The sequence below is a fragment of the Pungitius pungitius genome, chromosome 11 (genome assembly GCF_949316345.1).
Source record: "Pungitius pungitius chromosome 11, fPunPun2.1, whole genome shotgun sequence".
Lineage (NCBI taxonomy): Eukaryota > Metazoa > Chordata > Actinopteri > Perciformes > Gasterosteidae > Pungitius > Pungitius pungitius.
Window position 1 is genome coordinate 14,844,693 of NC_084910.1, and position 68,936 is coordinate 14,913,628.

General features: G+C 45.6%; 7 protein-coding genes across 14 annotated transcripts in view; 5 read left to right on the forward strand and 2 right to left on the reverse strand.

Moving 5' to 3' along the window:
- Positions 1-1,050: 1,050 nt before the first annotated feature.
- On the reverse strand, positions 1,051-6,071 carry LOC119198153 (circadian-associated transcriptional repressor-like). Its single transcript, XM_037455056.2, has 6 exons — positions 5,822-6,071; positions 3,700-4,046; positions 3,514-3,589; positions 3,163-3,241; positions 2,721-2,904; positions 1,051-2,595 (listed from the first exon to the last, which is right to left on the reverse strand). Exons 2-6 carry the CDS (start codon positions 4,042-4,044, stop codon positions 2,038-2,040), a joined length of 1,242 nt encoding a protein of 413 aa, XP_037310953.2. The 5' UTR covers positions 4,045-4,046; positions 5,822-6,071; the 3' UTR covers positions 1,051-2,037.
- A 5,488-nt stretch (positions 6,072-11,559) lies between these two features.
- ca14 (carbonic anhydrase XIV) lies at positions 11,560-21,146 on the forward strand. Of its 7 annotated transcripts, none has more exons than XM_037453997.2 (13): positions 11,560-11,744; positions 12,035-12,058; positions 14,899-15,078; positions 15,286-15,431; positions 16,762-16,857; positions 16,950-17,016; positions 17,174-17,331; positions 17,771-17,897; positions 18,655-18,678; positions 18,791-18,875; positions 19,027-19,068; positions 19,921-19,974; positions 20,506-21,146. In XM_037453997.2, exons 1-13 carry the CDS (start codon positions 11,630-11,632, stop codon positions 20,615-20,617), a joined length of 1,230 nt encoding a protein of 409 aa, XP_037309894.1. In that variant the 5' UTR covers positions 11,560-11,629; the 3' UTR covers positions 20,618-21,146. The 7 variants fall into 7 exon arrangements, with proteins under 7 accessions (XP_037309894.1, XP_037309901.1, XP_037309899.1 ...); XM_037454004.2 differs by having other exon boundaries at positions 19,027-19,060; XM_037454002.2 differs by having other exon boundaries at positions 19,027-19,060; positions 19,921-21,146.
- A 230-nt stretch (positions 21,147-21,376) lies between these two features.
- Positions 21,377-23,096, forward strand: LOC119197572 (uncharacterized). The gene is made up of 2 exons (XM_037454005.2): positions 21,377-21,523; positions 21,749-23,096. The coding sequence occupies exon 2, from the start codon at positions 21,761-21,763 to the stop codon at positions 22,346-22,348; it is 588 nt and encodes a 195-aa protein (XP_037309902.2). The 5' UTR covers positions 21,377-21,523; positions 21,749-21,760; the 3' UTR covers positions 22,349-23,096.
- Positions 23,097-28,638: 5,542 nt separating this feature from the next.
- On the forward strand, positions 28,639-33,681 carry crabp2a (cellular retinoic acid binding protein 2, a). Its single transcript, XM_037452735.2, has 4 exons — positions 28,639-28,987; positions 31,539-31,717; positions 32,305-32,421; positions 33,146-33,681. The coding sequence occupies exons 1-4, from the start codon at positions 28,906-28,908 to the stop codon at positions 33,194-33,196; spliced, it is 429 nt and encodes a 142-aa protein (XP_037308632.1). The 5' UTR covers positions 28,639-28,905; the 3' UTR covers positions 33,197-33,681.
- An 8,391-nt stretch (positions 33,682-42,072) lies between these two features.
- Positions 42,073-61,642, forward strand: itga10 (integrin, alpha 10). 2 transcript variants are annotated; one of them, XM_037453935.2, is made up of 30 exons: positions 42,073-42,609; positions 47,521-47,632; positions 47,748-47,857; positions 47,942-48,030; positions 49,362-49,476; positions 49,568-49,695; positions 50,229-50,377; positions 53,479-53,629; positions 54,928-55,093; positions 55,197-55,270; positions 55,346-55,490; positions 56,983-57,131; positions 57,275-57,418; positions 57,542-57,748; positions 57,857-57,987; positions 58,416-58,582; positions 58,721-58,863; positions 58,949-59,059; positions 59,148-59,233; positions 59,318-59,459; positions 59,550-59,642; positions 59,773-59,849; positions 59,936-60,025; positions 60,123-60,207; positions 60,501-60,611; positions 60,702-60,809; positions 60,896-61,009; positions 61,105-61,200; positions 61,288-61,401; positions 61,482-61,642. In XM_037453935.2, exons 1-30 carry the CDS (start codon positions 42,558-42,560, stop codon positions 61,536-61,538), a joined length of 3,516 nt encoding a protein of 1,171 aa, XP_037309832.2. In that variant the 5' UTR covers positions 42,073-42,557; the 3' UTR covers positions 61,539-61,642. The 2 variants fall into 2 exon arrangements, with proteins under 2 accessions (XP_037309832.2, XP_062421264.1); XM_062565280.1 differs by having other exon boundaries at positions 57,545-57,748.
- Positions 61,643-61,775: 133 nt separating this feature from the next.
- On the reverse strand, positions 61,776-66,581 carry polr3c (polymerase (RNA) III (DNA directed) polypeptide C). The gene is made up of 13 exons (XM_037453936.2): positions 66,441-66,581; positions 65,492-65,638; positions 64,856-65,120; positions 64,404-64,705; positions 64,183-64,287; positions 63,854-64,027; positions 63,709-63,760; positions 63,538-63,598; positions 63,312-63,462; positions 62,639-62,740; positions 62,512-62,561; positions 62,244-62,393; positions 61,776-62,144 (listed from the first exon to the last, which is right to left on the reverse strand). Exons 2-13 carry the CDS (start codon positions 65,636-65,638, stop codon positions 62,063-62,065), a joined length of 1,641 nt encoding a protein of 546 aa, XP_037309833.2. The 5' UTR covers positions 66,441-66,581; the 3' UTR covers positions 61,776-62,062.
- Positions 66,582-66,625: 44 nt separating this feature from the next.
- The window catches only part of rnf115a (ring finger protein 115a), a 5,492-nt gene continuing 3,181 nt past the window's right edge, over positions 66,626-68,936 (forward strand). Inside the window, exons 1-3 of the mRNA XM_037453937.2 lie at positions 66,626-66,778; positions 68,578-68,636; positions 68,851-68,905. Coding sequence (XP_037309834.2) covers positions 66,626-66,778; positions 68,578-68,636; positions 68,851-68,905 — 267 coding nt within the window. The remainder of the gene's footprint in view (positions 66,779-68,577; positions 68,637-68,850; positions 68,906-68,936) is intronic.

A 68,936-nucleotide genomic window follows, 5' to 3' on the forward strand; every position in this document is an offset into this window, starting at 1 on the left:
ATAAACGAGAAGTAGTATTCCAGACCAATCAGCAGTGGTCAGTGCAGTAGAAAACATGTAAATAGGACACAAACAATGTAAAAGAAGTGCAATTGGTTTCTCGGTCATTCCGTAAACCATATATATATATATATATATTAAAAAAAGAAAGTAAAGAAAACGGGAGGCGAAGCTTGTGGTTGAGAATCAGCATCTGGCACGTGGTACCGTCACGTTGGAAGATGGGACGGGGGGAGACGGACTGACTCTGTGACTGCGGGTCGTTTCTCTCCCACCGCCACACAGAGGCAGTAAAATGGAGGCGGACAGTGGCTCTGTGTTCACTTATTTTTGGAGGAGACAGGTACATGGACCCCCCCCCCCCCCCCCGTCCCATTTATGTAAATAGTGTATGAACCCATCATACCAAAATTTAAAAAATATTTTAGTCTAAATATTTACAATACTTTTGCAATAGTCACATCGTTAAAACCCCGCCTATATTTAGAAGAATAACGTAAGCAGACATCTCCTCCCAAACATTGGAACTGGAATCTAAAAACAACAATAGCAGCAGTAGACAGTGGTGCAAATAAAGATTTCCCCCCTTACAATTAGGTTTTCTGTTGTTTTGCGAGTCTTCAAGGGCACCAGCTTCACATGCGGTGCAGCCTGTTCCCCCGTTGATCAGGAAGAACGCTACACCAGTACTGCAGGACAAATAGCTGCCACAGCCGTTAGTGGGTGGGTGTGTGTGTGGGGGGGGGGGGCAGTTTCTCTATATGTCTGAATACTACAGCTGGACGCCAGGTCTTTTTGTTGGTGCCGTGTTTTGAAGGAAAGCGACTACATGTAGGCTTTCATGATTCCAATGTGTACTGGTTTAGTGAAATTCAAGCAAACAATCAAAATGCAGGATGAATGCACTGAAAGCACCAAATGCTTTTCTGAACAAAACCTATTTGGTTGAAAAAAGGCACAGTAGTCCAATAGTCCAATCATAGCATGTCGCTTCCTTCGTTTTTCAGCCCCCTCCCCCCTTGATAGCAATAAAAAAAAAAAAAAAAAAAAAAAAAAACAGTCAACGGCATTTCCCGAATCCCCTCAAAACAAGTGTGGGCCAAACTGTGCGAGCGCACAGCAGGCGATATTCAGCTGCCTGATAAATAAATACAAACAATAAATAAATGCGGTGTCCGATCAACAGGTGAATAAATTAACCGTGGGACTCGAGAGTCACATGTCTTTGCGTGATTGTTTTTTTCCTTCTTCTGGTTAGTTATGTCTTTCTTCAGAGGCGTCTGATCCGGTTGCCGTGACGACGCGCCTCTCGATGCAGAGGTGCCCAAACAGGTGTTGGATTACATTCGTGAGTGGATCATCATCATCATCCTCATTTTTTCCCACCTCCAGTCTCCGGTGGTCAAACAGACCACACACGTGCAGCATAACGCTGCATTCTGTCCACTGTATTTCTCTCATTTCTAGCTACGAGATTCTTAATAACTTCGAGCCGGGTGCCTCAATTCGATCTACAAGCGAAGGCAACGTCAAACGAGTCTCCCGCCGAAGACCGGCGTCAAATTCTGACACCGCAAATAAAAAGATGCCGTCATTCCAACTGTTGAAATCAGCTTTTGCATTTTGGGATTTCGTGTGTGCCTCAGGTTAAACGTCTGTAAAAACTCTCTTAGTACAGTGATTGCTTTCATGGTGAGGAGAAACAACCGTTTGCTCCTCGTAGCTCCTCCCCTACCATCACTGCTCAATGAGCAGTAAAACCCCCTCTCACAATTAGGTGTTCTTTCCTATCCCCTAAACCACAACTGCGTTTGTGCAGGTTTGAATTATTATGCAATTGTGGTCTTCAGATGTATTGGTTCATTTTTTACGTTCCTGACTTGTATTAAAATATTGGCAGCAACTGTGGTTTTGATGAGGGCTCTTTTTATAAGATCCATACACGCGTCGCCTATAATTCTTTCCACCCCTTGATGCATTTATAAAATCACAGGCAGCAAAAGCAGCTTTAGCCCAGCATTGTAAAACGAATCAGATCTACAGGGGGGCGGGGCACACCTCTGGAAAAGGCGCACGCGGGACTTCGGGAGCTTGATTTTGCCGCAGACACGTCTCGGCGTCCTCGCTCTCTTGTCCAGTGACGGTCTGGCTTTGGCACCGGATTGGCTTCTTCAGATTCTGCGGGGGCTTGTGGTGCGTGGTAGAAGAGATGGCGCTGTCCTGAGTCTCCGGACTGCCCTTCCTTCGGAGCGGCAGGGCCGGCGTCGCTGTGCTGTCGCGTGACGCGCGGGCCTTTCCCGGGGACGGGATGGGGGCGACGTGGACCCACGTCAGGCTCGGCTGAGAGCCATGGCCTGCTTTGTATTTTGATCGCTTGCCGAGTTCCTCGCCCCCTTTCCCCTCCGCGTCCCTCTGTAGCTGGTTGTCGCCGGCAACAGCTGCCGAATTTTGATCGGCGCCGGGCGCCGGCGACGGAGAGGCGTCCCTTAAGTCGCAGTCCCCCCGCTTCACTTCCGCGCCGACGCGAGCGCACGCGGGCGGCGGCGCGGGGGAAGCAGCGGGAGAGTCCGTGCCCGTCCAGCTGAGTCGGCGCTTCTGGAAAAATGAGCAGCAGGAAGGAGAGAGAGGAGAGACGCAAGTTAATGCAACATTCAATATGTGAAGATTTTGACGCGTGTGCACAATTATGCTCTCGCACACGGGACGGCGTGTGATCTCACCTTGACGGGAATGTGCGACTGATCCCTGTGCTTGTGAGGGGGGAGGGAGCGGGACGTGTTGTGGAGGGGGGCGGCGGGGGAGGCGGAGGCGCTGGCGGCTGCAGACACAGCCTGAGCGTGGATCTGAGGGAACCAAAGCTTCAGCATCACCTCCACCTGGAGCAGAGTGTTCAGGTACTTCTCCCTACAGAGACACAACATACATTTCAATTAAGTGGGAGGTTATCAACGCTCTTGTGTTGTAGCATTGGAAGAAAACTGGATACAGTTTGGGGTTTCTTTGCAACACGGAGTAAGAGACGATCCTTACTTGTAATAACCCCCAAATCAATTATCATTTACATGCTAAACATCTAAATACGACTTAGTGTCTAGTGAGGTTGGAGCAAGACAAGAATGAGTAAAAAAAACACTGAGGGTGGGTGGCGGGACAAGGTCTTACCCGCTGTTGGGCCTCTGTAAAACCCCCACGATCCTCTGGATTCGATCCATGGCGACGCTCTGCTGGAAACTACTCAAACCTGCCGACCAAATACATAATCCCCCCCCCCCCAGTCAGCATTTGCGCAGACACTCCATAGTCACCCAAAAAAAAAAAAGAAAAAAAAAAAAAGAATAATTCATGCACATGCAGACCGATAAACTCTCCTTCCTCTCTGCCACACACACACACCACTTACACTTGAAATATCAGCAAACTCTCACTGAGCTGATGAGTCAGCCAGACACACACACACACACACACACACAGCTCCCGTCGAGCACCTTGGGGTCCTGCGCCTGCGATGCTCACCTCGATCGAATCGGCCCCTCTTCAGTCCGTTCAGCAGCTCCAGCATGGGCCTGACGAAACCCTGCAGCTCAGCACACTGACGGAGGAAGAGAGGGAGATGGATTACCCCGCGAGCCGGGAGCGAGGCCTCGCTGTCTGGAACCCGAGTCTTTAAGGGGCCCGTCCCTCTTCTCGCCGGGGCCTTACCTTCTGAGCGAACAGCAGGTCTCCCTGGGATCTGGGGACGCGGCTGGCGGGCTCCGCCTGGTCCGAGCCGACGCGAGGCGCCTTGCCCCCGCCGCCTTCCGACCGGTGTGCCTCCTCTGTAGCCTCGAAGTTGCCGCACGCCCACTTGGACCCGAGGCTCTCCGACCCTCTGCCTCCGTTGGCCGCGGCCCCGGACGCCTCGCCGACGATGGCCGAGGACGAGCTGTCGGTGAGGAAGACGTCCGTGTCGTCCTCGGCCTGCTCCGAGTCGCTGAACAGCGGGCTGTCGCTCGAGCTCTGGGAATCGAAGGAGGGCTGCGAGGAAGTGCTGCCCTGGGACTGCATTGCTGCCCGGGCAGATACAGAGGGTCAAGGTTGCGACCAGTGAACTCAGGATATGTACAACGTCCGAACCCTAACCCTAACCCGAAACCAGCACGGTGTCAGTCGGCAGGGTAAACGGACACAGACAAAAAGTGAAGACTTGTGAAACAAAATAGCGAAGAACTGCTTTGGCAATCCCCCCCCATCTCGCTCCCAAAAATAATAAACCCAAATGCTCAAAATGGTGGCTATACCAGTGCCCTAGTTTAACATGTTGCAAAGTGGGACTGGGGGTAAGCGGTGGGCGCACAATGGTAGTGCATGTCTGGCTCCCATTGAGGAGACCGGAGACTGGAAAGGAGAGTAAACGTGAGGGGGATGGGCGCTAGTAGAGTAGTGAAATCAGAATAGGCTCTCTCTCTCTCTCTCTCTGCCTCCGGTGATCTCTCTAGCCCCTCCTCTCTGTCTCGGGTTTGCTCTCCATCCGCCCCCCCTTGGATTCACACACACACACACACACGCATGCAAACCTCTTCCTCCACGGGTGTATTTCTGTATGCCTCTCATCGCTCCCTGCTCTCCCTTCAGCTCATCCCGTTTCGTTATGCACACACGCCCGGTGCTCCTCTTCCTTTCGTCTTCCACAGACCAAACCATCCTCCTCCTCTTCCTCCTCCTCCTCCTCTTACTTACTCACATTTTTACACTCCTTTTTTTACGCATCTGCGGCCATGTGCCTCTCACTCGTTCATCAGTCTTTCCCTTTTTGCTCTGTGTGTAATCTCAGAGTGCCTGCTGGTCTATGATCCCATCAACACAGTGGGGGGGGGGGGGGGCAGGGATTTAGAGGGGTCACATGAATACACGGGTACACACAACAACACCCCCATTATTATCAATAGGATAAATAAAGTCTAAAAATCACTCTTAGACTAAAGATAGGACCACATTTGATGTGGACACACTGACGGGTCCAAAGAAATCCCATTTTCAGGAAATGGATCATTCTAAACAATCCTGGAGCCTTTTTGCAAAAACCCAAGTCCAGTTGCACTTTGTTAGTGTTTTTGAGGCTGGGATCTCCTCGGGCAAACTGTGACCTCTTAAAACCTGTTTATATGCATCTGTACGAGTGAGCTGCAAAAATGTGGTGTTTATTACTACACCCCCCCCCCCACCACCACCACCACCACCACCACCGCCCACCCCCCACACTAACAAAACCCCTACGTGCATTAGTTCTTAGCCTGTGGGTGGAGGTAGAGTGGGTGTGATGGTGCATCTGTCGGTATGGTCTGCACAAGTATGCAGGGGCCATGAGGCTGCGTCTCAGGTGTTGGTCTGTCTGTGTGTGTGTGTGTGTGTCATCGCAGCACGATTCCCACAAGAGGAACTGTCTCTCTACCCCCCACCACACACACACACACACACACACACACACACAGTACGATTCTTACGAAATGTCCCGTACATATGTTACACAAAGATGCAACAGAATAGAACCGTATGCCATCAAAGTAAATAACACATCCAGGCCAAGAACAGGTTTGATCATGGAACGATCTGCCATGATTAAAAAAAAAAAACGTCGATCGTCATATTGAATGACACAACAACCAGTTCTAGTTAAAACAACGCCACGTGAAAAGGAGAAGAAGAAGCTTTGGGGTTTTATTGAATATTGCCGGCAGCACGTACACAGGATACAGCGAGACAGGAAATTCCTCCAGGCATTGCCGAACAACTTTTGTGAAACGTTAACCGTGAAACAAAACAATGTGTTAGAGGAAATGCTCACCTTCAGCGACGTAGGATTAAAACAAAACCACACAGCAGCAGCCAGAAAAAAAAAAGATGCTTTACGGCTGTATCTCCTTATCTTGGTAGGACAGATCGGTCAATACGGGAGCAGCATAGGGGCGTCCGGCCTCGGCTTCTCAGTCCGTCCCTCCCTCTCACACGCTGACACACACACTAACGCAAGTCGGTTTGTGTATTTGCTAGCTCTTTCTCTCTCGCCAGTTTACGAGCGCTAGCATGTGCGCGGATCCACGTGCCCACGTTTTGCGCGCATTCCATTGGCTGCCTGCCCAGCAGTGTCGCGCGCCATTGGCCGACCCTGCCGGCCAGTGATCGCTTAACCGGCCTCTGATTGGACAGCGACCGGGGCACTCACGGTCCCGCCCACTCATGTGTCGCCCGTGTGCATGGTGTCGGGGGGGGGGGGGGCTGCTCCACTACAGCAAGCGGGTGTAAAATGACGGATCTTCAGTCAGAGGAGTCGGTCAAATCCTAATCTCATCCGCGGTGTTCGTACTGAAAAACAGACTCAAACAAATGGCCTCATGTGAAGGGTTTGTTCCCCCCACACACACCGTGCAGTTGACCCTTACATGTGATTATAGTGAAATAGAGCTCTCTCACATGTCTCAGTCTCACAGTCTCCAGTAAACATCCACAGCATGCTATTTGACTCAATGACACAATTCAACTTTTCATATAAGCGTCTTTGGGACTACAATAAAGCGCTATATAAATCCAATTTATTATTATTATATTTAAGTAATGCTACTACACACCTCGTTGGTTCCCTCCTCCTTCATTTAGCGCAGCAAATAAGGTTCCTCTCAGATCAGACAAGATACAAATAACCCTGTGTATAATGTAAGATTGATCAGCCATCAATAAGCCTATACCTCCCTCCTACATGGACAAAAGACGTGAAATTTTCCTGAGCAGGCCAGTCACATGGCTTTGCAACATTGCCAGGAATAGGTCGACCTATTATTACAAGATAATTCTTTAACCCTATCTGAGATATGATATGAGCTATTATAATGGACACTCAAAATATGTTATAGTCACATTTCTGTTAAATATTTATTTGCATGTAACCAATGTGAATGTGAATTTTAATCAGCTGTTAAACCGACTTAATATTTGTGACACAAACATCACCAAATGATTCAATATACAGTTTGCACAACTTGAAAGGTGGGTTAGATCTTTTTAACTTGATAAATATTTTATGAGATACAACATTGCTGTGGCTCTGTTTTCTGAAGTAAGACGACTAAAGCATTAAATGCAAAATGACAGAGACATGACCATAATGCAGCAAGTCCGTTTACATGCCTATGATTTATGACCACGGAGCAGCTTATCCTTCAACTTAAGGTTACTATAGAGCAAACCCTGTGACCCTCACTTGAAACATGCAGTGCAGTGCTGTATACCACCGCCATACATGACCAGACCAGACACTGACAAACCAACACACTTCCTGTTCCTTAATCATGTTGGTATTTTCACTCCTTGCAAACACCTTAATGGTAGTTTAGTTATTATGCTGTTATTGGTGTTTGTTTGGATGTGAAATGCCAGTTGACTAATGGTACATGCCTTTTAGCGCTTTGCATGTTGGAGTCCGGGATGAAGCAGCTTCCCATCCCCCTCTATACATACAACATACACATGAACCCACTGAACCCTCCCCCTCCCCCTCAACACACACACACACACACACAGCAAACTGTGTCCTTGTTTGATTGACATTGCCTGTCTTTGAGCCTTGTGACCATGCACCGTCAAGCCCCTCTTTTTGTCAAAACGCAATAAAAGGTTAACCTTTGCTAATAGCAAACCAGGGGTGAGGTTTCTGTTTGCCTAAAGGTTGGTTGCACCAGTTCGGAAGAAAAGAGCTCTCCGACCCCCACAGCATTCCTCCGGAGCTCATGAACCCGATCAACCTATTCTGAGTTCACGTGGGTCCTTTCCATCCTCCCATCCCCCCACCTGGTTTCTGTGTTTTGTTAATCCATCCTCTTCTCATTCTCAGCCCCTTTGTATTGACATGCTTGAGAATTCCATACGAGTGAACACGTGAGGCCTAAGCCTATAGACGGTGCTTTTGGCCATGAAGTGGGTCAAAGAGCAAAGTGTCAAACTGTTCGACGTTATGGAAAACACACAGCTTGCTTCAGTTGGGTCACCGAAGACGGAAATGTTTGTACACTTGGAAAAACAATATGTGGCACATTAGATTCCATTACAGTGGATATTTTTTTGATTCATAGGCCCTACAGGTTACGTAAGGCCGTGTCCTTACGTGACATGTAGCCTATAAACTATCCTATGGTTTTATGTCAGGACAAGGAGTAGAAGGAGGTCGAACTGATTTACGAGCTTTAACTCAACGCAGGAGGTGTTTGCCTTGAAGTCTTACTCATCGTGAAAGCATGCGAGCATTCATGCAGCGAAAGCACGCCGGAGTTCCTGTCGGGCCAAACGCGGCAAGCAGGTGTGGTCAGAGCAAGACACCACAAGAGAAATGTGATCCACCCCTGGGAAGACGGATGCCCTAGAGAGACTAAATAGTAAACTATCCACCCACTCCGGTTGCAGAAGCTGAGCAACATATCACGTTTCAACAGGGAAACAGTGACACATCGCTGCCATGTCCGCTCTGCAATGCATTTGTGTATTGGTCTTTTTTCACTCTTCAAATTAAAATAAATGGGTTGTTACTGGCATAGTGCAGTTAAACAACTTCCACCAAGACCCACTTTTCCAATGCACGGCCGTAAAACCCCTTAATGCCTGCGTAGTTTCTATTTACTGCACGAACAAAGGCCTGCTATTAAATGATTCAAATTCAAAGCGTTAGACTATTTCAGTTACCATAGATTATGTATAATGTTATGCTTGTGACAAATGGACCGTGGACTGCGACAAGTTTTAACGGCTATTCATAAACCAGGCCCTTTTCTTCTGCTGCCAAAGCTGCAGCCTTTGTTTTTTCCCGTCCGCCCACATCTGCGGATCCGGCACATGTGCTCATCAGAATAAACAGAGGGATGTCTGAGCTCCGCAGCTAGATTTGTGAATGAAATCCGATGACACCCGCTCCGCCCTCCCCCACCACTGAGAAGACGCAGCCAATGGTGTGTGTGAGCGTTCTCTAACCACGCCTTTCAATGGAACGCCGGGCGACCAATGGGAGGCTGGCGAGGGCCATCGCTGTTGCATAATTTGCACGGACTGCGTCACGTTTGGTAGCGTGTGGAGAGGCAGACAGAGGAGATGGAGAATAAGTCACATTGTGGATTTATAGTGCCAGGGATTTGAGATCACGTGAAAAAAATCAGTCATCACTAGAATAAAACCATACAAGAGTTGGATAATGACTAGTAATACTCCTGCTAATCAAAGATACTAAATAGGCCTGCTCTTTGACTACAAAGATAAATAGAAGATAGATAAATGTCAGGCAATACAACGAATAAAATCAAATAAGTCATAGTCCATTCACTCGTCTTCTATAATTACCATGCTCAATGCAGTAAGTGATGTAACCCTTTGCAGTTTTATTTTAATGTTTTAAATCCTTGACTCCTGAATGTTATGTAATCCAGATCTAAAGGCTCGGCTGGATTTCCTTTGAAACTAAAGGGAAAATCCACATTAAAAAAACACAATTTTAATCAGGATCCGTTTCAGTAGGTTTTCATGTGGCCCATAGTGAGAGGAAAGTAAAAAATAAGAAAAGTCAAGGATCATAAATACAAAAAATAAACTCTTCTGATAAAAATATGAGAAATTCCAGTGGTCATGTTCCCTTTATTTTATTTAAAGGGATGCCATTATATGTCCCCTTTATTTATTTATTTTTCCATTTCTCATCACTGCATCAGAACATACATTGGTGATCAGGTTGCAGTTTGTAGAAGTTCCCGTTAAAACCAATTCACTCACTTGAAACTACAAATTTGATGTTATATTGTAATATTGCATTGTAATGTTGTAATGTTGTAATATTAGGCAGCACCTACAATACAAAATACCTCCGTTGTTACATTACTAGCTGATTGTGGAGGAATCAAACCCCCTAGGGCTGTATGATCGTTTTATAACGTTATGGGAAGGAATTAAACAATGTAAATTCAGTTTTAAGGTGGATTGTCTTTACCAGGAATCAGCCTACAACATGTCACGTGGAGAGGGCTCCCTCTGGTGTTCAACCCTGAACGAGTCATCCACCAGAGGCCCTAAAGTTCAGTTAGTTACCTTTCTCAAAAGAGACATACTGTAAAACAATAACTCACTGCCAGTATTTCTTTGTACACAAACTATATAGAATATTTTCCTACGCAGAGTGCTGCAAGTTTAATCGTTAAAATGCAGTTGGTGGCCTAGAGAACTGACAATGGAATGATATATATTTTTTAGCAGACATTTTGCAAAAAGAAGGGGTTTTATGTGTTTTACTCTAATACGTTATTCGTTTTTTTTCCTTTAAAAAAGCCTCTTGTGTGACTGGCGTTGTAAATTGCCGTTTAAACACAATGCATCTAGTTACTCTGCATAATTGTATGTCACAATTGTAATGCTGGTGTGATGTCCATATCAAATGCATTTTAAATTCAAAAATATATAATATTACAAATTATTCAGATTCAAGTTACTATGAGGTACATTTGACTGGTTATGAAACATTTTCAAATGAATACAGATGCCTCTAGTATGTGAACATATGAAAAAGATGATCTGTTTCTACATAGTTATGTTGCAGCCTTTCGGCAAAACGAGAGGTGTATGATGTTGACTGGACTATGTTGACTGCATGTTTGCATGTTCTGGCAACCGCGACATACTGGGTACAGGAAGAGGTGGAAGATTTGTAGTGCAAAAACTCCAGCGTCATCCTCATCAAGACTAAGGAACCTCGTAACAGAACCTCACAGAAGCAAAAAAAAAAAAAACTCTTCCAGAAATATTGACATATATTCACTTGCGGCTCATTAGAAACCCGAAAATTGAGAAACATTCAGAAAAAAATATATGAGCTAGACACTATGATGAATTCACGTAGCGTAGACCATAAATAAGTGCACAAATTCACATTCAGCCACACAAACGTAAAAGACTGAAGAGTACGAGTAGCAAAAAAACGACCTGAGAAAGGAAGATCCCTCTTTAATTGATTTCTGTGTTTATTGCTTTGTATCTCGGCCAATTGTTATTCTTCTTCTCATATACCCTTACACACGATAACAGATATGGAAAATTAGGGTATGATGACACTGAAACAACTTTCTCCCGCCTAGCGAGAACTCAGAAACACCTTTTTAAGCGTTCAGCATTCAGACACCTCGGGGTTCACACATGTCTCCCCTACGATGGGTGCGCTTTGGTTTCGCTGCCACGTGGCCCCTCGGGCCCACCGTTACAGAGCAGTAACCCCCTTCCCTCTCAGCGCTGCATTCTGTCCCCTCTCAACCTCCTTTTCCGGCGGCTATGCAACACTGAATTAGTTCTCACCCACTGGTCCCTCTCTCCATCTTTCTCTCCATCTCTCTCTCTCTCTCTCTCTCTCTCACGCTCACTCTCCTCTTCACACATTCTCTCCATCTCTCCCTCTCGAGCTGGAGCGGAGCCGGCATGTAGCATCCACACTCCGGCTGTCAGACAGAGCGGTGGCAGGTGGGATCGCTGGACCCAGTCAAATCCCCCCCCCACCCCCCCCGCCCCCCCCCCGTCCTTGCGCACCCTCACACGTCCCTTTCTCTCCACCTCTCACTTTCTCCCTCACTTGCTCCTCATCTCTATGTTCACTTTTATTCATTGCTGTGCATGGGCGAGGAGGGCCAACATGGGCTGTTTGGGTGTATTTGCCCTTCTAACGCTTCAGTGCTTCCAGTGGACAACTGCCCCTGCTGCCGGTAAGGTCTTAAATCGACAAAATAATCAGCATCATGTGAGATCGCTTTGCTGGGTTATGGCTCTCGTGGGTTGTTTGGATGTTACAGCGTGAGTAATGGTGTTTTAACACTTGATTCAAAATGTGCTATAATGATACTCAGGGATAAATCATTAGAAGCGATGAAAAAAGTTGTGTGAAAGATAGATATCAGGGTTAATTTTGATGCATTTGACATAGTCAGTTTTGAATGGAAATCTAGAATCACTGTGAATTAAAACTAAAACTTTAAAACATTTGTTTGTTTTTCAGAGGAAGTTTCCTGGAGCTATTATGGTGAGTTGAAGTTAATTTGTAGCACATCTAATTTCATGCAGAAGCAATTCAAAGTATAGCAAAGCCTGATTTAAAAAAAAAGATAAAGGATGAACCACATTCAAAGAGGGTGATCATTTGGATACCTTTTACATATTTTCCAAATGTGTGAGTGTTGTCTGATGCTTAATCATTAAGAGCTTTGAAGACCAGGAGCAAAATGCAGAAGTCAAATTGGAAGACATTGGATGTGATTGATTTCTTTTGTCCGAATTCAGGATCATTGGGAGTAATCTGGAGTGCTAACAACGGGAACATCTTAAAGTTTACTGGAAATGAGTGCAACTATCCAAACAAAACTACATGCAAAGTCTTTCACACGTTAACCTCTAAAACATGAACAAACCCCTCTGAACATTGAGAGGGGTTCCAGCCCGTCTCCCTCTGTTTCCCCCCCCTCTCTCTCTCTGTATTAGTAACAGCTCAACAAGCTGGCATGAGCACAACAGTCACACTGAGACGATGAAGGGGTGGAGGGAGGTTCAGAGGAAGAAGGCAAGAAAAAGGCAGAGAGAGGCGGGCGAAAAGGGAGGCAGGTGCACGAGGATCAGCGTGCTGGACGGAGAGAGGGAGATGGGACGGGGCGAAGCAAAGAAGCAAAGCAAATCATGCCCCGTATTGTTGCAGCGCACAATCACCCGTGTGTGGATTGTGCTGCGGACGCACACTGGCCGACTATGCCGTGGACAATGACTTTGTGGGAATGAATGGGGCACACAGACCACCCGTCCCTGCGCGCATTCAGGGGAGCATCGTCGGCGTGCAGCACATACAGAGCACATAGCGATGCCCCGGAGGCCCGATGGTTTCTGTGCGGCGGCCATTCAGGCTTTCACACACGCAGGCGGGTGCTTCGGGCCGAAATATGTGGCCGTGATCTCACACTGGTCGCAAGTACGTTTAGTGACGTGTGTCTCGGTTTCCGAACAGGGTTTCACGGGTCTATTTTTGTCATCTCCTTTTTTCAAATGGCAAGTCAGGGAGTTTCATCCACATTCCCCGAGTGAGGTTGTGTGTGTGTGTGTGTGTGTTCGTGTGCGAGAGAGGCCTGTTGTGCAACGCGGCACCGCGCACAGTGGCCGCCGCTGGGCTGTTAGCTGAAGTGGAATGTACTTTTTTGTTACGCATGTTTTCACACAAAAGTACGCAGTATGACAGGTTATTTTATCGTAAAGTAACAAAGAGAGTCGGTTTCACATTCCTTGTGTCGTCGTGATCTAAGTGGGATCTAATATGTGTGCGTTTGGGATCCTGCTTGTGTTATGGAAAAGGATGGCATGCTAGGAGAGGTAATACGGAGGGTCAGAATTTTCGCCCTCCGGTTTCCATGGAGACCTCCATGACGACCAGTGGCGGGGCCACGGGACTCCCTTTTGAAGTTGGGTCATGGTGAGGGGCTTTGCTGCGGAGAGGAGCAAAGGGTGGGGGGGTGGGGGGGGGGGGGGGGGGGGGAGAGAAAACTGATTAGAGGTGCAAGGTGGTCGCAGGCGCTGGGAAAGCGAGAGAGGAGGGAGAGGAGAATTGGTGTGTGTTTACATCACTAATGTAAAGGCCCGTGATGCATTGTGTGTGTGCAAGTGAGACACAGAGAGAGAGAGAGAGAGAGAATGAGAGAGAGGGGGATGATTGCATTACAAACACGGTATTGTGTTCATATGGATTGTGGGGTTAATTTGGTCTTACTTTTTTCCTCGGCCCTTTCACATGACCATGCAAGCTTGTAATTGATTACATAAACATTTGCAAGAAGTGTAATTACAAGTGTATGAATCAAACATGTTTTTGCAACTGTTTTCTAAAGCATTCCACTCCTTGTATTGAAATTCAGATTCTTTGATTCACATGTCCCTCTCTTTTTCCTTTTTCTCCAACTTTCTTTTATTGTGCAATTGGAGAGCCCTGTGTTTCTTTTTTTATTCATATATAGTTGAATTCTGAATAAAAAATCTCCATTATGATTAGTGTTCAAATGTACAAATGAAGACTTTAAAATAGTCTCACTGAAATAGTATGTTGGTCATTGTCTTTCTTGGAAGCTTTATAAAATGTAAACATCATTATAATTGTGTTATTTACCTGGTATTCTACTACACAAACATTTTAATTCTTCATCAATGAATCAAATGTTTAATTTTACATTATTTTCCTGCGATTTAGCTTTTTGTGCTTTTACATATTTGGCTATGGAATACAATAATTGCATCTATCTGTAATATTATAAGAATAATCATATTATATGGAAAAGACATTATCTTAATGTCGGCTAAGTAAAAAAACGTGTGTGTGATACACGTCACCTGCATTTGAATTAATTTAAATTTTAGTAGTAGTGATAGTTAGTTTCAGAGCAGTGTTCCTAAAATTCAAGAAAAAGATTTCAACTGTGGTTAGAAATGATTACTGAGACTATGGTATTTGTGGTTGTGGAGACACACACTCCTCCATGTGTTCTTATTGATACTAGTGTTGACCAACAAAATGCATCACTTGAGGAAAAAATGGCTTAATTGATTTTGATGCAGCATCAGTGAAAGGAATCCAAACCATTATTAGAAAAAGAGAACAGTTGAATCCTTTAAAACCCTAATGCCCCAAACTCAAAGTGCCTCATCTCTTAAATGTTTTCTTTGTTTATTTTCTTATTGTACGTTTTAGTTCACCATGAGGTTGTGGAAGCCTGATTAATTGTCCTGTTGCATAATTAGGGACCGATCAATGGAGACTTTTCGCTGGAGGACTGGAAGCCAGTCGGCTGTGTGATTTGATGACATCACCGTTTTCTGTCTTTTCTCTACTCAAAGGCTTGGTGGGTCAGTCTGAGTGGTCGCAGTACTTCCCCGCATGTGGTGGCACTTCCCAGTCCCCCGTCGATGTGGTTACCACTCAGACTAAATATGACCCAAATTTGATCCCCCTGACCCCGCTGGGCTACAGCCAGCACGGCAACAAGCCCTTCACCATGTACAACACTGGGCACACAGGTGAGTACGGCAGCCACTGCAAGGTGTCCGAGCAGCTTGATCTCTCTATATCACCTGGCAGCAAACCTTCTACTTATAAAACCGCAGATGCTTTAAATGTTAAGATTTTTTTTAAATGCGGTTTCCCAGTATTCCACGGACAGCCGTCTTTCGGTTGACCTGAGAGAGTCAGCTCTTGTTTTGCTCCTCTCTCTCTCTCTCTCTCAGTGGTCATTGAGCTGCCTGAGTGGATGGGAATCAGGGGGCTGCCCTGGCTCTTCACGGCCGTGCAAATGCACCTGCACTGGGGCAGCGGCGGCCCGAGTCACGGGGGCAGTGAACACACCATCAACGGACTGAGCGCAGATGCGGAGGTGCGTTTAAACACGGCCCGAGGATAAGTAGCTCTGGTAGAAAGTGTAGCTCTTGTGATTAGGACTAATCGGATGTACTTTAAATTGAAGATTTAACACAATGTCAAAGGTGAAAAATGAAATCGGTTTGAAAAGCTAATACTCTTAATCAAGACTTATTTCTGTGCATTGTTGTAAAAAGAGGATAAAAAGTGTTTCTCTACCAAGCTAAAAAGGTGAAATTCGTGCAGGTAAAAGAATTAGGAGGAACCAGGATGTTTATTCTATTAACTTTCTGAATTAGGAGAATAGTGATTTAACAGAACATTTAAGACAATAAAAACATTAAACAGCAGATTACCATGGATCCCACTGCAGATGCTATAGTGTATGAATACATTTCTACAGGACTCACACATCCAGCTGGAAGCAACTCCTGGTTTAGTAGAATTGGCCTTAAACTGCGTTCTAAAGTACCATCAGGGGGGCAGATACAACAAACGAGTCCTGCAATTAGATTCTATGAAATGACTCTACTTCTCTCTGACTTATTACCCCGGTAGGCCTTGTAAATACAAGTTTACTGTCTGAATTCTATAATTTCACGCCTTCAATACAAACATGGTGTTCATTTTGCGTGAGTAAAATTGAAAATAAAGTTATAATTATAATTTTTTTGGTTGCCTAAAAATGTCTTCTGTAGCCTCCAGGTTTTACTCAGCTTTGACCTCCTTACTTCTGGTTCCAAAACACCCCAAATGGCAACAGCCAAAATGATGAACTCAAGGCTTCAACAACGTATAATCTACGACATCTTTAAATGCGTCAATCAGAGCATTATCCGTGCCACAGACACCTTCACATTAATTGCGATAAAAACATTGCCCACCACTAGCTTAATCTTATCCAAACATCAGCAGCGGGATCAGCTTTTAGCTTTCATTCGATGATGCAGACAAGGGGAAGAGAGCCCAGGCCACCTGGGTAAAGAATCAGTCTCCCTACACGGGCCCCAGCCGGACCAGGTGAGCTATTGGGGGTCCAGCATCTCAGTATTTAAGCAGATTAAAAGGACAAAAATCTGCAAAAAAAAACATTACAAAAAGAGGCGACAAATGTTTGTAGAAAACAGGAACTTGTCTTGCATGAGTGGCCTTATTACATAATGAGGCAATTAAGCTCTTTCTCATTCACATCAGTCTTCTCGCTCTGAGTTTGCACGCAGCTCCCGGTTTGTGGCCCCTCGCCCCTCTTTTAACCCCCCGGCTGTCAGGCGGATAAACCAGCACGTCTCTCTCTTTCTAATGAGTGCGAAAGAACCAACTCAACTCGCCTTCCTCCGTCTCTGCAGCTACACGTGGTGCACTACAACTCCGAGCTCTACCCCAACGTGTCCACTGCCATGACGCAGACTGACGGCCTGGCTGTTTTAGGAATTCTCATCGTGGTAATAAAACTAAATGACAACCAACAGCAGCAATCACTGCAATTGATTGGAGCAAAGCAATAAACGTTGATGCCTGAGTTTTGGTTTCCCAGACGGGCGAGGAGACCAACACAGCATTTAGCAACATCCTCAACTACCTGAGCCGCATCAGACACGCTGGTACGTCGTCTCCTTGGAGCTGTCCATCTTCCCTTTGATGACAAATTAATCACAATGTAAATTCTTTACATTTTGTGTTGTTATCGTTTATATTTGCGTAGATATTTGACTTAAGGCGTCACACACTGATTTTCTCATCCTTTCCGCCCGCCGGCAGATCAGAAGGTGTTCATTCCAGCCTTTGACGTCCAGACACTGCTGCCGACGGACCTGGGGCGCTACTACCGGTACAACGGCTCCCTGACCACGCCGCCCTGCTACCAGAGTGTGATGTGGACCGTGTTCAACGAGAGGGTTCAAATCTCAAAGGCGCAGGTATGCAGCTGAGACATAGGGACTCATGGACGATCCATTGAGCCTCAATGTGCAAACATGCACTGAAATGTTGTCTCGCGCATGAATGGACTGGTATGTGCTGATGTGTGCATTTCCTCTCTAACAACTAAACTTCTAGAGGGCTTTTTAATTGTGAAATGATTTGTCTGTTATGAACAAGGCTACTACTTTTACTGGACTATACTACTTACTGGAAATAAAAACAAAAAACGAAATCATCTTCAGATGAATATGACAGCATAATAACGTAAGTACACATTTTCCTAGAGCAATGGAGTTAAATTATTAAGAATATTCAGATATTTACTTCATATATATGAATATAGTGTTTACTGCTACTTTGATCAATTACCTTTCTCGTTAGCGTTTCATCGCTCTGGAGGACTTTACCTGTCACCATTCCTCTCCTCTTCACCAGCTGCTGAAGCTGGAGACAATACTTTACTCCAGTAAAGCTACAGATGCAGACAGGATGCTGCTGCAGGACAACTACCGCGCGACGCATCCCCTCAACCACAGAGTGGCCTTCGCCTCCTTCTCTGCAGGTTAGACGGACAGAGCGAGCAGGGACATGACTCATCGTCATAGTGACTGCTCACACGAAAGATAAGCCCTGTGTATATGTTTACGTATGTGGGTAATTGATGACGATTCAGGCTGCTGGGATTTGAGGTTTCAGAAGGTCAGAGTCAATCTGCCGTGACCTCTGGTGTTTTAGGACTCTAATGTTGGCCCACTGTACTAAGAACCCAAAGTAACAAGCCAGTAAATCGCCGTGTTGATGCACAGCAATTAGCATAATCCACGCAGGGAAGAGCGGAATGTGCAGCGAAAATGTGGGAATATGAAGGATTACCGGTGACTTTGTCTGAGTGAAAGAGCCTTCGGACGGCAGGAATAGAGAGAGTGGCAGAATTAAAGCGGGAAGGGGTGGAAAAGTAAAGGGGGACTCAGTGTTTGTTGGCGAGCTGATTCGAGAAAAGGGGATTTGCAGAAACCAAACAGTGACTCCATTGTTATCACGAGAGTCTAACTGAGGAAAAAGGGAGAGGAAAAAGAGACACAGAGAAGGGAAAGAGGGAGCCAGAGTGGTAGACAAAGACAAAGGAGAAAGAATTTGTGTAAAGTCCTCATTGTAGTGAGTGACTGGACTGGAAGACCAGTCACTGCTGTCAAAGGCAACACGATTCATGAAAACAGCTGAACAGCAGATTTAGCTGAGATTTACCAACAAGTAAAAACACACTGTGACTTTTCAACTGATCTAATAAATCTTTTTTGTTGTTGTTGTTGTTGTTGTAGAATCGGGGAAGGAGCTCTCTTCCGGTAAGAATCAATGTGGTAACCGTACCAAAAAAAAGCAAAGTAACCGTCCGCCTGACACTGCTGATAATGGAATCATTCCTTTAAACACTCTGTTTTACCTTTTGTCCTGCAGGTGAAGTCACAGCTATAGTGATAGGAGTGATGTGCGGCTGCGTGGGTCTGGCGGTCATCGTCCGCTTCATCGTGAAGACAATACGGTGAGACGAGTTTCTGTCATTTCTCCAACACGGCCCCCCCCCCCCCCCCCGCTGCTCTGGTTTAACTGGGCGATCCGACCCAAACGGAGGCAGCTGTCGACGTGAAAGTGTCCCGCCTCTGTTCACTCTCCCGTCTCCCGTCTCTTGACAGGTTTTTTACACTCCTGCGCCGTGAATCAGTCGTGGTAAACAGGTGGTTCACCTGATCTCACTACTGACAAGGATGCTCCACTTTGCACTGACACTGTGATTTCTTATTACTTGGGCTTTCTTTGTGCAGATATCCTTCAGCGCAGATCTTTGATCAATAAACGGGACAAAGGGTTATTAAGAAAAGGGGCAGTAATTCAGAAACATTGTTTGCAGTTCATAGTGTGTCCAACAGATGACCAATTCATTCATTACATCCATTTAGTAAAAAATCCTATTGTTCTATCATTAAAGTCCATCCTTATTAATTGATAATGAATTGATGGATCAAGGAACAGTACACACTAACAATCACTTGAAGGTCAAATGAAGTTCTCTAAACAGCGTTGGATGGAAAGGTCAGCACATGAATAATCCTCTTTGTAAGGTTCCACCATAAAACCTAAAAACAAGCAAAGATCAGCGCAAAGGATAATCTGATTCTCTGACCTGTCCCTCAATAACATGGCTGTTTCCCAATACCTCCTCTCATAACCACCACTGATTAATGAAGGTATGTGTTGGTTCCAGCCAGTCAGTGATTTAGTCCCCAATAAACGTTCCAGTAACTTTCATTTCAGTCTTGAGCTGAAGGAGCAAAACATGCTTTACATTGTTGGATTGAACCAATGCTAAAGGTGAGGAGTCTGATAAGAGAATTCATCTTTAAATGAAATTACAGGGACATTATCATGACCCCCGCACCCCCTTTACAAGAAACCACGGAGCCTTCGGAGGACCCAACACCCCCCTTCGCTTTTGTGATGTGTATCGGCCGTGTGCGATGACCTCTTGGAAATTTTAACGATTTTCTCTCTGTTTTGGTCATGTGATTATGTCTTTTGGTCCGTGACAGCTCGACCTCTAGCTGGGACGTCCTACCCAGTAACCGGCCTGCTCCCATGTCAAGGTCAACGTTAAGAATTATAACCTTTGACCTCAAAACCGTAACCTCTAAGCACCTCTCTCTGCTTTAACCCTCCATTCGAGACGTATCCTCCACTGTAACACCCCTCTCTTTAGTATGAGCGCTGAAGGATGAAGTTTTAAAGGCTGTAGGGAACCGTGTGGGCAAAACAACTCCAAACTGTGTTGGAAAAATGTCAACTTCCGAAAAGCCTCCTCTGGACAGTCAAACTGTGAAGGAGACTTGTGCCACTGCTTTAGCATGATGATTTGTACTTAATCAATTCTACGATCATGTAACATATGTCAGTGTCTGAGAGCTACTTTGTTCTCACAGTCGACTTAAATTCAACCCTCAGCGCTCCACTAGTTATTTTATAGTACAGCAAAGCCATATATACTAATGCACAACCTCCTCCCCTCGCTCTACAACCGATGAGGACCTCTGCTGGACAACGTTACACACTAACAGCGTAAGAAAAGCACACAATAGACTCCTGCGGGGGAAATGACCTTTTCCCTTTCTATCACTCAGGACGAAGGAGCCGGAGAAAGAGAAAGAGAAAAGACAAGACGTGGCCCTGAAGCCGACGTCTGAGGCCGAAAAGAGAGAAGAGCCTTCACCGTCTCCTCAGACTGAGCCCTAGCTGAAGCAACACCACCCGCAGCAGTAGGCGCAGCTACGTCGGTACGTGGGCTCTCGCGGTGTCTGGGAAGCATGATGAGTTCATGTAAATACTTTGTAAGATATATTTTGCTGTTTTTGTGTTGTTACACGTTTGGATGTCACTTTGAAACACAAGAACGCTGCACTGTATGACATGTACTAGACTTATGACGTATTCACCTGGGAATTCAATGTAATATTAGGATTTTATTTTGCCCCTGGACTTGAGCATTGACAAACAGGAGGTGTTTTTCAAATGAAAATCTATGATTACGGTTTGAAGGGATTTAAAGAGCCAAGTATTGACTGCTGCTGTTCAAACACGACGTCTCTGAACTCAATTTATAGGATTGTACTGTAAATGGATGAGTTATATTTATGTTTGTGTGTTCAGTCTATTGAGAAAATTTGTTTTCAATGCCAGATATTATCTATGTCTGATAGATTTTTTGTCGTATACAACTCTTCAACATGAGCACCTCATTAAAATAACAAACATGGCAACCTCATCTGCTTCCATTTCTTCTATATTGTGTATGTGTGTGTTCACTTGCCAAAATGAAATGCATTCATTACATACACACCTAGATACACATACTCATACAAAAAAAAAAAACATGCACAGTGAGAAAGCCATAAATAGCTTACTGGACCACAAACAGATATTTTTAGCTGTAACTGGATGCCTCCATGCTCTAAAGCACAGCCCTGTGGACACATTTAAGTAGTGCACACACACACACACACATACATACACAGTTTAGGCCACTCCCATTCCAACAGGAAGTGAAAAGGGGAAGCGTGAATCAGGACAGGAGGAAAAGTCTCACATGTGGAGCTTTTAGGTCACTTCAAACACACGCGACTTCGCTGCTGCAAAAACAAGGTATGGAGAAGTTCCTTCATCAAGCAGCTGTTTCTACTTCCTCTTCCCCTAAACACTGATGACACAGACAGCTGTGGCTTTGCTTCGTCTTTCTGGGCTCATCGTATACGTCTGTGTTGTGTAACTTAATGGGTGAAACAGAAAAAGCGAGGTGTTACGGACTGACGATAGAGGTGAACCGTGTTAAACTGGCTCTGTTTCTCATCAGTCTTTGTTTCCTTCTAGGACTGCTGGGTAATGGCTTCTCTACGAGCTTTTCTCCCGCTTGCCCTCTGTCTCCTAATCAGTCATCAAACATTTGCTAAAAACGACGCTCCATGCCAGCTTTCCAACTGGAAAAGTGGCTTCAACACCTTCCTCAAACGCCACCTGCGCTCTGACACTCCTCCTTCCGAGGACAAAAACCAGTGGGAGGATTACATCAAGACCCACGGCGGCTGTGACCGACCCACTCAGTCTTTCCTGCCCACAAGCGACGAGGCCAGAGTGAAGGCCGTGTGCACCAACAAAGGGGGGGCGGTGTACAAGGACAACCTGTGCATCAGCCGGGAGCCTTTCACCTTCGTCACGGTGAGGAGCGCGCCGGGGACGTGCGGCATCAGGAGCGTCACGAAGGAAACCAAACATCTGATCTTGGCCTGTGAGGAGTTGAGCGACCAGTGCCTGCCGGTCCATTTTGAGGGGAACCCTACAGGTGCAACGCCGGCCCGCAACGCCAAAGGCTGCCAGGAGACGCGCAGCAGTGACGCCGCTGCCAGCTTTAAGACGACGTGGATCTGGTTGCTCTTGGCTGTTCTTGTTATTGTTTATGGCTTCCAACGTTGATTTGAGGACACCAAGACCTCTTTTAAGAAGAATCTTCATTTGAAAATGATCAGTGTTTATGTTTGATCAGCAACTAATCAACCATACGTATTGAAAGTGAAAAGTATTACATTTCAGGTTGCATCACGGGGAAATAATGAGAAGGCCCAAAATGCATTTAATTTTATTTAAAATTACAATGTCTAGTGCATGAATGGCACAGGTGTGTATTTGACATTAAAAGGCATCTATTTAATTGCTGTATGAAATGCATCTCATTAAATGTTATACCTCAGTGGAATGATTTAAATAAAAACATCAGTGCAAAACATTTGATAGAGATCATTGTAACAACTTAACTCTGATCATAGAGCATAAAATGGACGCTTTACAGAAGAGAAGCAAGCTGAAAAACCAACTATGACCAATGAACAACACCCACAGATAACAGTTCTGATGTTTGCTCCATCTCTGACTCACAAATGTTTGTCGCGACATGCTGATGCAGTCGACACACAGGCGATGGCAGTGTTGCAAAAATTTGTAACCGACAGTAACTTTTCAAGAAACCCTTCTATGTGAACTGGCTTTTCAGATGCATGTGAATAACGGACAATGTCAGCTGATGTTGTTCAGGTTGTTTTCATGTCAATTGTTTGCATCCACCAAACTCGAAACACACATTGGAGCACATGAATCCAGCAGATTTGTCCACACAGATTATCTCACGTCTTTCCATGCTAGAAGATCACATTGAAGAGTTCTCTTTCCCCTTAACCCGACATTTAAAATATAAGCTAAATCATTCTGGATTAACCTATAAGTATAATATAAGTTGGTTAAGCACAGTTTAGTTTAGTAAAATGCGGCACTTACGCAATATTTACTTTGTGTAACGACGACTTAAAAACCAGATTTTGATGCAGAGCGAATCGATGAGATTTTCTAAACTCTAAACCTTATTTCTACATCCATGTCCTAAACCCTGAACCATGACACCCCCCCCCCTAACACAATGCAGTTTTGTGAGAAGTGTGAAATTCAGGAGAAATGCTGATACCTGACGTCTAACCCTTTCTCTAATGCTGCCTGTTCCCAGTGCCAAATAATAACTCCACATCATTGAAACTCAATCAAAAAGAATATACGAAATGAAACTTTAAGGTCCCCAAAAAGCTCTTATCCTTACTGCAGGATTTTAGCATGCAAATGTCGGTTGAATTGTTTTTGGTGCGTGGCCTGCACATGTGTTCGGGTGCTCCCTAACTATGCAGCCCTGATCTTGTAAAACTCCTCAATCTTTCCATCCTTTCCTTTTTTTGTTTTTTTTGCCTGGCGATTGTGTTTCAGAGACCGTTAACAGTTCAGTTTTCACAATGTCTAGTGCTTTCATTCTCTCACAATCTGAACTCATGTGGTCATGAAGAAAACACAATCACAATTTAAAAAAAGTAAAAACCAATAAATAACTTTCCATTCCGTCAGTAAAGTCTGGAGACTGTGCTCAAAGGGTCTCTCAAACACACACACACACACACACACACCGCTAAGGAAAAACCCATAGCGGACAACAGGGTCAAAGAGGAAAGGCAACGGGGGAATAAAAGAATGAGTGCAGAGTGAGAGGTGGTGTGAGGGTGGGGGGCCGAGCCGGAGGATGCAAGAAGGAGGGGCCACCTGATGAAAAAACCCCAACTGGGCTGCACTTTTAATGAACTTTTTTTGGCGGATTTCAGAAGAAAAAAAAACACATCACACGGACGCAAAATGAGGTGAAAAGCAGCGAGCGCTTGCTTTCCCTCTCCTCTTTCTCTAAACCCGCCCCCCCCCCCCTTGACCTCAGACCGCATCGCCTCACTGCCCTTCACACAACCGTCCTCGTGAACATCTCCATCTACTTCACTTCCTCCCTCTTCTAAATCCTTCCCTCCTGTTGTCCTCTTATCTTCCTGATGAGCGTGAAGCCATTTGACATCATCCAGCCCATACAACGCCGCTTTACTGACACGCTGCACCTCGGAGGGGCCCGTGGGCTCGTTAGACTGTAGGTGGCAGACTGAGTGGAAGAACGGCAGAAACCACGAGGTCCGATTGGACCAAGGCCCTAATTTTTTTTTAAAAGAGACCCCAAAAAAGCAGGTTCATCAAAATTCCAGTTCTCCATCTTCTAATCTCTCCCAGCTCTCGCTCCCTCTCCGTCCAGACCAACTCATAACAAATGAGCGCGATAATTAGAACCACAAAGACTCCAGGGGGAGGGAGGAGAGATTTTAGGAGGTGGAGAGGGGGGGGGGGGTGGGGGGTAAAGGACAAAAGGAATAGAGTGTGAGTAATACAAGCGTCTGGGTGCAACTGCCCAGGCATCTGGAGATTTAGTCTCATGTACACAAGACACTCAGCTTGACTCATGTACACACACACACACCCACGCACGCGCGCACACACACACACACACACACACAATAACTGTTCCCTCGGGCTTTAAAAACAAAACCTCTGCAGGAAAGAGTTGTGCGGGGGTAAGATTTAAAGAAAATGTCTGACACACTGTTTACTTCTTGTAAATCTGATTTTCCGCAACAGAATATTAAATTAGCAAATGTCCGGTAGAGGAAGGTTTCAACACACACACACACACACACACACATCATCATGTGGATGGAGCTGCATCTACAGCATTCACACAAAGCTGGCCTTATCTTGCTGTGAAACAAGGAACTTTTGACCCCCCCCCCCAAGTTTTTTTTTTTTGCTTCAGGATTTTGGCAAGCTGGGCTACACGCACACACTACACTAACAACACAACACACACACAAAGACACACTCAAGCGCTGGCAAACGTTCAGTCTCGGTTCTCTTTCCGTTTTCTTATCTTTTTCCTCCCTCTCCGGTCTCCCTCGCTCTCTTCCTCTGGTTTCCTCGCTGGTCAGTGGCTCCTCTGGTCTAATCGAACCCACATGGTCGGCGGGTCAGCGTGACAGCCCAACCTTTGGCTGTGAATGGGTTACGTGTTTGTTGCGCAGGTCCAACAGAGAAGTGGCTCAGAAACATTTTGGCCCCGTGAGACTCCTTAAAATGAGACTGTGAGGCCGCGATGGATTTCTGCATGTAATATTTACCTTGTCAGAGGCCGAAGGAGACAGTTATGTGCAGTATTTCGCAAGCAAAGAGAAGTGATTGAATAAAAAGAACCAACCTGTTTTTGTTTCTTTCCTGTTAATCTTCTTTTATCGCCTGGGATGTATCCTAGGACCCCCTGGGGAGGTCATAACCCTCCCACTGGAGCAGAAATAAATCATAAGCTACAGTCATTGGTGACACTTTTGTCTCCATTATTTGCTCCCCGGGCTTCCTTTGAGGCTAAAGGCCACTGGTAATGACTTCCAGGAGTTAGGGAGGAAGGCCAGGGTCAAGTTCACATCTGGGATCACCAGGGTTACTGGGGGGAGGAGGGGGGGGCAGTTTTTGCTGGAGGTCATCTAGATGATAAAGTGGAGAATGCCACTGAAGTGTGCCTTAACTATGGGTTGATCACACACACACGTTCTTACACGCAAGCTTTAACTAATGCAAGTAAGCTGCTCCTTTACAAAAACAAAACAAGATAAGATCACATTGGGACAATAAGTAGTCTGCAGACAGTTTGGTTGCGCCACACTTATGATTCAAATCTGTGACATTGGAAAGAGGAGAGATGATAGGAAACAAAAAGCTGCAAAAGCGGAACATCACAACGTATAGCATCTTCGTCCTGGTGCTGTCTGTCGTGAACTCAAGCTGATGAGAGTCAAACGTCAAGTACTCTTTGTTTCGCTTGCATGTGCTGTACGGCGTGTGAATCTTTGAGCTGGCAGTTGGCGATATCAGTTACCAACATGGCCGTCGCTGTGAGAGCAAGCAGATAGATGAAGATGACAGAACAAAAGAGGTGAACAGTATACGGGCGGGTAATAGTTGGAGGGGAGCATAAGGAAACAGAGATGAGTGAAATAAAGTTGGCACCAGAGGAGCAAACTAATACCTCTCTCGCCTCCAAAGACAGAGGAGTCTCTCTTTTATATCTGTCGCCTTCATTCTTTGTGTCTCAACCTCTCCATCTGTGTCACTTGGTGTTCGCTTTGATCTCTTCTCTGAGTCTCTGTCTCCATTTGGTGGCTCTCACTCTCCTTTCCCTCCACAAAGATAAAACATTAACAACACTCTAGTCAAACTTTCTCACTAACGTTTTCCCCTTTCTCTTTCTCCTCCTTTCCATCCTCTCCCCTTCTGTTTCCCCCTCTTCCTTCTCTTCGGCGTCTTTGAGGAATGTGTCAGAGCAGCACAAAAGAACAAAGCTTGACAGGAGGAGGAGGAAGAAAGGGAGAAGGGGAGAGGGGGGGGGAGATAAAGGAGAGGCAGAAAGGAAAAGGGGAAATAGAGGGAAGGATTGAACGGAGAGAAAAAGGTTGAGAGGAGCAGGACACGGTCGAGTGGGTCTGAATGCTGAGCTGTGCTTTGTCATCACGTGCTGACATGCAGCATCACACACATTTCAGAGCTCTTTATCAAGCCCCCCCTCCTCCACCCCCCCTATGGGCAGCAGGCACACACGATGGGTGAAGCTGTCGCTGTGTGCAGCACGGCTGCCTGTGTGATTCGGTGGCCTTTGATGCATTTCTTGTTGTGCCATGGTGATATGCTAATGCACAGCGGCCAGGCTGAAGATGAATTTGCTCAACACCCGACAGCTCTCCATTGTAACCTTTGTGTTTGCATTAGTCACTTTCAAACTGGGAGCATGATCAATTCCCGCTCTTTCTGAACAGGCCATGTGTTCCATTGACCACCATGGAAGTGGTGAGGCTTGTACCCAACTCGCCTTTACACTGTACTTTCACCGCAATATGCTCCTGTGGTGAAAGACGAATACAAGTTGAAAAGTTAAACAGGGAGAAATAAAGAGAGGATTGGAGATTTGAGAGGAAGTAACAGTTGATATGGCCGTCTGATCTGATGGCTCACCTCCATTGTTTGGACCAGAATTAACTTGTGTGGGCATGCTCTAATTGTGGCATGGTGTGTGGCCAATAATGTGTGTGTGTGTGTGCTAAAGGAGACAATGTGAGAGCTTTGTTGGCATCAAAAATAGCCGCCGGACCTGGTAGAAACCACAGGATTTGGACGCAGGCCCGTGCGTAAACACGCGTATCGCCTTACCAAAGATCAATTTTGGGCTAAGATTCAGTCTGTGTTAGTCTAGCACTGATCCGGTGTATTAGCGGTGTGTGTGTGTGTGTGTGTGTGTGTGTGTGTGTGACTCCCCCTTTCCCCCCAGAGTCACCCGGTATACCTCGCGCTAATTCGCCGTGCAGTGTAGCGGATGGGATCATCCATCAAGAGTCAATAGTTAACATCGGCTTTGTCCCGCTGCCATCCATCATCAGCGCGTGCGTGCGATTGCCCGCGTGCGTGTGCACAGACTTGTAGCATGCGTGTGAGTGTGCGCGCTCCTTATAGGACTATACCTCCGACCCCGCGGGGCCCCTGACCCTGCCCCACTGGCCCGTCTGACGCGCTGCTCCAAATGCTCCGGCGTCTCCTCCTCCTCTGTGGCCATTCTTCCTTCCGAGCAGCGGGGGAGGTGGAGAGAGAAAGAGGGGGGGGGGGGGACGCTTTGAGGACACACCGACGACCTGCGCCGATCCCACCTCTTATTTTAAACACCCTGAACCCTAATGAGTTCAGGGTGTTTTTTCCCCCTGTGACGCAGGCGCCGTTAAATGGATAGCCCACCGGTCGAGGCCAGAAGCTGTATCCCATTACCACCGCTTTTATTTTTATGACACACCGCCGTTCATGGCGCACTGGAGGCTGAGAGGGGTGCATTTGGCCTCCGTGTGCGCGCGTGTGTGCGTGTGTGTGTCTCTCTCTCTTTCTCTCTCTCTCTCTCTCTATCACACACACACAACAGCTCTGCTTTCCAGTCGGTCTCCTTCCTTCACACCGCTCTGCCACCGTCTAGCCTGGCTGACATCCTTCCTGTTTCATACCAAAAATGTTCACCACATTGAAGTCATTCATTGAACCGAACAACTGAAACCACAAAAAAAAGCATCATACCCCTTGACATTATACTCTTATATCAAGCGATTCGAGGCGCGAGCTCGGGAGAGCAGCGTCTCCAAAAGCGGGCTTTGGGCAGCTCCAAAATGCACATGTTGCATTCAGGGGCGGGGTCAGGTTGAGGCGCAGGGGACCCTTGCCTGTAATCTGTAGGCGTTCGGGGGCGTTCCCGCAGAGAAAGGGGGCGTGTTCATCCCAGTGCAAAGTATCTTCGCCCTCCCTGCCATTCGCTTGTATCGCAGCCACTTACATCGCACCCGCTCATAGGTGAGCGGAGGCGCGCTGACAGTCGGTCACTCATCGCGAGAGGAACAGGGCAGAGGTAGATTGGACCGCGCGTTGTCAAAATCATCCGTCTCGCCCACGAACCCAGACGAGACTCATAAAGACAAGTTGTAGCTTTATTGGAGCAGAGGACCGACCCCACTTGGACCTGACAGTTCACCTCCATCCATCTGCACTACCATCGGCTTAACATGGAGCGCCAAATCCCTGATTTCTCCGGCACCTGGGAGATGAAGAGCTCTGAAAACTTCGAGGAACTTTTGAAAAAATTGGGTATGTGATCAACTAGGTATTCAAATATCAAGATTGACCCCTGTTTTTCTGCGGGAGACGAAGTCTTTTATTTCCGTGCATAACGAGATCAGATATGTCCGTTTGTGTCGGCTCAAGCTTTCTCAGCACAATTATAGGTCAAATCTTCATCCGTGCCTCATTGAGGCTCACCCCCTCCGCCGCATTGGTGGGGGGTCTTTGTCATTCTGAGGAACCCAAAACTCGGTGCTTGGCCTCCAGCCAGCATCACCACCCTCCCTCTCCTCCCCCCTTTGCTCCCCAAACACAATAGAGACAAACGGCGGCACATCTGTCTGTATTGTAGACGCAGATTGTGTGTGTGTGTGTGTGTGTGAAGATGACCGTTATGACACAATACAGTGCCAGATAGCCAAATTATGATTGGAAGTGACAGTCTCTTTTTTTCACTTGTGTTTATGAACGATGAAGGATGTTTTAGTGTGTGTGTGTGTGCTCGGGCACAACGTCGGAGCCGTCTGTCGTTAAAAGCCAATTCCCATGACATGACTTGCCGGTGCACACCTCAAATGCATATCATCACATCGGCTCACACACACACACAGTCTAAACAAGTTACTGAAATAACTGTAAATTATTGCAGTATTTTTCCACTGGGAATGTGAATTCAAATTTCTCAGTGACAATGAACTACCAATCAGGTGTTAATATACAGATGTTCATGGAAGGAGAGAGGAGGTGGGATCCCAGTATACGGCTGCATGCACAACAGAGAGGGGGCAGGTTTATTTGTGCCAATCGTGCATGTTTTGGGGAGTGGGTAGTTGGGTTTGTGAGATTTCTTCATATACTTGTGCACAAAAGTTAAAAGGAACTTTAACAGGAATGCAGGTTAAAAACAGCTATGTGACACCGCCGTGGCTCATACTTAAAGAATAAATAAAACCATCACGGCATTAGTCATTCATTTGGCACGGATGTCAGAGAGGACCGCCCTTTGGTTTCATTGGGGATTAAAGCGCAGCTGGATGCAGCCTGTCAGCACCCTCCTCCTTCCCTCCATCTTCCCTTCCTTTCCTCACTCCTGCTCTCCTCTCCCCTCTTCGCTCATCTCCCCGTGTCCCGAATGCTTCCTCTGCCCTCTGCTCTTTGACCTCTGACTCTGACCTTGTGACTATCTGCGTGCCCTCATGTGGTCTGTGTGAATTTAAGCATGTTGCTTGCAATATATTGCAAAAGTCAGTTTGGTTCATTTCTATCTTTTAACAACTAATCGTTTATTTAAAAGCTGTGACTATACTCCTTTCTTCAGTCTGTGTAAGCATGCACGTTGTGAACGGGACATTCTCATTCTCCAGCAATTAAACTAAGATTTCTAGAGCAAAATAAGAAGGATATTTCATTTTTGTGATTATGAGAGAAAAGTAGCAAATCCTCACATTTGTAGAAACTGGGACAAGAAAGAATTGGTCTACACTGTCTCTATATTGATTAATTAAAACCCATTATAACCACATTAAATAAAGGTTACAATGCCACAGTGTAAAACACTCCATCTTAGGACGCAACTATACAATAATTTAAAAAAAAGTTCATTAAAACATGAATAATTAATTAATTAAAAAATAAATACACTCATATATTAACTTTCTTACTTTCAATCCGACTACCTCTCCGGAAAAAAAAAATATGAAGAAAAAATACGACACAGACCCCTGCCCAATGTGATCTAAAAAGAATCTGCCCATAACAGTAACAGTAACAATGCACATACATACTGAGTTGCTGCATGCTGGTGATGGTGCATTTGGGGAGTTGTATACATTTACCCCTGGTGACAGGTGGGAATGTGCGAGAGGTGAGAGGTGCGAAACCAAACTCGACGACAGATACCCGCCGGACGACGTACCCAAACTTCGCCTCACACTTGGACAGAGATCTTCACACACACAGGCCACTGCCCCGTGTCTGTCTGACTCCCTCCTCCCCTCCCCCCTCTTCCCCCCCCCCCGGGGCTGCATAATTAGTTTCACTGCAGCACACAAAGGGAACCCGAGTGTGTGAACTGTCTTTGGTTACAAAAAGCATAATAATGCAGATTACAGTTGAAAATCCCCCCCCCCCCCCCCCCCCTTTGGTCCGTGTGTTGGATTCAGCGTGTGTGCAAAGATGACCAAGTCAGATGAGAATGCAGATGTGCTGCGTATGACCTCATTGTTTCCTCTGTCATCATTATTGGACGGAGCTGTGCGCAATGCCGGGCTTCTCCTTTTACCCCGAGTGAACACTTGACCACACACCAAGACACACAGACACACACAAGGCCTAAAGACTGCTATGCATAATGTGTTAGTAATAACTTTAGTATCTCTTGCTTCTGTGTGCTTCTTGCATGAGAACATCCCTTCAAAGTATCGACGGCCTTTTGTGCAACACCAAGTGCTTGCTTGTGTCCTTTGTGTGCAAATCTCTTCTTGTGTGAATTCTTTCTATGTTTTGTCATGTGGTCCCTGTCTTACTCGTGGGTGTGTGTGTGTGTGTGTGTGTGTGTGTGTGTGTGTGTCTTCTCCAGCTGTGAACAAGATGCTGCGTTTAATTGCCGTGAAGGCCGCCTCCAAGCCTCTGGTGGAGATCACGCAGGACGGAGAGACGCTGTCCATCAAAACCTCCACCACAGTCCGCACCACCCACATCACTTTCACCGTGGGGCAGGAGTTCAACGAGGCCACTGTGGACGGACGTCCCTGCACGGTACACAGCGCTGCTTTCTCTGCGCACGCACACATGCACACATGCACACATGCCCACATGCACAGATAATAAATGGGTGTTTGGGGAGGGAACTGCCCAGATTACATGAATCTGTTTGATTTGGCTTTTCATTATATTTTGACTGATAGCTCATCTCTACTCCTCCCTTAGTCCCCGAAGGCCTATGGTGCTACATTATGCTCCTTCACACTCCTTACGACTCCTTTCAACTTCCTCTCCTCCCTTTGTTCCCCGCCCTTCTCGCCCTATCCTGCCACCCCCCTTCCCCCCCCCGCCCCCGTCCCTCCCTAATTTCTTCTCCCCGTTGGTTTCCCCTCGTTTCCCATACATGGCCCCTGTTTGGCCGTCTCCAAAGCAAACACATGCAAGCAGCCAGCGATCCGCTTTAGTAGCAATGAGCGCATCACGAGTTATCACCTCTCAGCGACCGCCCTGCTCCGCCTTTGTTGTTTTCTCCCTCTATCGGCTGCGCTCTTGTGATCTTCCTTTCCCTTTCCGAGTGGCACCACATCCAATGGATACGTCCAACTAAGTTGTTTTCTTTCTTTCTATTCCTCTGTTGTCAGAGTTTCCCACGCTGGGAAACCGACAGCAAGATCACTTGTGAGCAGACGCTGCCGAAAGGAGAAGGGCCCAAGACGTCCTGGACCCGAGAGATCACCAATGACGGCAAACTGATCCTGGTAAGCCACGACGAACCATCCACCGAACCGGGCTTTGCATCTACAAACGACAAAGACAAGGCTTTACTGTACGTTGTCAAGGAGAGTAATTCTTTTGGACACTTGGCGAATAAATGAAACTCTAAACTTTATCTTCTTAAGAGCAAAGTAACTTTAAGTTTATTTGAAACAGCACACCCAATACCAGTGTTTTTTAAAATGATTCACCAACGTAAATATTATATAACATACTAAGTAAAGGAATAATTGGTTATGCAATACCTGTGCACCATATTTAAAAACCTTTCTATATTATATATCGTATAGCTTAGTTTGTCTATTTCAATAAATAATACCAAAACTAAACTGCATTAAACCCTGGAACATTGGTATTGCTCCAATACTTCTTATTGAGGAATTCCACGATTATATCTTGCATCGCCCGCTTAATAGTTCCAGGATATTTTTCACTATGCGACTTTATTTGCAACTCTTTTTATAGTTTTCACAGTTGTACAGACATTTTTTTTTAGCGTAAGCTTCAGGTATATTTTACATTAGTACCTAATTTGAAGTATCTCCTTCAGTCATCAGTTTGTTGAGATAACGTTGGTCTCAACTGGATATGTGATTAAAAAAAAAAAACTGAATTGGCAGGTTAAGAAAGAATCAACATGATTGACGTTGAGCTACAGATGATGTACCGTGTCGGTTATACAACATCCACACTCTCCTCTCTTTTCAGACCATGGGAGCAGATGATGTCATATGCACCAGAGTCTACGAGCGACAATGAATGAGAGCACTTCTCCCTTTTCGTTCCCTCCGGCCACCATCCTTTTCCTGCATCACCACTTGCATCTCTTCACACCCTCCCCCCCCCCCTTTTTTTGTTATGGCAGCACTCTGAGGTTTGATTCCATCGTCTCTGTGGGCCTCACAGGTGTGGCAGCTGAATGTCACTTGTCTCAGCTCCTGTCAGTGGTCCTTTTGAACATGAAACCCGTGCGTTGGGTTCGATGAGTGAGAGCTTCATTGTGTGAGACTATATTTGTAGATGTGTAAACCAAATCTCTTTCACGTTGAGGTCAGTTTGGATGTGCACCTCCTCTCTGCTCCTTTAGCCCACAACGCTAACCTTTTTTATCTCATTTATATTTATTACTACACTAGAAGTCTGCTTCAGTACCGCTTACGTTTTTACTTTGTGTCTCTTTTATATGAAATATGACCATAGGAAACACTTTCTGTGGGGAAATAATAAAGCATGATATTAACTCAGCCTGACTTTGACTCTTGGTTCTCCTGCTAAAGACTCTTTCAGGTTCATAAAAGCATTTTACAGTTTTCGTGAGTGCAGTTGTGAAATATGTGCACATTAGATGCTTCATCTTATTTTAGGCTTTCTGTCAGCTGTCGGCAACTAGAATAACCTGTCTGTCGCCTCCCTCTCGGTCTCTCTCAGTCTCTCCATCCGTCCCATTCGTCTCCCTCTGTCAATCATCTCTCTGCCACATGCCCTCATTATTCCTCCCCTGCAAAGTACCACGGCAGAGTACTTTTCCGTTTGACTTTTATCTCACATTTCATCGTCAAAGTCCCCCTGGCACGAGAGGCAACCTACAGAAAGCCAGCTGAGGGAATGACACTATGGGACACTGCACAGTTTATTTCCTTTAAACTTGCCAGTTTGTTAAATTTGGTTCATATTTCTCCGACAAGCTCCATGACTCAAAAGAATAGTTTCACATTTAGGAAAATACCCCATTTGCTTTCTTGAGGCCACTAAATTGCTCTAATGGAGATTTTATCGGAGATTATCTCGGATTTTACAGCCAGCTTAGTTTATCTTATCTTACAACAACTACAAATAAATGCACCTGGCACCTCTGAGAATAACTGATGGATCTTGTTTATATAATTCAGACAAAACATGAAGTGTAAAAAAGAGACAATTCACTGATTTACAAAAGACGATGAGCCGGACTATTTCTTGGCCGGACCGACAAAGTCCTGAAGTCTTTGCTTTTCAAATGGTGTGTGTTCACCGAGCTCACAAGAAGAGTTCAGAATGTTTTTCTGGCGCTTTAAGAAAGCGTGGAGAGGATGAGAGATGGGACGGCTTTTTTCAGGTTGATGGATGTTGGGTTAATTTAATGTGATCTTAGTTGTGTATAGGATAGGATGTTCTTTAACGTAGTTTTATCTGTGTCAGGAAAATGTTGATATAGCCTCATTGTTTTCTTCCTTTCCCACAATTACATTGCTTGCTAAATATTTAGCCTCAGGGGGACTCTCGCAGAGTTGTTCCCTTGACGTAACCACTATAACAGCTTCATGGTAAGCTAAGCTAACTGGCTGCTGGCTCTCATTCACCAAAATGACCACATAGATGGAGAATGGTATCAATCTCCTCATCTAACGATAAGCAAGAAAAGCATTTCCCCAAATTATCTTAATTTATGGAACATCTGTTGTCATGGCAACCACTTGGAGCGGTTATGGGTCAGACAGTGAACTACCTGAACAAGCGTTTAATGATCAGTGGGCGTGTCTACGATGGCAGGAAATGCCAATTAGATAACAGGGTACAACAGATTGACAGCAGATGTGCTTAACTAGGGGCAGACTGTTAAGGGAAATGAAACAGGCTGGGGAGAAAGATGGATGACCCCAGGTTCACACACACACACACACACACACACATACAAATGTGCGTGCAGTCATAGAAGAAGAAAAAAATAGATTTCTGAGAGAGGAATGTTGTAAAACTTAAACTTCTCTTTAAGGAATTAATTCTTTATCTCTTCTTTTTATTTCTCTTCTTGCCCTGGGGCTGTGTGTAGTTACAGTGTGACCCCAATAAAGTCCCCTCCTCTTCCTCCCGCCCTAATAAAAGGGGCAAATAACTACCCCGCCTTCACTGTTTATTACCCCCTGGGGCAGTAAAAGGCAGCTGTCTGGCCTCCTTCAAAACGCCGGACCCCTGTAAAAAAACACACACACACACATTGACATACCAAACTAAAAACACACATTCTGGGAACTCTTCACACATACCATCAAACACTGACGCTGTACACACTGAGACACTGCAGTGGCTCACTCCGAAGGGTGGACAAACAATCGGCCTCGTGCACAAAAACCTGCACGAAATACTAAAAAGACTCAGAATCAAAAGCGCGTCTGAAACAAACAGGAACGCATCATCTCTGCTGATGACATCACGAATGCATCGTTATCCCTGCAGACTGTTGGCTGTGCAGAAAAATGTAACAAGAAACAGGAGACAGTTTGGCAACACGGGGACAAACATACTTGACTCCACACTCTCCCTGTAAATCAAGAAATACCTTTTGTAGAAAGAGCAAAAACAGATGCATGCCGAGAAAATGAAAAACACCTGTTTTCTGAACCATTTCACAGAATTCACGTCATCAATAAGAATACGGTGGAAATCAGATAACCTCTACTGTTCAACAAGCGACCCATAGTAACTGTTGAAGTACATTTCAACTGTATTAGAACAGGTTAGTTTAGGCGCCGCAGGGCCCAGACTGAGTCAGGTTACAGTTTGATGGATGACTTGAGAGCAGGGAGTGTGTGTACTTGTCTGCATACTTGAGAGTATGTCACAAAAGCCAAGACAGTTGATTTGTGATCCGTTTGAGGCAATTTACTGCCATGCGGGTCTACTACATTTTAGGTCAGAGAGTAAGGGGGAGAGGGACGACTCGCAGAGGAATTCCCCTTCGGGGGGGGACTGAGTGTGAGAGCGTGATGGGGAGCGAGAGGCACACGTCTTTGTGACGGTCTGCGCGCACATAAATTCATAGACACATAGGAGGCACGTGACACTGTGGTGACAGGTGATCGTCATTAACTGCACTCACATGCTGCGCTGTCTCCGTCCAGGGTGTTGATTTACACGCACCCGCCAGCCTGGACACGGTGGTACACGCGTCCTACAGGCGCAAGTGGACCAATCTCCTTTGGCAAACGCAGTTAGACCACCCAGGAACGCTTGAGGCCACTTGTAAAACGATGGTCAAGAATAGTAGGCAACACCAAGGGCGCGCGCACACACACACACACGCACACACACACACACACACACACACACATACACACACACACACACACAGCTTCTCTTACATTTTTACACACGTGTGAATGTCTACATCTTATTTACATACGATCTGAAATGATCTTGAAATTGTCTCTCAAGATGCAGAGGTAATGAACCACAGGAGAGATGTGTGAGAGCAGGGAAGGGATCAGCTGAAGGTTACACACAGGACTCAATACCCTTAACTTTCAAAAGCACTTTTTTTTTTCTTGTCTGGGCAGAGAATGCTTCCATTAGGGAAAATAAAATGAAAGAGAAGCGGGAATGGAGAAACCAGGAGATGTTGAGTCACTGACTAAATGCGGGTACTTTGCCCAGAAATCTGCAGATGTACTGTGATCTCAGTGGATACCTTCCCCAATGTGCATCATCATCATCATCCTCCTCCTCCTCCTCCTCCTGCTGCTGCTGCTGCTTCTCCACTTAGTGTGGGACAATGGTCTCACAGTAAACCAGGCTGAATGAAGTCTTTGTAGAGATGGAGAATGCAATATTAAATCTGATTACAGACTCTGGATGGACACGGGGAGATGATGGAAATATGGAAGATTGTTTAAAGACAGAATAAGCTAAAGAGACGTGGCAGTTAAAGAGAGAAAATGTTACACACAGGGACATTACATTATTTCTAGTTATAAAAACGACTTCGTCAAAAGTACAGGGGAAGTCAAAAATAATGCATCAAAAGCAGATAGAATGAACTTTTGAACCCAGAGGTGCAGGACAAAAGCGGCATAAACGACAAAATATTAAATACAATCTGTTGGTTCAATATATTGTTAGAAATGTGTATTTCAAAGATAAAGGTGTTCAAGATGATTACATTGAATATGTTTCTATTCTATTAACACCTGAACATTTTCGGCATCATAAAAGTAAACTTGATGGCAGTACAGCTGTATTGCATTGTTTTAAATTGTACGGGTGTACTTGATCTCCCCATCCACAGTAACTGGCATCTTTGTTTGCGTCAAACATCCTGCTTTTTTTTTCCCGATGCAACCTTTGAGTTTTCAAGGCGATGCAGTATTCATCACCGGCAGAGTCTCTCTACTCTCTCGTCTTAACAGTGCACGCATATGGGATTGTTGATTGACTGTTGATTTAAAAAATAAATAAATAAAGAAACATGGCGAAATGCTGCTGCAGCAGCAGCCTCCGCTGCTTCTGGTTTCAGCAACATGTTGGAACAACAAGTTCTTCCACAACAAACCCAGTAACACAGCTCGGCGGGGGCGGAGCGCACAACATTGTCATGCCGAAACAGGCCTTCCCCAAACTACCGCCCAAAACTATTCACTGTCATAAAGCATATAAGTTGAAAAGAGAAGAAGAAGAGAGGCACCCAGGAGGATCCTGGGACACACACACACACACACACAAACGCTACATGTGTCCATTCCACCTTGGACCTTTTTGTTTTGTTAACGTGAGCTCTACACAGCTCCTGTGCTTTTCAACAGATTATTTACAGTGTATTCAACACATTAAGCTTTAAAGTGATCTGCGAGAGCATCCAGGGGAGAAGAGAAGGCTGAATGAGGGAGAACATGAAAGGAAAGGTGATACTTGGAGTCACATCAGTGCCTGCGTTAGATCACTTCATACATGAGGTTCAGTTTAACACCTTCTCTTTCTTTTCCTCGCTCCATCTATTTCCTCTTTTTACAAGTTCCAGACGGTTGCCCAGCCAGCAACAAACCGGTCAAGTCTGGACACCGAGTTGTGCCGTGGTGTCGCTGGATTGGTGGCAGAGGACTTTCATTTGGTGGAGGAAGCACACCTTGTTAATAAAAAAAAATAAAAAAAGGAAAAACACAGCCATATTAACTCGCACAAACGGACAGGAACATGTGCGTGCCTGACCTGCTGCCCACCACTAGAAGCACTGCAGCCTGACAGAAAATCAGCATGGTAACCACCGGCGTGACGTGCTGCAGCAGGAGTGACGTTGCAGGAGCACACGGTGGCTGGTCTGCTAACACTGCGCTGCCACTACCGTCTGCATCCTCCACAAATCACAGCTACAGTACTGCACACGGATGATATGTGACACATGTGTGCTATGTGGCCTCCTGCTGCCTGTCCGTCCATCCATCCATGCAGCCGGGCTCTGTGTCTGACGTTGATTCACTGATCATCCGACAGGCAAAATATCCCACGGACGTGCCAGCAAATGTAGTATGCACGGACATTCCTTCTGCTCCTCGTCCTAAAATGTGCATTCGCTCTGAAAGAAGAACTCGGTGCACTCTGAGTATTAGGCAACGTTCAAATTCTGCTGTCGTCTGGGATTTGGCTCCCAATGAAGAGATGCATTTCTTCATTTCAAACCGGAAAATGCACATCGCCCACATAATTAAATGTGCATCAGAGATATTGAGTAAAATGCTTTAGAACTTCATATTTTCTTTAAAAGTCAGTGTGGAAAACCTAAAACATTCGAACGAGTCTCAATCAATGTTAAATTCCTGAGGGGAACATAGAAAAAAAACAAGCGGCCTTTAACATCTGTATCCAATATTCACTCTACTGTGCAGTGTGTAAAAGCTGAAAAAAGTTATGTCCTCCCCGTTGATTGAAATGGTTTTATTACAGCGGCGTGACGATTTTATGCCTGACATTAATGTGGACCAACGCATAACTCTCATTGGTCCGAGGTGTGTGAGTATGTGTGTGTGTGTGTGTGTGTGTGTGTTTTGACTCCGACTCCACTTCTGTGCAGCAATCTGTGTTTGTGTTCAGTGAAGTCTGTATAATTAGGAGCAAAGGCATCTGTATTAACATGCTGCTGCCAGCCAGCATCACTACATTGCCAGAGGAGTTACAGCAACAGCAGAGGCCAAAAAAAAAAAAAAGTGTGCATGTGTTTTGGTGAATCAAGATAAGAATCGGGACACCTAAGAAGAAGGTGGAGAAAGAAGAAGATAAAGAGGTGGGAGCAATAATGGCAAGGACGCTGATGGAGACCAAAGTCAGTGAGGCAGTAACTGTGAGAGCAATGGAGGAGAGACAGAGGTCAATTATCCAATAATCATTATCTTCCCAACCACTGGGTTTATAAATAAAAAGCCAATGAAGTTCTTCTTATTTCTCCATGTGTTAGCCACAAAACCCATTGCACTCTTTACCCCCGTCCAGGCAGAAATCCATCAGCACATGATGAGGCTCGAGCGGGAGAGCTGATTTGCAAGGGGACCGAAATAGACACTCTGCAACATTACTAAGAATTTGAGACGTGGAATCCAGCATGATGTAAATCAGTCGTCAGCTGATCATCACGACAATCAGTAGACTGGCCTTGCGATCAGCTTTTTGAAAAAAAAAGCAGAACCTACCATTACTGAAAGGCACACCACGGAGCTGTTCAGACTCGTCAGACTCTGTAAGTTCACTAGTTGAGAGGGAGCGGCACCGAGTGGTGACATGTGCGAATTGTTTTAACAGCATTTAAAAAGAAGCACATCTAGTGAGATCTGCTGTTTCTTGTCGATTACATTCCATCAAATTAAAAAACTCTGGATGGACATCATTTTTCGGTGCTGATAAATGCTATAAATCAGCATTTAAAAGTTTACAGAAAAACTTGCAGCATCAAATACGTGAAGTACAGAGGAACACCTGCAAACGAGTGGCAGAACGTGGAAAAACGTTTATTACGTTTTTATTGATACAATGGGAAGCGTGGACGGGGAAGCTGCTCTCACTTTTTAAATTCAATCACTTTAAGGAAGACCCTTGAGGAAGTTGCTGAACAAACATACTGTAGTGCCAGCACAAATGAATGCAAAAAATGTAGAATATCAAGTGTGTCGCCTTTCAAGGTCGCATTACATCAATCTTTTTTTAGTCTTGTCCCTTCTTCCCTTCCTCATCTCCAATGTCAACACATGGAAATGATTGATGTTTCCTCTTGTACCGCTACAGGATTGGGTCAGGGCTCGACATATACTCAAGTAGGCCAGCTGTACTCAAGTCAAATTTTGAGGTACTTGTACTTATACCTGTTTCCATGTCCTGCGAAACCAGTGAATAAATGATGGATTATTATAAACGATAAGACTTACCGTTGATTGTTCAAATAAGCACTAAACGCCATTACGTAAAACAATTCTTGCACCCCATATAATAATAATAATTATATGTATTTAATATATTTGTACTTTTTCACTTAATGTTCATGTGCAGCACTAACTGGACCTGAGAGTGGCGCCAAAGACCTTTATAAGAAAGATCTGCAGAGGGGTCAGTGCATCAGATGCAATTCCTTCTCCATGTTGACATTATTTCATTTATTGACTGTAGTTCCAGTTCAAATAAGATTTTTAAGATGCTGGTTGACTCGTGAAGTTAAAGAAATAAGATTTATGTAAATTCGGTATCAGAGCTTCTGTGATGATGTTTTGAGCAGTCCACAGAGCTTTCCACTTCCATCTAATGAAATTCCCTTTTCTCACAGCAATCTAAAAATAGGGATTATTCATTCATGCTAATTCGAAATCCTTGAAATCTCAATCAGTCAATCAAAACAGCTGTTTAGGTGTTTTTTTGTGACTTCCAAAAGACTAATTATATGACAAAGAATAAAAACCAGGGATATTATTTTGCAGTTTACTGGACAGCTTACTTTCATATTTTCAAGTTAAGAAAGTGATGTTAAATCCATAGTTTGTTTCCACACAATGAGGATTACTTGTTAATTAAAAATTGTCTCCCATTTGTATTCTGTAGCTGAGAATACAATACCTGTGTTTGACAGGTCACGCTGAATGTCAAAAGACGTTCCCCTTCATCTAAACATAAATTATGTTGTCACCTAGTTAATTGGTAATTAATAAATCAATTAAGAAATGTCCTCATGCTTTCCTCCCCATCCGGCTATTTTCAAGTAAAGGACGTTGGGTTAGATTAAGCCAACACGTCATTTTTTTAATTATGAATAATTACACTTAACATTATAAATATCATACATAATATACGGCGACTTTGGCTCGGGATTAAGAAACATTGGAAAGCATTTCCCACAACCTGGCAACCCGAAAGCTGATTCTATATATGTCATGGAAACGCATCTAAATGAGATATCAACCAGTAAGAAAGATACTGTAACCACTATAGATGGAGCCCTATTATAAAGCCTGGCACTTATATTTTCCACAAAGTTCGAGATCATATGAAGGGTTGCTCCAAAGAAGTCAGTCAGAGGTGAGCAAACAGAGAAATCGTCAGTTTGAAAAATCAGATTTGTGGGTTTGAGGTTTGTCGATGTGAACCAGCTGAGAGGACCGCTGGATGGAGGAGGACGGCTAGAGGGAGGGGAACTGCGAGGATAAATGCGCTCCTTCATTTCATAGTGAGAGAGGTTATAGAGCCACATCTATACATCTACAGTCACTTTCTTTGAACAACCAGATTACTCTTAAAGTGAGGAGATCAGCGGAGAGGACCATGGACAACAAGCCATCTAAAGAACTTCTCCTTAAACCTTTGGCTTGATGAGCGCAGGTCCTGTTTGCTGGAGATCTTCTAAGACCGAGGGGGGAGGGGGGGGGGGGGACGCGCGGTGCGGACAGGCTGCTTGGGAAGGTGTTACACATTAGTGATGGTTTAATGATTATCAACTGCAGCCATTTTTTATTATCACGCCCATGGGTCCCCGAGGTGTCAATTGAGCCATTTTTCTTTAGGGCTTTTGCCGCACCACAACAGGGAATAACTTTCTGTGGTGTCACCAGAACATTTCCAGTACGACAAAGCGACAGAATCACGTCCAGTGGATTATGATGTCAAGAAGACTTGTTTTGTTTTTGAGACTCGAGACCACGTTTGTAAACCGGGGAGCGCACGCACAACAGACAAGCCAGTGGAGAAGCGTTTGACTGGATTTTACGCATCTCTTGGGGCTAAAGCGAGACCTGAGAACGCGCGTGTGCGTTTATAGTTGTGCACTTACATCAGCTCAAGGGAGAACGTTTTTTTAACAGAAAAAAAGCCTGAATAGAGACTCTTCTTTCATTCGCTCCCATAAATGGATCTGCGTAAATACCTGCTGTGCCTGGACTCCATCCTCCTTCTGATCGGTAATAACCCCTTTATTATCATTTATAAAGTTATATTTGAGGTAATAAGTCACGTATTAAATGTGTTTTTAAAATGAGTTTAGCTGCTTATATAATGGGACTCTGAACAGGAGAGAGGGAGGGGGGGGGGGGGGTCACCGCTCTTAAAGCCACCTTTTGAACTTCGGATAACTAAAGTCAACCTCTTGTCCATGATTGATGACTCCTTCAGTCCTCCAGCGCTAACCCTCTCTGGTTGATGTGGTTCTTAACCTCCACAACTCTTGCACTTTTTAAACGGACATGTGTGAACGATTGCGTCACACGTGCCTCCCTGGGACCCCGAAGAGCTTTATTCTGTGTGACAGTATAAGTGAGTGAGCATGGAGACGTTCCTAACGTGGCCGTGTGCCGTAGAGCAGAGGAGCAGGCAGGCGTTTGCCAAATAGATCAAAGGAAAAGGAAATTGTGCCACAAAAGTAATGGTTCCTTGTTTTTCATCAGTTTTGTCAGTGCCGAGGAAGAATTTCATTCTCGGCGTTGGAGGCCTTAAACATCAGCGATATTTGCATGTAACCTCCGCCAAAAGGTTAGCGGTTCCTCTCCTCTTACAGCCGACCCCTTTTGACCCTGACAGCTGAGTAACTCGACCCTACCGGGCCAAATCAGCCGTGGCTTGGACCTGATGTCTAAAGTTCTGCGCCATGTGCGTTTTTTCTTCATGGAGCCTGAACATCAGCTCTCCCTCCCGCCCTCGTGTGAGGCGTGGAGCCTCACACGCCACATTGAGCCATTCCCGCTCACCAGCAAGCAACCCTAAGAAAAAGACCCATTGTTGTCTGAGTGATTGCGCAGCCGATTAGCGCGCGTTGAACTGCCGTGTAATGACCGTGAAGCAGAAGCAGATCAATGGGCTGAGATATCATGCCGTGCGAGGCATGTCGAGATGGCTGCTCTGAATCGCACAGCTACTGAAGTCAAAGTTAACGTTGAGGCATCGGCAGTGATTATCCAGAAGCTTAGAATCAACCAGGACCACATACGCACACAGCAATACACACACACACACCTATTTACAAATCCCACCAGCCTGTGGTTAGGTTTTACACATTGCCCTCCATTATCAGGTTGGATCGAGCATGTTAAGGCTAACACCCCCTCCTCTCCCACCACCTCCATTTAACCCTGCAACATTTGCTGTAAATTGCACTGTAGCCCATGTGACCTTAGTGTAAGTGTTGCTGCATGTGTCACACAGGAGCACAGCAGTGAGTGAGAGTGTGTGTTATGGTAATGGCTTCAGCAGACCTCTCCTGATGTGGAGAGCAGGCCTCCCAAGCCTCTTACACTCTGTCACGCTTTACCAAGATGTCGAACACAGGTGTGTGGATGTGTGTGTGTGTGGCTCCAGTCATTCCTATATTTTTGCTATCACTCCCGGGTTTCTTCTTTTTTTGGTCTTTTTACCCTCCCAGGATTGGGAGGTTGACTTTCAATCCCACTCCCCCCTGCGCCCACATTCCCTCAGAGAGGGTGACAGATATGAGAACAGAATGCAAGCAAGATAATGGAGAGAAAATCTGTGAAAAGGGGGTGAACTGGGCTGAGGGAGAGATGGGGGGGGGGGTTGCATGGGAAACATTATGACTCAGTTAAATGAAGATGATGGAAACAGACAGTCGAGCAATAACCTCTTCTGCAGGACATTTCACAGAGGGGCTATAAGTCAGGGAATTAAATTTAGGAACCAGAGAAACAGACGAGGAGAAACGGTCATTTAAATATGCAAATCCAATTAAAACCACATACATCAGTGTCTCTGCACTCTGCTGTAAGGGCTCGCATGTCTCCATGATCATCCCAAACATTGTCGTGTCAAGTTCACTTTCTGTGAAAATACACAGCGCTTCACAGCTATGCAGAAGCGGCAGCAGCTCTACCTCCCGGAGCCATACGTGTGGTCGAGAGAATCTGGACCTAGTTCGCCTCGATAAATGTTTGCCGACAGTTGTCATGGTGACGGGTGGTCAGACAGGCTGCGGTACAGTGAGGTATATAAACCCCAATGAAAATGGAACCAGAGGCGGGAGGACAGGGAACAGCGAACGAGGTACAGTTAAGTGGGTTATGAAACGAAGGAGGAAGGGGGGGGGTTTGGGGTTAAATATGTGTTTTTAGGCGAGGGGGTAAAAGAAAGAAGAAATGTATGGTTTATGAGAGAACGAGTAAAATGGGAGGATGAAAGGGGAAATCAGTAGCAGGGCTTTAAATCGGGGAGGAGGGGCGGGGGCACGGTTTGTTGTGGAAAGCAATTTGGAACTAGAAGGTGGTTGATGTCGCCACGAGAAGAGACATATTTTACTACACAGTGTTGGAGACGGGCGGTGGGACAGAAGAGGACAGAATAACAAAGGCTGGATGGAAAGATTCATATTCACTCTGGCACTGAATAAGTAAGATTTAGTATCAAGAAATCTGTCTGTCCTTGCCTACGCAAATTCCCATCGCTCAAGTGCATTGAGCATCTGTGTAGAATCAGGTAGATGGATGAATCCCACAGTCACTGGAGGTTTGGACGCTGAAATACTAGAATCTCCCTCAGATCTGCAAGATGAGCAGAAACAAGACTTACAAGTCTACAGCTACTCTTTAAAAAGGCCCCAAGGCACAGCAGTACTTTGGGGGAAAAACCTAATGTTGGCACACTGGCAATGCTCACAATGCAGTGCTAACAGGAGCCATTTCAATTGCAGTTGTTTGGACATAATTCAAAGCTTTGAATGGAGAATGGCGCTAGATTAAAAGTCATCAACATTAACCCTGAGGTCCACGTGAACGTTCATTTCAAACGACATGCATATTCATCCAGTGGTTGCTGAAACATTGAAATCCAAATAAAATTTCTACATCATCAGGACAGAAACTCAGTGGATCTTCCAAGTTAGCACTTTTTAACCTTTGGGTGACATGAAAGTCTGCAGCAAACTGGTCGACTAATCAGCGAAACAATATGGCCATGGTCAGAGCAATGCTTTAAAGAATTACAGATAAACGTCCTCGAGTAAATCTGAGGGAGAAGAAACTTGGCTGAAAACGTAAGTACAGAGCAGAACAAGTAAAGCACAGGTAGAAGAAACATCAGCGTGTGAGAGAGGCATGAGCAAAGAGAAACATTGAACAGATCTAGTTTCCTTCTCTAAGCCGAGTGGAATCCCCCTCTGATTGGACCGAGGTAACCGCCTGTGTGTGTGTGTGTGTCGCTCGGTGTTTGCGGGGAACTATCTGCACACCAGTGTGTTCGTGAACTGGAGAATTATCACGGCAGCAGAGTTCTGGTCTTGTTCTCCATCTGGATCACGGAGATATGCACAGCAGGACGATCACTGATGCTCCGGATGCCGATAAATTGCTTGTCAACTCCGATTTCTTTAGAAATCCTCATGAACAAAAACATACCCAGCACTGGCCTGCTTTCCAGGGCTACAAATAACTCGTTTCCTCAAGTGTCACACGTCAGATTCCCGTTAACTGGTTAGTGTTTTGTGTGACTAAGCCGAGGATTATAGGGAGCGCGATGATGCCCTTTAGTTTAGGTGCAACTGTCTGTCTAAAGGAAATAGCAAGGCGGGTTGGTTTCCTGTGAGGCACTGATGACATCAGCCACCACTACGATGAAACAGATAATAAAGCTGCGTTCCAAATCAGAGTTTCTTTGCAGGTTTAGTGCATACGGAAGGTTCCAGTACAGAGTAAATACTGTTTCATGTGGCGATCAATGTGGATCCATTTGTTATTGTGTCTGCACAGTGTACTGCACATTTAATACAAACTGATAACAGAACTCAAGACAAATGATGAAGACAATACGACAAGTAACAAAGAAACATATTATAGATTTGGGGGAGCGAGAACAGATGAGGAGGGGGGTCAGGTGACCTCAGGTGAAATTCATCAGTTAACCCTGGTTTCATTTGTTTAACATTTAACATTCAACAACTAGGTATGTGTTATCTACCTAAATGTAGTTTTTTTTCTGGCTTTGGAAAACATTTGAAACATTCCCTTTCCCTTTGATTTCTGTCTTTAATTTTCCCAGTTTGACCCTGCTTCAGTCTACACCTAAATGTTCACAACTCCATCTTGTTGCTCTTCCTTCCCTGCGTGTCCCTCGGCGAATGAAGGGCGGCTTGTGTGTTGCAACAGGGGGCTTACTATGCTACACGTTTTTCTAACCCACACCCTTCCCTGCCTCGCCTCCTTTCTCCTCCTCTCCCCTGGACTCCCTCTGTTTATCCAATTTTTCAGCCCCCCCCCCTCGCCCCCCCACATCTCCCCATCTCCTTCCAATTTCCCCAAAGGGGAGGGAAATAATGTTCACACTTACTGTACAGTTGGGTAGAAATCAATATTGTTTACACCAGCTCGCATTCTTAACCCCGTAAAGCACTTTCCTGTCGAGATGAGAAGATTAATACTCCATGGCTTTTACCAAAAAGTAGTCTGGCACAAAAACCACTGTAAGAGTCGTCGTTAAGCTGCTCATCTTTTCCTTGATACCGGGAATCCATTCTCATGAACACAACATCTCATGAGCAGCCTCATAGACAGCAGAGCAGACATCTGAACTTCCTTTTTTTTCCCCCCATGAGGCTTTACTTTAGTAACATGCGCCTTATTCTGACATTAATACATCTATATTCTGTATCAGCTTGTTACAACTGAGTGATCCATTCAAACCAAAGACAGATGACTGCACCCTCTCATCAGATGGAAATGTTCTAGATTTCATATGTGTCAAAATTTCTCAAAATTCTGACACATTTGGAATCTTTCGAAACTTTGGAATCGTCAGAATTTAATTCAATTCAAAAATACAAAGCCTTGTTTTCTGTATATCAACTGTTTAATGCTCTTTTCTCGTCATTTTTTCAGCGTTCTGTCAGTGTTTCAACATAGATGTAAAGCATCCACGCATCTTCACCGGTCCAAAGGACGCTCTGTTTGGCTTCTCTGTTTTACAACATGAAGCAGACGGACAGAAATCGTACGTTGGTGTTGAATGGAAGCAAGAAAGATCAACAAATAATTCACCTTTCATGACTCTTAAACAGAGAGGATGTACACTGGGTGTGTTGATGATGAAGGACTTTCTGCTGAAGGTTGCTGGTCGGTGCTCCCTGGGACGGGCCCCCCAACAACAGGAAAGGAGACGTATACCAATGCATCGTGGGAGACGAGAGGAACTCAAACTGCAGCAAAATGGATCTAGGTGAGAGAAACAAATATCTGTAACAAGTCGACGCTCCCTGTTCAGGTCCATGCTACGATAAACCGGTCTGTCTGTCTATCTCAGGTGAGACCGCTTTCCAGAACGTTTCCAAAAACCTGAGAAATTCTTCCCTGGGAATGACGCTGACTCCCAACTCACCAGATGGCTTCCTGGTATGTGGTTTCAACAGTGAGAAATGTGACTTTGATGTGAGGCGAGGTTGTAAATGGGAAACTCACGGATCCTTTGATACCTTTTAAGACGGGAGTTGGCTGACTGAACTGGCAACACGCTTCAAATTAATAAAAAAGGCAACACGCTTCAAATGAATAAAAAAGGCAACATGCTTCAAATGAATAAACACAACAGTGTGATTGCTGTAATTTTGGAAGTTTTCCATGCAGAGCCTGCCTTTCTCTGGCTGACTTCTGTTCTATTTTTGCGAGATTGTAGGAGGTACTGACTTGAGACTTACACTGTTTTTGTGCTCAAGGCCGAGTTAAATCTCACATCATTCAAGTCCTCGTGTTTGTGACATAAAAGGTTCTCCACATAGTATTCAGAGCGTGCGCGCGCACACACACACACACACACACACACACACGTTAGATTGTACGTTAGATACGGTGTCCATCATGTGTGTGTCATGTGTTAGCGTGTTTTACTGCTGCTCCGGCTGTGGAGTCGAGCACAGTTCATGAACGTCATCTAGTTTATTCCATTCTAGTGTGTGTGTGTGTGTGTGTGTGTGTGTGTGTGTGTGTGTTTATCTTAACCCCAGTGGTCAGGTCTATAACAGGATCGGAATGCGTCTCTGGCCCTTGGTTAATGACAGACCAAGCAAAAGCCATAGCACCTCTCTCGCTTTCCTCCGTCCTCTCCCTCCATCCATCCCGTCCCCCCGACCTGTCTGAAGAGAAACCCGTTCATAATGACAGGGCGCGGGGGGCAGCACCAGGATGTTTCTCATTCTGCTCCACGCAACCCCACTCTTCTTTTGTCTCTCCGATGCATGCAGGAGTTTCTCTTTTATTGTCCCTTTCCACAATCCCCCCCCCCTTACTGCTCCCCCTCGGTATTAAAGCCAAATAAAAGGCACGCTTTGAAGATAAAAATATTTTTTATGTGATGCACACAGCCCCTTACACACAATCAAACTTATATTGCTTTACTGCTCTGGTGTTCCAGCTCTGTTAAACCACTCACGTCAACAATAGTCTCCATCTTCATGCTTCCCCCTCATTGCTCTGCTCCCCAAACCACAATATTGTAGTTTTTCCACGACTTGTTCGCCATCTCATGACTTGTTTTCATTTTGTTACCAGTCTGTCCTAGCTTAGCCTCATTTGTGTGTGTTTATTCTGTCGGCGCGTTTCATCCACAGAAACACACTGCGCTGAGCGAAACGCAAACACAGGAAATAAACCGCTCCAAAATTGAGCTGCTCCCGAAATGGCTTCACCTGAAAGACAGATGCTGATGTGTTCCTGTGTGCGTTTGGCAGGCTTGTGCCCCTCTGTGGTCTCAGGAGTGCGGCACGTCCTTGTTCAGCACCGGCATTTGTGCGTCCGTCAGCGACAACCTAGATCCAAGAGCGCCCATCGCTCCAACAGCGCAAAGTAACCACACAAAGACACACACAGGGGTAGTACATGTTGGGCACGCTTGCTTTAGCAAACTCACTTTTTCTTTCTTTCAACCCTCCCTCAGAGTGTTCCACATACATGGACATTGTGATCGTGCTGGACGGCTCCAACAGCATCTACCCCTGGTACGAGGTCCAGAATTTCCTCAGCAACATCCTCAGCAAGTTCCACATAAGCTTGGACCAGATGCAGGTAAGAGTGCGAGTCAGCGTTGCACTGCCGATACATACTATTTACATCAGAGAGACAAGCTAGTCCCTTGAGTGGAAACATGCAGCGAGTGACAGAAGAACCAGTTTGGCAAATAGCACCCGAATGAATTGCTTTAGTGATGTAAAAGGACGTGAGCCGAGTTAGCTTGAGGTTGGAGGAGGAATGAAAGTCGGGTGGGGGGGGGGGGGGGGGGTGGCTGGGGGCGTTATTCGGAGTTCAACAACAAGGAGAAAGAGAGGCGGTTGGAGTTTTGAAAAAGGGGGGTGGGGGGGGTCGGAGGCAAAGTGGGGTGAAGAGGAAATAACCCCGTTTTTTTGAATGAATTAAAAAATTCTCCAAGAGCGCTGTTTGAGAATGAGACGGATACTCAAAGAGATGATTGACCCAGAGCCACAGATGTTGCTTTCCACTACTATGCGCCAGCACAACCATAAATATGTGGCATTGTTGAAATACTTGTGTGTGTGTGTGTGTGTGTGTGTGTGTGTGTGTGTGTGTGTGCGTACATTCAGGTTGGCATACTGCAGTACGGCGAGGTAGTGGTCCACGAGTGGTCTCTGAAGGACTACCAGACCACACAGGAGGTGGTGGAGGCCGCCAAGAACATCAGCAGACAGGAGGGACGAGAGACGCGCACCGCATCCGCCATCCACACGGCCTGGTAGGCCCGTCCATCCCCGAGAGCCTCGCTCTCATTGGCTCATGCTCTTCCTGCTGAAAGGATCCTGTCGATCTGGCCGGCTAACGAGAAACTGTTTGTTCATCCCGGTCCGTTCTTTGTATTAATACGACCCATTAGGCTGATTTCGGCTTCGTCCAGAATCTCAGGCTGTAGAAAACCAAAGAGATAATCAATCAGTATGTACTGAGTACTGCCGACCATTAACCACTAGACATATTACACTGGAGTAAAAGACCAATCACGCGACCGACAGCCTACCGCCACATCTTGAAAACGTTGCGGTGCATTTCAGCACTATTTGGATAAACTGAACACAAACAAATCTAAGTGGTTTAGTTTCCCTCATCTGAAAAATTCAAAACTATTTCAAAAAATAAAAGGGACATATTCACAGGGTTTAGCATTGCTTTATATGAAACATGGCCCGGTTTCAAGGCACCCAGATGCAAGGCATTGTGGGTCACTTGAGGTATGTGCAGATGGCTCAGGTCTCAAACTTTTCTAATTCTAATTCCTTGTGTGGTAAACACCAAGAATTAATGAATTTAAACAAACCCAAGGATCGAGTATTGTACTAAAGGCACCGAAAGGTGCTCCGATCAATATTTCCCTCTCAACCACAAATAAAATGACTCTTGTGTACTCTCGAAGGGAATTGTTCCTTGTGTAAACTCAACATTAGGATGAATTATAAACTCTTTCGGGAAGTTGGTTGCGTTTTACTACCCGTAGACCTCCGTGTTTTGATTCACTACTCTCCTCAAACGAGTCACATGCTCAACTTCAACCAGGAGACAGAAAGAGTGAACGTGGCAGAGATACTAGATCACAGAGGTATGTCAGTGATCGATCACCGTTAGTGGCCCAGTTTGTCATCACCGTCATGCCGGTTCTTGGAGGTACGTTCAGGGCATTTAAGATGGTAACCCAAGTCTGAGGGAAACATCCTATATGTCGAGGGTCAGTGAAAACCTTTTTTCAAAAGAAAATTCCTACTTTATTAAAGCCACAAGGAGCACCACACCCAGACCGTGTGTGGCTACAGCTTATTTTTTGGCGTTTTTCACACACAGACACACATACACACACACACAGGTGATTGAAGAGATCCTTGTTTTCTGGCCACGTTTAAAAGCTAATTGTTTGGGAGAAGTGTTGGAGGGACATTTAAAAAGGCACTCGAAAGAAGCAACATGAAAATAGAGGCCGGTGCTACAGCATTCAAAACCAGACTCTACTACACACTTGGTGACTAAAGTAAGCTGCGATTGACTTGAAGTGTGTGTCAGTCACATTAAAGAATAACCCCCCTTTTGCCGTGATACAGACTCCTGCTCACACACACACACACACACACACAGAGCTGGCAGTGTGCAGGGAAGTGTCGGGGTAGAATAACAGTGCGATTAGCTGAGCTGGACTTGCGGGCTGCTGACTCGGCGCGGCTGCAGGTGTGGCACAGCCCGACTCGGCCCGGGTCAGACAAGTAGTGCTCCGACTGCTGTGAAAAGACCTACTCAGATACCAACGGTACACACATACGCCCATGAAAACCAACACACACACACACACACACACATTAAAGGTTTGCACCACAACTGGAGATTAAAGCCTTGACAGTTTTGAGGGAATATACCAGACTTTCTTCCAGGCTTTGATGGCAGTTAAATGAGTGTGGTGATTAAATTTATTAATAGAAATGAACCCACAAAATCTTCTAGCGTGATAAAGAATTCGTCTCTCGACAAACTACGTAAGTTGAGCTGCCAGTGCATGAATCCGTGTAGGGAAGAAACAGACGAAACGCGAGCACCAAACTTTTCTTCTGCATTGCTCCACCCGCTTGAGACGCTGCCGCTCACCCTCAAAACACACACTCACAAGTACACACACACACACAGAGAGACCGCTGCGCCGTGTCATTACCACACTGCTGTGACTCCATTAAATGGCGTGTAAATACAAGCAGGCCTCCCGATTAGCGGCACTCGCTTTCTATCCTCTTTAAGCTCCTCTTCCCTCCGTCTCATCTCCATGTTTCCATATTCCAAAAAGGGGGCTCTGCTACCCTACTTATCCCTAGTTATCTCTCCCTCTTGTTCCCACCAGTGTATTCATCTCACATCAGAGCAGGATTTGAACATCTCAGTTGTGATATTTGACTTCATATCATTCTTTTAATGTGAAGTTTCAACTCTTTTCTCTTCCTTTGGGTCACCGCGCTTCTTTTCCCTCTATTCCCTCTTTTCTCTGGCTATTTTTTCTCTGACTAATTGTTACATGTTTGCCATTTCTTCCTTCTCATCTTTATCCAGTTTGTTCTTCTCAGTTATTTTTCTTGCACTCCGCCTTCTCAGCACCCTATGTAATTTGCAGACTGCATGGGGGGAAACGGTTGTTTTTAACTCTGAGTTTCTTGCGGCTGACCATGATGTTATATTTAGACCAGGCCTGGAGTTGGGACTGAAAATGACTGAGTTGACTCGCAAGGACTACTCTCCTCAGTTCAATGTGTGTGTGTGTGTGTGTGTGTGTGTTGGTCTGAGGCTTACCAACCCTATTCGATCCTTGAATCACGTCCCACTGAGAACAGGTTTCTGGAGACAAACAGGGTGTGGCTTGGGTCAGTCGGTGCATTCGTCATGTAGGTTTCCTCTCTGCAGCGTGGCGCTACAGGATGGGAGTGCACAGATGCGGTCGCTGCGTGCAATGACACATGCACTGCGGGCCATGAACAATGCAAGTCAACAGGAAGTAAATGTATGTGTGCCAAATATGACTAATTTAGTTGTGGTACACTCGTGATTTGGACCATTTCTATATCTGTCTTTACGAGAAGCAACTTAAATTCAATCAAACATGTTCTAGTGCTTGAGATTCTATATTTTTTTATGCGGTATGTTTATTTGAGATTCTATGAAACCAAGTAGCTGATTCTCTATGGCTTTCTCCCTCCGGCTCTTTCACTCCTTGCACTCCTCTTCTATTTTCGTTTTCTTCATGCGGCGCTCGTTCTAAATCGACACATTTCGGCTGGATGACATCATTTATCTCAGTCTGTCCCTTTTCCTTCTTTCTAGCACCGAGGCGTTCAGCGAGGAGCGCGGAGCCAGGGAGGGCGCCACCAAGGTGATGATCGTAGTGACGGACGGAGAGTCACATGACGGGGAGGACCTGGAAGCCTCTCTGGGCGAGTGCAAGGACAGAAACATCACCAGATACGCCATCGCTGTGAGTACATCTCAGCGAGCGCCACCAGTCACTGAGCACCTAAAGCAACGCAACCCTCTACAATCAGGGAAAACGCACAAACTGACATTCCTCACATGTAGTGTGAAAGTGGAACGGTGAAAATATGAACCCTCAAGCCGCCACTCCCCAAAAAAATAACACGGCTCTAAATGAACAGACGACTGGTTGATTAAATAGTAGGAAGTATAACTCTTCCCTTTTGGCGCCACCCGACCCCTCAACACACAGAGGGGTGGCAGGGCTCTGGTGGAAGGACTGGTGGCAGACCCCCCCCACCCACACGAGACGCTGTGCTAACAGAGCCAGACCAAAACATTAAGAGGGATCACAGTGTAACAGCAAGGTTGACTAAAACACAAACCTCGTGGTAGCGCTAGAGGTAGGGTCAAGGGTCAAGTCATTGAGATCTATCGTCAAATATTCAAAGGGGACATTCGCTCTAGAAACAACAACCTCCACCTGACATGTGCACAACATAACGCCGGGCCATGAACCGTTTAGTTTGAGATAGACAGCCGGAGATGGAGTGTCACAGCAAAAAAATCGTATTAGCAGCATTTAATTAGAAAAGACAACATGATGAGGAAAACAAGCGAGTCACACCTGTATTCTTATATTAAAATATAAAAAAGTCCTGGAGTTGTGCTTTCACTTCAACACAAATCTCTTTCTTTATGTTCGTGTAAAGCCAAAGGAATGTAAAGCATCTTAATATACGTATTTTATGTGGCCTCTCTTCACAGTAAACCCCTCTCCATCCCCTTTAAAAATAGAGGATTTCCTTAGTTTGCTTGGCAGCTGAACACACGAGATTCTTGGGTTTGGTTTCTCTTATGGAATTTTTTCTCATTTGTACTCCCAGGCATTAAAAGCCATCGGCCACTGCTGCTACAAAATATCTCCAGCATCAGTCATCTCTTCACCTCGCAGCGAGGCCTGCGCTCCTCATTTACAAACCTCTGGTGGCCACCATTTCCTCTGCTCCCATGTTTTCCAGTCAACTTGTTGCCTTTAGGTATATTGCGTAACAAGCCATAGATGACACAATCAATCAAGTGTGTTTCAGTTTTCAGTTCAGTTCCTACAGCGGGTTGCTTATGTTCAACTTCAGAGTAAATTACCTCTAATATATATTTACCTCCTCACTGTTCATTCACAAACCTTTGCTCTGGTACAAGTGTCCGTACATGTGCTCTGCCCCCCCCCACCACTATTCTCAGCTTAAAGCTTAATCCATCATCTTGTTTTCTGGCTGGTTCTCTCACGCTGGCCTCCAGGTTCTGGGTCATTACATCCGCCGGCAGCAGGACCCAGAGACGTTCATTAAAGAGATCAAGTCTATTGCCAGTGCCCCCGAAGAGAAGTACTTCTTCAATGTGACCGATGAAGCTGCGCTCAATGACATCGTGGACGCCCTGGGAGATCGCATCTTCACTCTGGAAGGTCAGTGATGGGAAGAAGTCGGATGAGGCCGTCTGGATCAGATCCAGACGGAAGGAGCTGTGTGAAGAAGCAGAATTGCTCTTTTTTTCTCCCCCCCGTCTAGGCACTCTGGGCAACAACAAGAGCTCGTTCCACATGGAGATGTCTCAGATCGGCTTCTCAACACACATAATGGATGTGAGTCCCCCAGCTGTGAACTTGTGTGTGTGTGTGAACTTGTGTGTCTCATCCTTGGCCTGCTCCATTCTTCAGGATGGCATCCTGTTTGGGATGGTGGGCGCCTACGACTGGGATGGCGGAGTGTTGAAGGAAGGGAGCAACGGACAAATAATTCCGCCCAGAGAGGCTTTTGAAAGCGAGTTTCCACTGGAGCTCAAAAACCACGCAGCTTATTTAGGTACCGTCATATCACACCGCGGAGCATGAAACGTGATACTCGTACGCTTTTCCATGTAAATGGAATCTCTAGCACAGATTATTTTGTTACCGCTGGGTGTTGCTTGGACTGATTCCTGCAGGTGGGTGCATTCATGTGTCAGCTGAAAGTTTCACACATTTGAAACTTTGAGCCGGCTACAGAGCCGAGTAAACCCACAATCCTTCCCCACCTACACTTTAAATTAAGTGTAATTTGATTAGGACTGCAACAATTATATACACTTAACTGTTTCTGTGTTTCGTCCCGATCCCGTTTCATAAATCCTGATGTAACATTTTATTAGTCACAAAAAAACTAATTTTTACGTACGAAATAAAAGAAACCTGGGGCCTTTTGGAACCAACCATAATGTCAAAATTTTAGACGACAACTAAACCGAAACCTCCTTCAATCGAATGAGCTCCAAATGCACGCAATCCTTTACAAAACCTTACAAATCCTTCTTGATTATTGTTTATCTTCTGTATAGAGACATAAACATGGCGAGGCTGATGAAAATATCAGATGATATTTCATATCATATTTGAACACATGTCCTCTTTCACACATACTGTATATGTAATCTGAGAAGGACTTACTCAGTGATGGGGACTACAATCCACTCCATCCATCTTCATTCTATTTCCGCTTATCCGAGGAGGGGTCGAAGGTACCAGAATAAGTCGACCTATTCAGGAGAGAAGGAGGGAATTAACAATCAAATATTTCCTACAGAACGTTAAAATAAGTACATGGTAAAGACAAATATAACACTGACCTGTAGGACTTCTTAATGAAACAGAAGCCATGGAGCAAATTCTGTTCAGGTAACATAAAGCTGCCAGTGTTTAAGTATATTAAATGAAGCTTTGCAGCACTGAAGCTAAAAACAGATGAAGCAAGCTACAGAACTGTTTTTTTATTTAACATTACAATTCAATTCCGTTAATAGATAACTAAACTATATTATAAATATGAACACACCTAAAATGACTTGCTACTGTCTGTAGCATTTCAATATAATTAAATAACATAACAAAATATTATGTTGATGGGCGTGTGTGCAGGGCTACAGCCATCTCAACCTCCTTTCCATCGAGCTGATGGTAGTTGGCGGTGTGTGTGCCCTGCAGCAAACGCATTAATCCCACCAGACCGAGCATTGCAGAGGCCATACTTAAGGCACCCTCATAAGAAAAGGGATTATAGTGCTGCTACTTGCAATGCAGGTACTGCCCAACACTGGAAACGGATGAAAACAAACTAAGGCAGGGCAAGTTAGAGAGGTTATTTTCACCAGCCTTAAACACATCACTGAAGTCAGCCCATACAGCAAGAATGATACAAGCAATAACACATGCACATATGCGGTCGATAAAAGACACATTATTTGACACCAGGTAGCTGCTCTCCCACCCTGACCTGACCCCCGTGTGACGTGCTGTCCATGTATTTGGTTGCATGCTTGCAGGTTACACGGTGTCATCGGTGATGGTCAGTGGCCGGAGGAGGCTGTACGTGGCCGGGGCTCCTCGCTTCAAACACAAAGGCAAAGTCATCCTGTTTGAGCTCAGCAGTGAGGGCGACGTCGACATTGCGCAGGCGCTCAACGGAGAACAGGTGAAGCTTTCTTCTCACGAATCCGTCCTCAACCCGTCTTCCACTTTTACTTTGTTGGTCCATCACGTCTACAGGCTCAATGTCATTGAAGCAACGGCTCCACCTAGTGGCAGCGAACTGAGAGGGCACCTTTCCGTCTGTAGATCGGATCTTACTATGGCAGTGAGGTGTGCGGGATGGATGTTGACCAGGATGGCATCACAGACGTCCTTCTGGTTGCAGCTCCGATGTACCTCGGCTCAGGAAACAAGGAGACTGGTAGAGTTTACATCTACACACTCAGCGGGGTAAGACGGCAGCGGCGTTGATCCTCCTTCTGCTGATGGATTCTTCTTACACAACAATGATCAAACTCCGTAAGGGTTTCTCAGACCGCTGGTGAATCCCGTCACTCGTCTCCCTTCCCCCAGCAGGAGCTGTTCGTGTCTAATGGGACGCTGAAGTCTGAGGACAAGTCCCAGGACGCCCGGTTCGGTTACGCGCTGGCAGCGGCTCCCGACCTTAACCACGATGGCTTCGCCGACCTGCTGGTTGGGGCCCCGCTGGAGGACGACCACAGGGGCGCCATTTACGTCTACCACGGAGATCGTACTCACGTCGTACACAACTACAAGCAGGTGCTGCTCGTTGGCCGCCAATTGCATTTTCACGTGTTTATTACGGTATTCATTCAAACTAATGTTTTTTTTTTTCTTCTTCTTTTCCTGTCTCTCTCGTCCTCCCAGCGTATCTCGGGGTCATCCATTTCCCCCTCGCTGCGGTACTTTGGCCGCAGTGTGAGTGCTCGCTTGGATTTGGATGGAGATGAGCTAATAGACTTGGCAGTTGGAGCACAGGGCAACGCTGTTCTGCTCAGGTGGGCCCAAGGAGGAAGGAAGGAAGGAAGGGAGGGAGGGAGGGAAGGACAGACATTGGCAGAACAGATTTTGTTTTATGGCTGTAAGCGCTTGGAGATAATGAACACATTAAAATGCCCCAAAGAATTGCGTGCTGCAGGGACGACGCATTTTTGTAGTCAGCATCCCACTGGTTCACTTAACAACAATTTGGGATTATTGCACAAAATGAGCTAAATGTTCAAGAAATGCACATGAAACGTTTTGGTCAAACAATCTTTTTATGATGATAAATAATCTCCAGGTTCCAGGACTCATTCCTGCAGCACACAGCTGGTTTTCCTAATAAATAAATGCATTAGTTTCCTACGTCGACTGAAGTGATCTACATTTTGTGTTGTCACGGCGCTGAGAGTAAACACCTGTTCATCGTTCCCCGTTGGTCCAGCTCTCGGAGCATCGTGCAGATCAACGTGAGTCTCTCCTTCCAGCCTCACTCCATCAACGTCATTCAGAAGACCTGCCAGAGGGGAGGCAGAGACTCCGCCTGTCTCATGGCCACCGCCTGCTTCACCACCGTGTCCCGCTCCCCCGGCCCCCACAGCAACAGCTTCGGTAGGACACGTCGCACGCCACCCTCACTTCCCCCCCCCCCCCCCCCCGCTGAGATAAACAACCAGACGGGGAGCTTTCAAACACTCGCCGTTTTGTCCTTGCCGTAGACAGGTCGTAATTTAACCGCTCTGTCCTCAGACCTGTGGGTGTCGGCCATGTTGGACGACAGGAAGTCGTCTGCCAGGGCGCTGTTTGACGAGAGCTCCCACCGGCAGACCCAGCGGGCAGTTGAAGTTCACGTGGGACGGACTCTGTGCTCCGAGCTGCCCTTCCACGTCTACGTGAGAGTCGCGACACACGCGCCAACCACGAGTTTTGAGGCCTTTCTCATCGTCTGACGTCTGTTTCTTTGTGTCTTTGTTGCAGGACACAGCGGATTACATCCGACCAATTAGTTTCTCACTGCAGTTCAAAATCAACAACACCGATAGCGGTCCGGTTCTGGACGAAGGCTGGCCGACAACGGTCAAGAAATCTGTGAGCGGTGGTTATGATTTTTATCTTCCTTGTTCTGGTTCCGTTTTCGCCCTTCTAACGCGCCGCCGCCTCCACGTACACCTTCCAGATCCAGTTCTTCAAAGACTGTGGTGAGGACGACGTTTGTACAACGGACCTGGTGCTGAAGGCCCACATGGACGTCTCTGGGACAAAGTACGCAGTTTGAGATATTTCTCTTCCACCTTTATTTTTTTTTCCCCTTGTCAAGTTGTCAAGTCCATGTTGTTTCCTCCACAGACAGAAGCCCTACGTGATCCGCAGCCCCCGAAGGCGCATGGCGGTGGAGGTGCAGCTTCACAACAGACTGGAAAACGCCTACAACACCAGCCTGACGCTGCACTACTCGCGCAACCTGCACTTCTCCAGCCTCAGCATCAGGGTGAGCCCCCCCGCCCCCCCCGCCCGCACGGACGCCACCGGCAGACTGAGCCGGGATTCTGCGTTTCTCACACCTCTTCTTTTGGTGCAGGAGGACGCCCACTTCAAGATCGAGTGCACGGCCCTTAGTGCCAGCAGCCACTCGTGTAACGTCAGCTATCCAGTGTTTCGCTCCCAGTCAAAAGTAGGTCCAAACAGGGGGGGGAAGGGGGAAGAGGGAATATCTCTTACCGCTCTGTGGACTCGAGCTGGCTCAAATCTTCAGTTCCTTCTAGGAGAAATGAGTCACCTTTTTTTCCCCTGTTTGTTCGAAGGTCAACTTCATGCTGGAGTTTGAGTTCAGCTGCACATCCCTGCACAGCCGAGTGCAGATGAAGCTCCACGCTGCCAGGTGGAACAGACTCCAAACACACACAGCTCACAAATACCGAAAGCACCTTGTTTTTTGTTTTTTTTTATCCTCTGGTTCTTTTACAGTGACAGCGTGGAGAGAGAGGACACTTTGGGGGATAACAGTGTTCACCTGCAGAATTTTGTTCAGTATGAACCAGATTTGTTTGTTAGCAGGTATGTGTGTTGAAATTTACAAAACAAAAAAATTGTGTGCAATCGGATATTATTGCAAAAATATCCCAAGATATCTTATCTTTTTATTTCTGCACAGTGACTCTAATTTGAACCGATATGAGGTCCACCCCACTCGGACGGTGTCGGAGGCAATTGGACCAGAATTCTACACTCATCTCAGGGTAAAGAATTTGCCTCTTTTTCTTTTTTATGACCTTTTTGCTGCCTGGCTTCTCTTTTTTTAAATTTACCTCCATGTCTGTCAAATAAGTCAAAACTTCAAGATCATATCCTATTAGATATTTTAGTGAAATGGAATAATTGATTTGACATCTCATCAGTTGAGTCACAATGGCACATTTGTGCCAAATTTGTGAAAATTACGTGCAGTCGTTCCTGAAAGACGACCGGACAGAGGACCCTAAAAATAAAACAAGGCGTAATTAAACCATTACTCTTTTCCATTTTTTTATAGCTGCAGAACCTCGGCTGTTACTCTGTGAGTAATCTGGAGCTGAGGCTGCATCTGCCCTCTGTGGCAGCAGGAGACAGTGTCTTCATGACCGTCACCGATGTCTCACACAACGTGAGTAGTGCTGCTTTTGTCAGTGTTTCCATCTCCCTTTTGGATCATGTCTGACAGGAGCCGATTTGCCCCCCCCCCGCCCCCCCGTAGGCCACCGGGGTGAACTGCAGCGTGCTGAGCGATCCGGTGCTACTAAAGGCCAGACAGACAGACGTACGCTCGCTTCATCCCGAAGACATGATGCAGAATGACATACTGGTGAGGCCTCCGGTAGCGCGGAGCAGCTGCGGACCACAGGGCGCCGTGCGGCGTCAGCGTACTTACGTCGTCGTTCGTGTTTGTAGAACTGCAGCCGATCGTGGTGCACGGAGGTCGTGTGCGAGGTCCAGCAGCTTCTGAGGGGGCAGACCGCTGCCATTCGCGTCAGTCGCAGAGTTCACGATGACTTTTTCAGAAAGGTGAGCTACCCATCGGCACGGAGACGCTCATTTAAGCCTGAATATAACTTTCCTACCCTGACCATCACTTCTGACCCCCCCTACCCCTTCTGTAGGCCAAATACAAGTCAGTGAAGATAATAGCGTCCTATCGCCTGGCAGCTCAGGAGACTAACCTCATCACTCTGGGCACAGGGACAGTCTGGAGGGAGGTAAGACGACTGGGGCAGGATTTTGAGAGTCAGGATGAGAATGGAATTTTCTTTCTCCAAGCAACCCCTTTGTCCATTTACCCGTAGACTGTGCTGGAGGTGCTAAAGGGCCGCGCTATTCCCATCTCGCTGTGGATTCTGATCGGGAGCATAATTGGCGGTTTGCTGTTACTGGCCCTCATCATTTTCATATTGTGGAAGGTATTCACATCACATGTTGTATTTCAACGTCAAACATCTTGTTGCGGAAAGAACATCAATCTCCATCTTATTTCCATCAGATGGGATTCTTTGCACGCAAACAGAGCGAAGAAGAGGATGAGAACCATGAGGACTGAGTCCAACTTTGGCTGCCATGACAACAGTAATTTACCATGACGACTATCACAGGAGCGGAGTGCACCTCTTATCAGGCACAGAGACAGTTTGGAGTCGATACACAGATGCAACAGGGACCTCCAAGACCAAAGAGAGAGAATGGGTCCAGTGGAATTGCACCACCCACTATTTCCAGGGTCGGAAGCACTTATGTAAATAATCCTTTTTTATAATTTGAAAGAAAAAAAAACAGTGTATTAAACCACAATTCTTCTATTTAATATACAGATATCTTCCTGGTTTTACATTTCAAACATCACTTTCTCTTATGTTTGTCTTTCAGTTTTGTGTTTGTCTTCAATGAAATAAAATTTTTTGAAATAAGTATTCCCGTGCTCAATTTATTAATTTGCTGATGTGTGCAATAAAAACAAGCCATCAATCTATTCAGATTTTACTGCACTGAAAACTGGATCAAACCATCCATATAAACTATAAAACAACCATACGTGACAGCATTCATACACAGAAAAACCCAATGCCCTCAACTTGTTGAAGCAGTGGAGTTGATGTAGGACTCTAAAAGAAAGATGCTTTCATCTACTTGGTTCTCTGCTGAATCCAACCTGGAGGGGTAAAGAACAGTAGTGGGAATCTTAGCCAACTGACCAAAGAGGTGATCCAATAGTCCTCAGTGAAAACTGTTTTTGTTGTTGTGCTCTTACTTGTTGATGTGAAGCCGTAAGGCCTCCAGCTGTTGCTTTTCAGTAGCGGTGATCATCTCCTCGACCTCCGTCAGCTGCTCTGGCTCGGCCCCACTGGCCTGCAGAGATGCCAGAATGGCCTCAATTCGCTGGGATTTCTCCAGGAGACGCCTGTCAGTCAAGCAGACCACTAATCAAACATTGATCTGTGGCCGTGTGTGTGAGCCAGACGGGTCTCAAGAGTTCATCATGTGAAACGTTCTTGATTTCCTGGACACGATGAACTCACTTGCTCTCTTTGGACTCAAACAGGCGCCGCTCTATGAGGTTGGCGACTGTCTGCAAGAGAAGAACGAATGTCATCTGAAGTCTTTGAACCCGAGCCCTGGAGGTTAAGGCGGGCTCATTGTTTTTACCTTGTAGCAGTTCTGAAGCAGCATTCTTGCAGTGGGGAGCTGGTTGACGGTGTAAAGATAGAAAGTACGAGAGGGAGCAAAGTCGGGAGTCTTTGGGATTTCCTGATGAATAAAAAAATAAAATAAAAAGTGTCACAAGTCAGTCGATTAGAGGAAAAACAGCTGTGGCAGCTGCATCAAATTTCATAGCTCGGAGAAACCCAACTGTGCCCAATCACATCAATGCCAAATGGCCACTTTGCTTTTTTTTTAATCCATTGTCCACAGAGACACACAGAATAAAGTGACAGTCGTTAATCAATAGGGAAGGGGTTTGAAAATATCTCCTTCACTTATTGTATCTTCTCAGAACAAGCCAAACAATTTTGAAAGTAGATTTTTGGATCAAGTTTAATTTTTTTTTATTACTTGATGTCACGCAAGTTAATGCCCTAAGAAGACTGAAGAGAATTGATTTGTATATTTACATCCATCACTGTTCGGTATGTCCTAGCTTTTAAGTCAGTTACAATTAATTAGTGGCGACAGTTCAGAGAGTCTCCTTTGGAAGCTCCTCCACGTTCTCTTCAAGTGGGGTGTTTTTTATTCGAGAATATGGAGGAAAAGCAGTCAACAATCCATCATCCTAAGAATGCATCAATGCAAAGTGGGGCTTCCTGGAAGCTTCTTGTACCTGTAGCTGGACCAGGTTCTGTGCAAGCAGCGTGTAAAGCATGTCTTTGGCCTCTTTTGCTGGAATCATTGCAAAATCCTCCACCTGCTTCTGCTCCAGGTGGCGTTTCCTTAGCAATAGACGGAAGATGCGAGCCGATCGGGAGCCAAATCTAAAAAACAGATGGAAAGTGATTAATAAGGATTACTGGGCAATAGCATATAGACACGACCAAAAACCCACTTACCTCTCCTGTACAACAGACTCAAGCGTGGCTCGAGCCAGATTGGTCAGCGCTCTGTGCAGATCTGAGAGGCGAGTTAAGAAAAGCCCCCGTACCTCGCGTTTCATCAATTTAAATGTGTGTGTTGGTTCGTTACAAAACGCTCACGGGCCTCTAGATTAAAAAGAAGGATACTGACAACGTACATCCCTCCTCCGCTTTCCCCAGCCTTTCCCACAAACTCCATCTGGGAAAACAAAAAGGACAAAGTGATCAAAACAAATCTTGCAAATCGAGATTAAGATTGTGAAATTGGACAGGTGCCTTGCAGAGATCATACCGGGTCATCGACCAGTAGCGTGAGGTATTGGTCTACGATGGGTCTGGCTATGTTGTAACTGGGTGGGAGGGACCTAAAGATCTCGTTGGCTGAGAGAGGCTTCGTACAGGTGGCTGTGGGTGAGGTCGTCACCTCGCTCATCCTCAGCATAGTCCTCACTATCTCACTGCTCGTCTGCGTTTTTGAGATTGAATATTTAAAAAGACAATCATTATAACCACAAACAGCAACAATATTTGTATACATTTGTTGTTTTTTAAAAACGGCAAAACATGAATTATATTTACAAAAATTCATATATTCAAAACATCCATGCGGAAAAACCTCACCTGATCCAATTTGTTGGCTACAGCACTGATGATGGCCTGGTCTCTGAAGTGGAGATGGAACCTCTCAAAATTCACCTGCCAGCAAATCCCCTCATCACCATGAGTCTGAGCATTAAAGACACACACAAGATATAGGAAGACAAAGACGTTATATGTAGGGAACATGGAGAAAGAAGTCATTTCAGTTTTAAAAGTACTGCAAATGTGTTAAAAGGATTCACCTGTGAATCCATCTTAGCCTTCTTTGCATTCCTTTGGTCCTCTCCATCCTCACTGCAGAGTTGTCGTTTTCCTCGTCCCACAAGTGTCACGTGGGGCACCTTGTAACAGTCGGGAAAGCTCTCTGGTAAGGGCGGAGCAGTGCTAACAGGGGCAGCCGGAGTACCAGGGGTTGCAGGGGTGGCTGGAGCGGCACTGGCTGCGGCTCCTGCCACCACCATCGGGGGGCAGCGTTGAAGAAAATGGGTCTCCACCAGCTTGGAGAAGGCATTAGACACTTCACCGTAATCCATGCAGTGACCGTCTAGAATGAAAGGGGCGATAAATCTGCTGCCGTTTCTTTGTCGTATTCAATCTCTACAAAGAATACAAATCGGAGCACAAAACACACCTTCAAAAAAGTGAGAGAAGCTTTTCTACAGCCTTTGATCAACACAGACACCAAGATACTGACCCTCCATGTTCTGCGTGAGGCGGTCGGCGACTGTCTTAACCGTGCTGCTCATGGTCATGTGACCTCTCTGCAGTAACTCCTCTATGATTAGCTCTCCGGTGTCACCATAGAGGGTTTTGGTCGTGTAGATGTAACGCGGGTATCTCAGGATTCTCAGAATCCGATCGCAGCTGGTCCGATACTCTGTGGGGCTCCCTGCTCCTTTGCGGCCCGAGCTGAACACACAGGCCCCATGCTGCACGAGCACACACAAGGACTTCTTTACCTACAATGAGACAGCCAGGGAAGGGAAGAGGTGCATTACCTTCACGATTCCCTGGACATGCACATAAAACAATTAGATGCCACGCCTTTTCAACGTCTCTTGGGGGTCGAGATCAGTGGCAGAGTGCTCAAACTATGGGGGTATTACACTACTCAGCCTTTTGTTGAAAGATTATGCCAGGGTGCTGGAAAGGAGGATCAAACCGTTTGTCCAACCTCGGCAAATCTACAGGTCACTTAAAAGAGATTGGTTTTTAAATCGAAACGGATGAAGCAAAAAAAAAAAAATACTAAATGCACTGCAAATCATGCAAAGAACGGTGCGAAGTAAAGAGAGTAACATTCTTGAAACAAAAAGGGTAGGAATGGTACCAGGTCCAGAGAGATGCCCGTCTCATGAATGATGATCCTTATATTCTGTGCTCCACCTCTGAGCAGGTGTATTCCCACTTTCTCCACAACTTCTCCGAAATGCTCCCGCAGCAGGAGACCACACAGTCGCACTTCCTGGGCAGTCATCTGCACAGAGAAAACAATGACGGATCACATTACAATACAAAGCAATAACTAACAGCATACGAAGGACACAAGAGTTCGCTTTGTGGTCACTGAACAAAACGATTAAACTTTAAATGGGAGCAAGTTGTCATAACAAAAGGAATTAGACCATTGAACACCAGAATAAAAGCCTTTTACACAATAAGTAAAATGTGCCATTTTGGAAATAGAAGTGCAAACCTCAAAAATAAAGATACCACAGGAAAAAAACCAAATTCAATATTGAAGAAGCTTGAACGGAATGATGATTTGAATTAACAAAAAAGACTATCAGATTTATTTTTTGTTCACTATACAAATATTGGATGTTCCAGCAGTAACAAAATACAGCGTTTGTACCTTAACCCATAATAAGTAGAAATATTTGGAGCTCACTCAAAACTAACTTAGCTTTATGGAGGTGCTAAAATAAATTACTTAACGTTAGCTTCTTTAATACATCAGGGGGCATCTTTTTTTGAATAAATTACAAGAGACGCCTGCTTGGTTACGTTGGATATACATATCAGCGTTTGACACAACGTCACATAATAACACGTTAGACAGAAGGCTAGAGCCTGCACACGGGCACGGACAATGATCACTACCAGCAGGTCCGGCAATAAATAGTTTGAAGTTTAAAAAAACATTACAATCAAGTAAGCTTGATTCAACAATCAGCTTCACGGCTGCGAGTGAACGTCGCTGCGCAGATAACGCAAAAGCAAACACTCAACATTCAAGCTAGCTAATTAACCGCTACTGTCCTCGAAAAGTTGGATACCTCCGTGCGTTTGACGAACCGGTCCTACGAGCCACGTTTCAGCACACGCGATCGCTTCGAGCCTGCCGTCACAACACAACTAGACACATGCGTGTTCTGGTAGAAAACCCCCGTAGTAGAAAACACAGCAGCACTTCCGCTATTCAGCTACGCTGGTTGGGATTTGCTCCGCGGTGCCGCGGTGCATGCCGGTCTGGAGGCGGACAGCTGTCTTCAGTTCGTGGAGGACCGACGTCAGTGTTTGTGCTGGTCCGGGGAAGATGGCGGAGGCTGCGGCTGTTTCACCGCATCGGTTTTTCTGTCACTGCTGTAAGGGAGAAGTGAACCCTAAGCTCCCGGTAAGGCGGATGCGTTCCTCGATTCGTCTGTCATACTCTCTTGTACAAATTGCGCGGTTGACAAGTCAACCTTTTTGAGAAATACCGTTTGTTTCGCTCGCTCGCTACAGCTAAACACTAGCTAGCCAGTTAGCATTTAGCAGCGTTTGTTGTTGTTAACTCTCTAAATAAAACTCGTTACGATACAAATGTCTTGTCGGAAACCCAGGCATCAAGAGGCAAACATCGCTATTTGTCAGTCTGGCATTTTGAAGGCAGTTTCTTCAAAGCACTGCGCTTGACGCCTTGCTTTGACAGCTTGGGGGGATGTTGTGTTTTGAGCAGGAACAACCGAAACAGCTGAGGGAAGGAGGTCTATGTTGGTCCTATTTCATTGTCCATGCACTGTTAACCTAGCTGTGTGGTACTAGGGTTCCTTTCGTTTTAGGGGTTGTTTGTGTTCAAAACACAGACTTGACACGGCGAGTTGGGGAATTTTGACCATCACGAACACGTCTTTTTCAGTTTCAGTTTTAAAGTGTAAAGTAAGAGTTGACGTTGTGTAACGTTAATAGACGCTCACGCGGTCCTCATCTCGACTGCAGCATCTATTACACGTGTATTTGCTACGTCCTACACCCACGTTTGTTTATTAGTTCCATCTAAAGTTAGTTTAAATGAATCAGCGGTTCACAACAACCCTGCACTCAGTCCTACTTCCACGACGTTATAAAGTAAGAAATAATCGTTTGAGAGATGGGTTCGTTTCAATTTAATTGGTCATGTTCCCAGTCTGACTGGTGTTAAATTGATTCGTTGATTAATAAGGGGAAGAGAAAATCTACAATGTTATAATATTAATAACTTAGTTGTGCAAGTTATTAAGTGAAATTGATTAGTCGGGTTGTAAACATTCACAGGTTTTCAGAATCTATATGATTCAGTTGGTTTGTTTTTCTCAGTCGTTACTACCCCGACCGAGACACTTTATCCATTAAACGATAAAGGGCTTGTTGGATTAACCTGAAAATGAAAGTAGGCGTGAGACGCTGCCCTAACATATTAAATCACACATATACAGTCTATATTGTCTTGTATCTTCATTGATCTAAATGAAGTGGACACAAGATACCTAAACAACTGACATTGTCCACGTCGCTGCGTCAGTCACTCAGTCCGTCAGATTACTCGGCTGTCGGCTGAATCCATTTTTTCATGCCACGGTTGAGGATAATTCCAGCCTGCTCTGTCATTGACTGCGCTCGTCTCAAGAACACTCAATCCGGTGGCATGTTGTCACGGAGCCAACTGACTGCAACATCCGCGCACGACAACGATTTAACCCTAAGAGAGTTGCATCCATCTATGGAACCGGGCAGATTAGCTGTCCGGGTTTTGAAACATCACCATAGCTTCACATCCCTACATTTTTGTAAAACCAAAGCACTAAAGGATGTGTTAGTCACGTGAGCATCGTATTTTGTTTTCAAAAGCATATAGTTGGCTTTAACTAAAACGGAGTTCTAGTACAACATACTATGTTTTTGACCTACTTTTTTACGTTAACATATGTTGTATACCAGACATATGGATCTTATTTCGCTTCTGCTGTGTATTGAATTAACCCAATTCAGTCCTGGTGCCATAGTTGGGGAAACATGTTACTCTAAAGGGGACACCATATGATCCAGCTGTACTAACCGCGTAGTTGTGAATATTCTTGATATTTGAAAATATCACCTTGGTTTCTTGAAAAATCGTATGTCCCCTTTTTTCTTCTTCCATCCATTGCAACTCAATCTTTGTCGTAAATATTTCAGGAGTATATCTGTCCAAGATGTGACTCTGGATTCATCGAGGAAGTAACAGAAGATTCCAGGTGGGAGAACTGCATTATTCTGAGAATCGACCTCATTATCACTTTTATTGTTAGTCTGGAACAAGAGCGGCTTCCCGTTTTTAAGGAGAAGCCAGATGTTGTCTCACTACGCCGCTTTGTCCCATGCTATCACTCAACCTGACCACCTGCACAGGGTTCAGTGGATGTTGCTAATGATGTGTCTTTTGTCCCTCTTGCGTGCGGCCTCCCTCAGTCTCCTAGAGGGTGTCGCTAACGGGATAGATGACGCAGCCACACAATTTGCAGAGGTAGAAGCTGATTCGGGGGATTTTGGATAGA

Bases quoted from the DNA above. Each gene is read 5' to 3' on its own strand.
- polr3c (XM_037453936.2), bottom strand. From the start codon at position 65,638: ATGACTGCCCAGGAAGTGCGACTGTGTGGTCTCCTGCTGCGGGAGCAT. The intron at 64,288-64,403 runs GTGAATCCTTTT...TTTAATGCTCAG, and splicing joins AGGCTAAGATGGATTCACAG to ACTCATGGTGATGAGGGGAT. The intron at 62,145-62,243 runs GTAAGAGCACAA...TTACCCCTCCAG, and splicing joins TTACGGCTTCACATCAACAA to GTTGGATTCAGCAGAGAACC.
- crabp2a (XM_037452735.2), top strand. From the start codon at position 28,906: ATGGAGCGCCAAATCCCTGATTTCTCCGGCACCTGGGAGATGAAGAGC. The intron at 28,988-31,538 runs GTATGTGATCAA...TGTCTTCTCCAG, and splicing joins GGAACTTTTGAAAAAATTGG to CTGTGAACAAGATGCTGCGT. The intron at 32,422-33,145 runs GTAAGCCACGAC...CTCTCTTTTCAG, and splicing joins ATGACGGCAAACTGATCCTG to ACCATGGGAGCAGATGATGT.
- LOC119198153 (XM_037455056.2), bottom strand. From the start codon at position 4,044: ATGCAGTCCCAGGGCAGCACTTCCTCGCAGCCCTCCTTCGATTCCCAG. The intron at 3,242-3,513 runs GTGAGCATCGCA...TTTGGTCGGCAG, and splicing joins GAGGGGCCGATTCGATCGAG to GTTTGAGTAGTTTCCAGCAG. The intron at 2,596-2,720 runs GTGAGATCACAC...TCATTTTTCCAG, and splicing joins AGTCGCACATTCCCGTCAAG to AAGCGCCGACTCAGCTGGAC.
- ca14 (XM_037453997.2), top strand. From the start codon at position 11,630: ATGTTCACTTTTATTCATTGCTGTGCATGGGCGAGGAGGGCCAACATG. The intron at 12,059-14,898 runs GTGAGTTGAAGT...CTCTACTCAAAG, and splicing joins AGTTTCCTGGAGCTATTATG to GCTTGGTGGGTCAGTCTGAG. The intron at 18,679-18,790 runs GTAAGAATCAAT...TTTGTCCTGCAG, and splicing joins GGGGAAGGAGCTCTCTTCCG to GTGAAGTCACAGCTATAGTG.
- itga10 (XM_037453935.2), top strand. From the start codon at position 42,558: ATGGATCTGCGTAAATACCTGCTGTGCCTGGACTCCATCCTCCTTCTG. The intron at 55,491-56,982 runs GTACCGTCATAT...GCATGCTTGCAG, and splicing joins AAACCACGCAGCTTATTTAG to GTTACACGGTGTCATCGGTG. The intron at 59,643-59,772 runs GTAGGTCCAAAC...GTTTGTTCGAAG, and splicing joins TGTTTCGCTCCCAGTCAAAA to GTCAACTTCATGCTGGAGTT.
- LOC119197572 (XM_037454005.2), top strand. From the start codon at position 21,761: ATGGCTTCTCTACGAGCTTTTCTCCCGCTTGCCCTCTGTCTCCTAATC.